This window comes from Crotalus tigris, unplaced genomic scaffold, assembly GCF_016545835.1.
Source record: "Crotalus tigris isolate CLP2741 ecotype Arizona unplaced genomic scaffold, ASM1654583v1 scf7180000017611.44802233496:7321179, whole genome shotgun sequence".
NCBI lineage: Eukaryota > Metazoa > Chordata > Lepidosauria > Squamata > Viperidae > Crotalus > Crotalus tigris.
Window position 1 is genome coordinate 5,520,925 of NW_024096511.1, and position 51,986 is coordinate 5,572,910.

Genomic DNA, 51,986 nt, shown 5'->3' on the forward strand with positions numbered 1-51,986 from the left:
TGTATATATTTCCTTTTTGTGCTATGATTTAAAATGTAGTTGGTAAAATTCCACGATACTAATAATCTACTGAAAGGATGCATAAAAAGTTGACCCGCTTACATGATGGACAGGAATTTTGAACGAACCCATGATGTTCTAGGTATTGCTGAAATACAGTTCCCAGCATCCATCACACTAGGCAATATTGGCTAGGGCTACTGGGATAAAGAGTTCATGAATATAACTTCAGATGTCTCACTTCTATTCAAAATAAAAAAAATCTTCTCACCGTACCTCTCCATTGATGGATGGTTCTTTTTTTCCACCGACTCTTGGACTGAGGATCTTTTTTTTCGGAGTGGCGCTTTTCCCCCGGAGCTTATTCCTTGTAACACCGGAGTTCTGCTGTCTGGGAAGCGACGGCGTGCATTAGGGAAGGTTAGAGATCTGGGCTCTTTTGCTCGTGATGGATTCGTCTTTTCTGTCCGACGTTGCTAGCACCTTGTTGTTCGATACTGGGCAGCTTAGATTTTATTTTCTCTTTGGGGCATTATTGGGGATTGACCCTCAGTTGCCTTTTCTTACTTCTTTTCTCCTGTTTGCAGGATCGCCTAGTAGTTCATTTAATACATGTAACATTTCTGGTGGGAGGTTGAAAAGAACTTGATCAACTAAACCCGAAAGGGAACAGAGTTTATTATCTTTCGGTTTGAGTTTGCTTCCTGTAGTAAAGTCGTGTCTTTGTGACTTCTGTTTAATGGGAGACCATGTTGGCAAAGTCATAATGGGCATAAGCTCGGGGGAATAGTCGAAGATTACTCATGGTACTGTATGACTCCCAATTTAAGTTTTCTATTAGTGAAGGAAGAGAGAATTTAATATTTTTCTGTGCTGGACTGTGTGCGTGCGTGGGTGGTTTATTTCCCTATATTGTTCTATGCTCTTTATTCTTAAAACTTCCTGATTATAATTACAAAAATGTGGTTATGAAGCTTAAAGATTGAAAGATGATAGATGCGTGGAGCCCTGAAGTAGTTTGCATGAGAACATAAAGTCTTTTGCTTTGGGAGTTACAGTTCCAAATTAACGTTGAACTCCAAGGTTTACTTCTAAGTAATCAGAAGTATGTTTTTGTACTAGGCAAATTTGTCTGCAGATCATCTGGAGATCTTTGCTTTGCAGGCTTTTTGCAGAATAGATTGCATGGAACAGTCTGTGAAGACCTGGTCTGAATCTAATGAACCTAATGATTGAACGAGGTATAAGCAGCTTGGAACCCATTTGATGATGTGTTATCAGGTTGTGATGTACTGTAATAGGATGTTTTGTCAAGTTATATGCAGTAATAGGGTTGGACATTTCTTGAAAATTTGGCTTACATTTCTCGTATCTATATGGGTACTTGGAAGCTTCAATGACAAAGTGGAACTTACTTAAAAATAAATGCAGACAGGATAACTTTATAATTTGAAGTTTGTCTTGTCATTTGCTCAGGAATTCTTTATACTTCTTTTCTCTTTCTATTAGTTTAAAGATAATTAGAGTTGATGGTACAAAATTGGTTTCTTCAAGCATATCCTGAGGCTGTTAATGCAAGTCTTTTCCCTTGGAGTTTAATGTGGGAGGATTTGACAGTTAAATGTCTGCCACGAGGCGTGCACAGAATTATAATCACTGTTGTCAAAAAATTCTAATGTTGAATTTTATTATCCAACTTACTGTCACTCTAATCCATATACAGCACGGATTATTTCTGAATTGACCACACTTGCCCATCATAAAACCATGTTTATAAATACCAGGGGCAGGGAGATGATGTTGCAGATAATATATATATCCAGGCAAATATTTTGTTTAAAATATAATAGGATATACACAAAAATAATATTTATATCTGTTCTGTAGTAAAATAAGATTTACTTATTTATTAAGCTGTATGAATATAGGGATTTCATATTCATAATAATGAGAGTTTCTGAAATGTTGCATTGCTGAACTTATAGAAGAGAAAAGAAGGATAGGTAATAGGAGCTATCATTTTCTATTAACATTTTTGTTTGGCGTTTAGTTATAACAAATTGAATTTTACCTTGGGTGCTTTTGAAAATAGAGATTTATAAATATGACAATTTTAATGGAAAGGAAGAAGTTGACAGTTCTAAAATCATTGACATATTACATATATATTGATTTTCTTGGGAATTCTTATAAGTAGATTTTAGAGGGAGATTAACGACTTGGCTGCTGTTTTCATTTAATAAGCGATATAATTTCATCATATAAAAATATCTAAGTTAATTTTTAGATGATTAACAAGAAGCAATCTCAGGTGAACTCTGGAACTGCTTTCTAAAAACACATATCTAGGTCAGCATTCTCATAAGGAATATTATATGCCAAAACTAGGCCATGTGTGTAAACTATTTCTATTGGCTAACAAAGGGCATCATCCAGAAGTTTTCAAACTATTGATTTGCAGCCCCAAGTGAATTTGAAAAGGATTGCAAAATTGGGGGTGGCTTGCACTCACACAGCAGGATTTCTGCCAGAAAATTGTTTGTGTTCTATCTGGCAGATGCTTTTTCAAACAAAATCTGGAATGTGTACTAAGAGGGCTCCAGCTTTGGGTACACAAATAGCATATGCTCTCAAAGCTATATTGCTATTAGAACTCACACTTGCTTTGTCTGCAGAAGTTTATAATAAAGTCAAAATTGTGTGTAATTGCTACTTTAGAGAGCAAATATCAATACAAGATAAATGTAGAATGAGAAACAAGTGGCTTTAAAAGCCATATTTCAGAAATTATGCAAAATTAATCAAGGCCTTCCTTCCCTTAGCAATGATGATTTTAAATTTGATTGTATTGATTATTTTCAATGGAAAGGTGGTATCTTTTAAAGTAGAAATCCCTCATTTTTGTGTTAATGTATAAATATTATACATTAAATATTAAATATAAAATTAAGTGGTATATTTATTTCTTGTCCATCCTTAGCTCCAATAAAATCATTCAGATTCATTTATCATTTTAAGGAATTATGGCATAGCAAAGTTTAAGAAGCTCTGCTACAATATGTATTAGTTTTTTTCAAGTTAGTGCTCTCCAGAGGTTTAGGGCTACAACTTCCATTATCCATGATGATTGTAGTCCAATATAATTAAAGTGCAACATCTTGGAAAAGGCTGGTCTATTATAAGCAATGATTAATTGATTTATTGATTGATTATATGGCATCAAGTCATTGTCAGCTCTTAATGACCACATAGATATTTTCCATCTTAAGCAATATGGTAAGCAATTAATTTAGTGTAAATTGGAAAACATTTGATTAGCCAACCAAAACATTGAGCTTGTCAAAGTAATGATGTTTGAACAACAAAAATCAAATGAAGTTAGAGAAATGAACTTACATGATAAGTTTTGAAGGAAAGCAAAAATTATGAGGGATACACATTTCATTCTGATTATGATTACAATTTTGATACCCTTGTCCGTTACTTCAAAAGGAAAGTTGAGTTTGTAAAAAAAAAAAATACTTCTGCACATTTCAGTTCTTATGTGTCTAAGCTTAAATGTTTTGTTATGGGAGTTAAAAGATAGAGTTTTGCTAGCTTCTAATGTAATTTCTATTAAAAACAGTAATACAGTGCTTTAGAAATAGTATTTACTGGTTTGAGAGTTTAAAGTATCTCTTAGTATAAGGGTGGAACAGAATTATGCTCTTCATTAGTGACTGTAATTGTTCAGTTATAATTTGAGGTAATGTTAATTAAGGTGGAGGTGGCTTTGAGTACACGCTTAACCTTCCTGTTCTCTAAAATATCTCTGTGATATTTATTTTTTCATTCTTCCTAATTATTTTTATTCCACCGATACTCCTTGTAGATGCGTGTGAAACTGAGAAGAGGGGGCGTTATGAAATAAGGATGGCTACTTGCAAAGCCCACTAGATATTATTATATCTCCAGGTTCTGTTGTCTATCACCTCTGCCCATAAATCTAGGAGTTGCTGGAATTAGCATCCAGTAACAATTGAAAGCAACCAGTTTCTCATTTGGTAGAACATACTCTTTTATATGAGGAAACAGGTTAGAACAGGGTTGCTCTATATATGTTCAAAAGTCATCAATATGTTTTTCTTTCCTCAGCTGATTAGAACATTCTCATTCCTTCCTTGTTAATATGAGACTGGGCAACCAGAGCTGTACGTTGCCCCTTAACACTTATTTTTGACTATTGGAGTACCTTCTGACCATGTTTGCGGAAAACTGGTAACATGATTTCCATATCATGAGATGGGAAATGGAAGAAAACAAATGTGAGCATGAAAGTGTTGTTGTTGTTTTCAAATAAAAAGCCTCTATCCACAAAATTATTAAATAACTGTATGGCTACCAAAAAGGCAGTTCTCTCTTCCATTATTAGAATTTTTTTAAAAACAACAATAGCAGCAAAGCTTTGAATCAATAAAAGCAATTGAAAATGATAGCAATAAATCATAAGGAAAAAATGAAAAGATAGTTTTTAAAGTAATCCTATTGTTGGAAGGTCTAGTCCGGGGGTAAGCAACCTTGGCTCTTTTATGACTCGTGGACTGCAACTCCCAGAATTCCTGAGCCAGCTGGCTCAGGAATTCTGGGAGTTGAAGTCCACGAGTCATAAAAGAGCCAAGGTTGCCTACCCCTGGTCTAGTCCAAAAATAATCTAGAGCAGGGGTCCCCAACCCCCAATCTGTGGACCAGCACCAGGCCGCGGCATGCCAGCAACCGATCCGTACTAACAAGCAAAGCCCCATCCTCGGGATGCAGGCAGCACACAAAACCATGCACCCTCTGGTCCGCAGAAAAATCTCTCTCCACGTTACCAATCCCTGGTACCCAAAAGGTTGGGGACCTCTGATCTAGTTCAACTTCCTGCCTATATAGGAAATCCACAGTTACAGTTTTCTTGATAGGTAGTCATCTGACCTCTTTGAATGTTCTAATGAGGAAAGGTTCTTTTCTGTTTAAAAATGATCCAGGCAAGCTCCTCCCTGATTCACTGTGACAAGGGTGTAAGCAGGAGGGGAGGTAAAGCACAATCACAGGCCTGCAAGATTCTATTTCAGGTAGCCCTTGACTTACAACCATTCATTTAGTAACTGTTTGAATGGCACTCCAAAAAGTGACTTACAACTGTTCTTTGCGCTTACGACTGCCACAGCACCCCTATGATCATGTGATCAGAATTTGGACACTTGGAAACCAGTATGCATTTATGAGGGTGGCAAGCATCCTGGCATTATGTGGTCACCATTTGCAACCTTCCCAGCCAGCTTCCGACAAACAAAATCAACGGGGGGAGGGGAGCCAGATTTACTTAATGGCCACGTGATTCACTTAACTGCATGATTCGCTTAACAACCCTGGCACAAAAATGGACATAAAATTGGGCATGCCTTGTTTAAGCAACCTTGCTTTGCAAACAAAAATTTGGTCTCGACTGTGGTCATAACTTGAAGACTACCTGTACTGTAGTTTATCTCAATAAAATGTACCTCTGCTCTTCCTGTGGAATTGGTTTCCTGGTATGGAAAGCAGCAGAAAGCAGGAGTTCGTAGAGATGCCTTGGCAAGATCCCTTCCCCTTTCCCCCCCCCACCAAAACAACCAACAAATTGTCTATTTCCACTATTTACCTTAGAACAGGGGCATCAAACTCAGTTTCATTGAGGGCCGCATCAGCATTGCAGTTGCCCTTGGGGGGGCATGTGGGTGTGGCCAGGGTGGGTGCAGTCTACTGGGTGGACGTCGATGGAGTGCGGGTGGCCTACTGGGTGGGCATGACCAGCTCTACATAGTTTGCGTCAAGGGTGCCTGGGCAGGAGTGGGACAGATCTGAGGATCTTTGGCAGAAAGGGGTGGGACCAGGGCAGGGCCCATCAAGCCAGATACTGAAGTAGGCGAGGGCCATTTGCTGCCCACTTCCAGGCAATGGTGCATTTCTTCATTCCTCACAAAGGGTGACACCTCCCCAGCATGCACCCAGGGAGCGGGGCCGACGTCACAGGGGCTGGTTCTTCGCTGTTTCCAGACGGCCTTGTGGAGCTAAGACTGAATGCATTTCAGCATAAATGGCCACCACAAAATTGTACATTGGCTCCCGGCCAACCTGGCCAGGGCCAAGGCAGCGGGGCTGTTTCCTCACTGTTTCCAGGATGGCTTTGCGGGCCACATGAAACCACTTTGTGGACTGCATCCGGCCCCCGGGCCTTGTCTGCCTTAGAATGAGGTAGAGAGGATGGTTATCCTTACTTTTCCTAATCTTAATATCCCTCAGAGGTAATGTGATTGTACAAATGCTTTATTTTAAACCGAAACAAATAAAGTTCAATATTATGCTTGCTTCACTCTCTCTTTGTGGGATCTTGACTTAGATGATGCCATGCAGTGACTACATAATAGAATAGTGGGAAAAGGCAATTCTGCAGTAGAAATCTGGTCTAAAGTATTTCATTGTGATTCATAGTATCAGCTGGTATAATGCCCAATTTATCATCTGCCTTTTCAATTCCCACAGTGATTACCATAGTGATGTTGCTGGAAAGCCTGTCAACCATTGTGACTCTATCTGCATTTTGAAGAGCCCTTCTCTGTTGCAGACTGCAGTAGTATTGCTTTGTACTGTTGAGTGAATTCTGCATAGAAAGTGAGTTTCATTCCAAACATAGAATGAGTATTCTTGGGTTTAATTCTTCCTACAGCCCCTTTCTACTTCTCCAACCCCAGAGAATTAGGGAACTTTTATTATAGCTTGGTAACTGACAGATGCACTTCACAGGAAATTGATGAAAATTATTGGCAATTAAACTTACTGACTTCTGTGAATTCAGAGATCAGACTATTCAATTTGGGATTGTATCTTAAACAAGAGCTGGAAATTTGAATCTTCATGCTTCTCATTTGCTATTATGGGAAGTCTGGGGACTGCATTTTTTCTTCACTCTGTCTCTACTTTTTAATAAAATTGGGTTCTATCAGGTTCTTATTACACCAATTTTCTGACAAATTGCTGCAGGACTTTTGATTCTACTGTAGTCTCTCTTTAATCTTTTTACAATTTTTATATGGACAGAAATTGTATTCACCCATATGCACATAAATTATGATTTTTAAGTTATTACCACACGTGTGGAGGTGAATACGCTATGACAGTGACATCTGGCCTGTAGTTCCAGTAGGCTTGTTAACTGAAATATATCCTCATATCCCTTATATATATTGGGAAAAACTTCATCCAGAGGAAGACATATAGATACATTCAGAATTCTGATTTCTAAACTTTTGATTCAGATAATTCTGAACTCTTCCTAAATCAAGAAGGCTTCTGACTAGATTTAGTCTGCCATGTTTCATGTATTCCTTTTGGTTGGATTCTGTTGACATGAATAACATGTTCCTGCATTAGTCTGTTCAACCTGGCCTCCTTTATAAGCATGATGTGTGGAAGATAATGTTGCACGCTAGAGTTCCTCACTACAGAAATAACGGTTATGTCAGTAGTCAGCAGAAGCCTTGCTCCAAGTACTATAGATATAAGAAAGATCTCCATGTTGACAGAAGGCAAGCAATGCTTAAGTGTCTTCATCCTAGTAAAGTTTTTAGCCATTCCATACCATTTTGTGGGACTTGGGAGATGTAACTTCCTTGCCATAAGTGCTTGCCTGTGGAACAGCACACTCCTAAAGATCCTGATGTCTGTGACCCTACTAAAGCTTTGGTTATTCCTCAGTTGTTTGGGCCAGGATGTTAGATGAACCCTCTTGGTTGGTTTGCTGTAAAAGTAAAAATAAAGTCAGTCATGTTGGACTCAAGGGCACAGTGCTCATCTCTATTACTTGGCTGAGGGAGTCAGCATTGTCTGAAGACAGTTTCTGCAGTCATGTAGCCAGCATGGCTATACACCAAAAGGGCACGGAATGCTGTTTGCTGTAATTTCTCATTAATTGTATGATGGAATGACCTATTTATTAACCATTAGAATCACAGTGGTGAGATGGAGAGCCATATAAATAGTTTAAATAAATAAAAAACAATAAAAATAACGAATCTGGGTAGCTTCTTCTGAGTTCAGACTGGGGTCTTACCTGTCCATGTCAGAGCCAGGGCACCCTCTCTGGCCCAAGTTTGTGGTGCAACAATAATAGAAAGTATTTACAGGAGAGAAGAACATCTGAGTTCTATAGGTCAAAGCAGTTCATATAAAACTCAGCACATCCTGGAAAGTGATGGGGACAGGAAGCAAAACAGTGGAAGTAGTCACAACAGTTTTATCTATTGTAAAAGTGGGATTTGAGCTAACTTGGGTCCAGCCATGGTGACAAAACTGCACATAGGCTGCAAGGGTTGGGACTGGGTGGGCTTTGAGCCACAAATAATTTATACCTGAATTTTGAACATTAAACAAAAACAAGTGTGTACAGCTGTCTGTAAAAAAAAAAAGATTTCACATAGAGGTCAAGGATGGAGTTACTGAAGCTGACTATACCCTTCCATGCACTCAGTAGACTGAAGGTTCCTATGTAGCAGTGGTGGCGAAGCTATGGCATGCGTGCCAGAGGCGGCACTCAGAGCTCTCTCTGTGGGCACTCGTGCCATCGCCCTAGTCTCGCCTCCCCCTGTGGTCCCCTCCTCACCAGAAGCCCCCTTGGAGGAGACTCGCCCCTGGGCACGGCCCCCGCAGAGCAGCACAGCCAAGGACACAACAGCAGGGACAAGACTCCACCCTCGCACCCCATCACACGCAGATAATGCTGAGGGGTGTGGGCGGAGGGCATGACCAACATGGCGCTGCTGGGCCGCCTGGGCAATCTGCTGCATGGGCTGTGGAGGCGGTGGGTGACCCTGTGGGTTGGCGGGGCAGGGGGTGGGGTAGGGGTGGGGTAGGGGGTGGGGCAGGGCGGGGTGGTTTTTGGGCACTCAGTCTCTAAAAGGTTCGCCATCACTACTTTATAGGGTTGTCTTCATTGTGTGGATTAAAGGGCTTTCTGTTAGTCCTTTCCATTGATCGCTGGATGTATTTCAACTGATAACAAGGAAAAGCAAGAGTGTAAAAGCTGGGCTATTATCAGTGACCAACATCTCAGAAACCTGCCTACACCTACCATGTTTATTCTTAGCCATTTGCTTATGTACAGGTAGTCCTCAACGTATGACCACAATTAAGCCCAAAATTTATGTTGCTGAGTGAGAAATTTGTTAAAGGAGTTTTGCCCCATTTTACGACTTTTCTCGCCACATTTGTGAAGTGAATCATGGCAGTTCTTAAATTAACAACAACACCACATTTGTTAAGTGAATCTGGTTTCCCAACATTGACTTTGCTTGTCAGAAGGTCACAAAAGGGGATCCTATGATTCCAGGACACTGCAGCCATTATAAATGTGAGTCGGATGTCAAGCATCCGAATGTAAATCACGAGACCATGGGGATGCTGCAACGGTCATAAGTGTGAAAAATGGTCATAAGTCACTTTTTTCAGTGCCATTGTGACTTCGAATGGTCACTAAACAAATTGCTGTAAGTCAAGGACTACTTCTAGAGGAGAGTCCTTATTTCTCCCCTAATCAGTTCTCTCTATTAGTTTGTACCAGTTTCTGTTACTTTTTTGTTCACTATATCTATTTTGAGACCTTGTTATTGAAGGAAATGTTGAATTTTTTTTTAGCAGAACAAGTTGCTTGATCTTGAGATGCATTTGAGATACACAAGATTGCCATTGCCTATGTATTCCTTTGCAGATATGAATATTTTATTATGGAAGAATTTCCACAGGGTTCCTAAGAGCAGATTGTTCCAGCAAAGAATGTTGTGTCTGTATAACGATACTCATGGTTTTAAAGAAGATGAAATAAAGAAAAAGCTTCAGCACTTTATGGGTGGCTCTGTCGACCTTTCTAAAAAAGATGATGGAATTGGAGTCCTTACACTGAACAATCCGAGGTTTATGAATGCATTTACAGGTAATAAAATCTGATATGAGGCAAATTTAAATGTGAAAAGTGATACGGTACCTATCAGTTATGGAAAAAAAATTAATCATCAAGTTGTGTGGTGGCATTCTGACTTGAACAAGGACAAAGTCTTCTCTCTTTCTCTCTCTCTCTGTCTCTTACACACACGCACACACATGCACACTCACACACTTTCTTGAGTTTGCAAGTGCATTTGTTTTTCATAGTCAAATCTCAGCAGTGTTACTTGCTGCTGCCAGCATGTTGTCTGATGCGTGGATGTAGCCAACAATTGCTGTTATAAATATATCCTAAAGATGCTGTTTGATTGTTTTTTCTCTTAATGGCAGGAACAATGATGATAGAACTACAGGAAAGAATTGCTGAACTAGAAGACTGGAAGGATGGGAAAGGACTTATTATCCGTGGTGCAGGAAATACTTTTTGCTCTGGATCTGACCTGAATGCAGTGAGAGCACTTTCCAGCTCTCAGGCAAGTGATGGCGGAAATTAATTTAAATTTGCACACCTTAAAATTTGGACACATTTTTCCTTTAAAGAAAGTTGGCCCTGAATCATAGTTACGCAAAAAGTAATCATAACATAACAGAGGAATTGCCCTAATTTTGTATTTGGTGCTTAAGTTCGCAGTTGGCATTCCAAGAACAAATGGCAATTTGTGTTTGAGTTATTGCCTGTTTTCTTCAGTGTATTTAATTTGGATGGAAATGGGTAGATGGTAGTAGATAGATAGACACAGATAATTTTGGTGGCTGTTTCTGAGATTGCATGGAATAGCTTTTCAAACAAGAACACTATCAGTCCTCCCCAGTACATTCCAATTTATGCCTTTGATGGGTATGCATTATTTTTCTCCCATTGTTTGCAACGGGATAAAAGAAAGATAAAGAAATCAGTCAGGATGTGACAACAAATATGAACTCTGGGATAGGCTGGTAGGGTTTTTAATATTTTGGAACTCCATGGGGAAACATGGTTACCCTGTTAGAGTGTAATCCCGTGACTTTTACTTCAGTTCCATTGAATGGAACCTGATTTCTGAATTTTGTAAAGATTTGTTAATTCTAAAATTGAGTATGTTTTAACTAACTAACATTAACTAAGTATGCCTGGAAATAAGTTCTACCTTTGATATATATTTTTTTCATTTTTGCAAATACCATAAATCTGGGAGAAATTGTCCTTGAACTCGGCAGGTATTTTAACAATTTTCTTTTCAACGACCTCTTTCTTTCTGCAACTATATTCAGCCACAGTCTTTTGTTTATATAATTGCAGGAGCAATAAGGGACTTGGATGTAGACAGCTGAAAGTTACTCTGGGTGTTGAATGCTCCACCCACTGCTATAATGTGACAATTAACAACAGATTGCAAGCTATGTGGAAAAGTGCTGTTTTTCCTGAAGCTAGTAATGTTGGATTGAGCAAGAAAGAAATCTGTTCTGTTTATTTGTTCAGGGAGGCTTTGCGCCTTGGCCTCAAGTCTGTTCTGATCCCTGCTGCTAGAGGCTCGGTTTGCAAAATATGAGAGTTAATATAAATATGCTCTCTTAAGTCATTAAATCATGCAGTTACCATCATCCAGGTTTCACTGAAATGTTCCCTCTCCCCCTCCCTCTCTCCCTCTCCCTTTCCTTCTCCCTCTCCCTCCCTCCCTCCCTCTCTCTCTCTCTGCAAGTCCTTGACTTACGAACATAACTGGGACTAGAATTTCCATCGCTAACCAATGCAATTGTAAAGTGAAACATACTTCACCTAGCAATGGCAATCCCAATAGTCCTGGTTGCTTTTGTAAGTCCAGACGCACAGTTGGCTACAGTAAGTGGGAAGCAGAAGGAGTGCCAAATTAGGAGTACAGAGGATGGGAGGTGCGCAGGAGTATGGGGGAGGGCTTAGGAGGTCCAAAGCAGGCCTGGCACGAGTTGCAGTGCTGCAGTGCAATGTAAGCAAAGGGAGGCCAGGAAGAGAATACACTGCAGCTCGGGGACTTTTTTGGTGTTCTGTGGCTCTGGGGCTGCAAGAATTCCCTAAGCTGTAGCCAGCACAAAGCTGCAGCTGCCCCTGGGAGCTTCAGCTACCCCAATCTAGCCCAGTAGCGCAGCATGCCGTGAATGCCAAATGTCAGTGAAATCCTAATGGTATGATGTGAAGCAGCCTCCTCCCCCCCCTCCAGGAAGCTCCAACTGCCCCTGGAAGCTCCAGCCTAGCCACCCTGGCCCAGCTGCACACCCTGCTCTGCACTCTGAGACCTCCGCTGCCCTGCGCTCTGCCATACTAGCTAACCTTCACCATCTTCTTCATTCTGCCATTGCTGCTGGGGTCTGCCCAGCCTGGCCCTTTGCAAAGCAGCTGCTGGTCACATCAGTCCTTATTCCCAAGGCCATTTGGAAGGCTTCAGAGCCTTGCAGGAAGGATTCATTCATTCATTCAATCAGTCAAACAATCAATTTATTAATACATTCCTTTAAGATTAATACATTTGTTTAAGGTTTGATGGATAAAGAGCTTGAAAGGAAATTTGTTACCACATATACAATAACCAAGCCTTGTGAGAAGGTTGCACAAGATTTGGACAAGGCTGCACATGGTCTCTGGAAGGCCTGGCATGGCCTCCGAAAGGACCAGATCGGACATGGTCATCAGTGGGAGCAAAAAGATGGCGATGTTCAACTAGAGTGGCAGGGGCCATGAAGCACAGGGGACCAAAAGTGCTTAGATGGCAGAGAGGGGAGATAGGCAGTGGCAGGAGTTGAAGTGATCCTGCTTTCCTAAGTGAGTGTCAGGCACCCTAATTTTGATTATGCGACTGTGGGTGCTGCAGCACTCGTACCTTTGGGGACCAGTCATAAGCCCATTTTTCAAATTGTTGCAAACTAACTGGTCATAAGTTGAGGAGTTACCTGTAGAAACATTAATTCCCTTTTTGCTAATTATCCCAGCACCCATGTGAGCTTTCCAAAGGGTGCAGGACCAAGGAAAAGGAAAACATAATTACAGCCATGTGATTTCCCACTTATCAACTGCTTTGCTTTACGACAAAGCTCCTGATCCCAACTGTGATTGCTAAACAACCAGTTGTAGACTGCTTGGCCATTACGCTCAGAATAGTTTGCCCATTTCAGAGGTAAGGACAGAATATAACTTACTCAGTTTGGATTTGACATCAGACCATAGTTTACAAGTAAACTGGAAGCATAGGAGAACGAAATCATATTGCATAGAACTCATTGGCATAGCGCTCACCCGTATCATACACTGACAGCTGACCAACTGGCCCGTTTGACTACTTTGCTTGCCAATAAAGCAATAATGTTAAAGGAAATGACTGACGAGCGTTGTTTTGGGGAGTTAATGAGGGAGTTTACAGGTTTCTGCAGCTTGGAATTTGGCTTATTGCAAAGGCGCTATGTTGCAGCCTCTCACTAACCACTGGTGGCGCAGTGGTTAGAATGCAGTACTGCAGGCTACTTCTGCTGACTGTTGGCTGCCTGCAGCTTGGCGGTTCGATTCTCACTGGCTCAAGGTTGAATCAGCCTTCCATCCTTCTGAGATTAGTAAAATGAGGACCTAGATTGTTGGGGCAATGTGCTGACTCTATAAACAGCTTAGAGAGGGCTGTGAAGCACTGTGAGGCGGTATATAAGTCTAGGTGCTATTGCTTACTGCTTTCTCAACTTGGTGCCTTCCTGTTCAATTGGGCTATAGTCCACATTCTGACTGCACAGAACTTTAGGGCACCAGGTAAAGGATGATTGCTGGATAGGGTGTGTATAATGTGACTGTTCTGAATTTTGGATAAAGATTTCTATTCTAAGCTGCTTAGAGTTCAGGCTTCATGGGAGTAAAGATAAATCTATTATCAAATATTACAGTGAAGACTAAAACCCCTTGCATACGAAAAACAGAATGCCGGACTAGGTAGACCTTAGTTGTGATCAAGTCTCTACATGTGTGGGGTTTCTTTAAAAAAAGAGAGGACAGCACTACAGTATATGTGAAAATGTTCTGAAATTCTTTGAAAACTGTATTTTTTATATTTAGACTACATAATGTATAGATTAGTATCTTGATTTCACTGCAAATTATCAAACATTAGTTTGTAAAAGTTAAGAAATCCTGATAATAATACTGTATTGCAGAATGACAAAATAACAAACAAATCAGGGAGGAAAGCCAAAAGAAGGATTAATATTATGAAATAAAATTCAAAGAAAAACAACAGTTTTTAGCAAACTGTTTAGCAAACTTAGCAAACCTTCACGATATTGTGCCACTTTCTGTACATACTTCTAAAATTGTGCAAAAATATAGAATCTTTGGTAACCGATGGGCCTAATTTTTATCAAATTGTTTGCAATAGGAATAGGAGAAGAAAAGTACTCTCCCTCCATTACCTCTCTTTCAAGAAGAACACAGGCTCCTTGAAAAGTTATTCTGTAAAGCAGTGGTTCTCAACCTTCCTAATGCCGTGAACCTTTAATACAGTTCCTCATGTTGTGGTGACCCCCAACCCCCCATCCAGCTGGCCGGGGAGGGGGGGCAGGAAGGCCACTCCGCCCAGCCTGGTTGGAGAAGTGCCACTCCTCTCCCTCTTTCTTTCTCTCTTTCCTCTCTCTTTCTCTTTCCTTTCTTTCTCTTTCTCTTTCCTCTCTCTCTCTTCTCTCTCTCTTTCCTCTTTCTCTGCCTGCGCTTCTCCCAGGGGGTGGGACACCCGGGCGCAGGGCCAATCAGGAGCCCTGCAGGAGGTAAGTCCACCTGAGAGAGAGAGAGAGAGAGAGAGAGAGAGAAGGGAAGCGAAAGTGCCTCTCTGTCTCTCTCTCTCTCTCTCTGCAAATGGCAGAGGAGGCCATGGGGAGAGGGATGTGGAGCAGTGTCTCGGTTCCTAAGACCATCAGAAATATGTGTTTTCCGATGATCTTAGGCGACCCCTGTGAAAGTGTCATTTGACCCCCAAAGGGGTCACGACCCACAGGTTGAGAACCGCTGCTGTAAAGGATGAATAAATGGAGCAGATTGTTTGGGAAATGTATTCTTTGCATGTTTGAGAACCAAGATACTTAAACACTAAAGATACAAAGCAGCTTCTTCCATTTTTATTGTTAGAATATTTCTTGATACTTTGTTTCTCTGTTTTCTAGGATGGGATGAATATGTGTATGTTCATGCAAAACATCTTAACCAGACTCATGAGGTAGTACATTTTATTTTGTGTATTTTTCCCCTCAAAATATATGTGTCAAGGTTCCGACTAACTAAACACTTCAAAGAACTTTCAGGCACTGTTTATCCTAAAAAGTCTTTAATCGTGAAACAAAGTGTCGGCATAGCATGGTGGATGCCAAGATCTGAATTCCCCTCCCTTCAGTGCATAGTATCTGACACAATTCCCTCCTCCAATTAGCAGTCATAATCATGTTCTCCAGTCAGTTTGAAGGGCAAAACTTCCCTTCCGTTCTGTAACACCATTTCTTATCTTATTAAAAACAACCGGGGGAAACACTTTTCCTCCTCCCCTCAGAATCTTCTAATTCTAAGAGCAGAGCAAAGTAAAGGAAAAGGCTGCCTCCTTATATTGTCAAAGTAAAAACATCCAGTATTTGCAGCATTGACAATATGAAGGTATATATGAAATTTCAGCATTATCTAATAATGGTAGATCCAGAAATATTTGGAAACAGAATAATTGATTCTTATAAAAAATGTCTTGATTTTTTTTAGAATTTGTTGATTTAGGGTCTTTTTTTTTTAATTGCTACTTGGGAATATGCCCTTTGTAGACATCAAATTCCAGAAACTAAGAAAGTGTTGAGGTCTTGTAAAATATACACACCCAACTCCTACAAATCCATCTTCCCTGTCATAGAAGTCAGTCATCTTAAAAATTTGGCAAGTCTCCTTTTTGCAACCTACGTAAATCCATGAACAGAACACATGCCGGGAATAAAACATGTGTTTAATCCACCATCTGTTATCTCCAGGCTCCCACATAAGTAGATTCTACTCTTCAGCATGTTTTTTACTATCTGTTGTGGTGATCAGGGATCCATATTTCTCTTGAATTATATATCATATTTCTGACTTCAGTTTTATGAAGGCTGTTGGTGAAACATTTGATCTGGTTACTTAGAGATGTGGAAAGCATTGTGGGTCTTTGACATTTAATCCCATTCCCATCATTTAGTACATTCCTTTAACAAGTTGTAGATTTATCACTTCCATGGCCTTGATAAAAAGCATTGAGTAATTCCTGTTCAAGATCACACAAGAATTATGAGACAGTACACAATGGACCAATGAAGTACATCGAGACAGTACACAGTAAAGAGAATTAGAAGAAAATGCTTAGTAAATTAATGTTGTGCTGTGCTGAAGGGCTGGGCCAAGACATACAATCATATACAAAGGACAAGATGACCCTCACTCTCCCAAAGACAAAAACCATCTGAATTGGCAGTTGAAAGTTATTTTAACACTGTCTAAGGCTGATCCAGCTTCTTTCTGTGAAGTATGTATTCTTAATTTTTTTCTGTGTGGCTAGGTTTTAATAAGCACATCTAAAAAAATCCCTCTAAAATTGAATTTTGTATCTGTTGCTAAAAGTCACAAATTTTTGTCCATTTGCATTCCAGTGATTTAAAAATGGAAGGAAAAAGTGTATTAATTTTGGGATATATTCACAAATAATTTAGGGAAGTCTTTCCTCATATTTATTTACTTGTGCCACAGTATCTGTATTCTATTCCAATTAATAGAGACTTGGGGAGAGAGATCCTTAGAAACTAACCCACATTAAAACAAAACAATAATAAAGAATAGCTTTATGATAACAGCATATTTTTAGAGTTTGGGTATAACTGTGGTGAAGAGTGACTATTGGGTTACTACAGGCTTACACTGTAGAACTCATGGGCTGGGATCCTCAGCAAACTTACTCTAGGTGTTTTGGTTGGATGGATGAAGTGTTTCCTGATGTATTTCCAACTTTCCTTGGATTAATTAGTGCTTACAGCAAGATTATGAGTATGTTTAGAAAAATTATGCATTATTGCAGCATATATTCAGAATGTATTTGATGAAATGGACCTTGAATAGATTTTTAATCTAAAAAAAATATAAACAGGTTTCTCAAAGGAAATATTACTGAAATGTGAATGCAAATATTGAGTATTGTATAGTAAGGATATTATTTCTTGGGATCATTTATCCTATATGTCTTTGTCTTCCCACATTGAATAAAATTAATATATCTAATTGTTCTTACAGAACCATGGAGAAGGGTTTTTTTTCTTTAACAAATTTTCAGCAATTTCTTAAGTTTTATTCAAAATCTTCTTTTTCACAATCTAATTTTGTTGGTTTTGATTGTACAACCCCATTCCGATGCTGTTTTCTGAATCATGTTTAGGGCAAGTGTTTTACTACAAAACAGTGAGAAGCAATATTAAAATGAATATAGATGGATTAGTTCCATCCTTAACATTATCTGAAAAAGATTTCAGACTTTTGGGGCTAATTGTGGATTTCTAGTGGGGGTGGGTTTCAACCTCACTGAAATATCTTCATGTGCAGTTGCTAGTCTTCGACTTGAATTGCTTGATAATGTATTTGAGATGAATAGATCAATCTATGCTTAAGTAATGTTGGGTGTTTTCAGGTTTGTAATATTTGAATTGTTTCTATTTGATTTCTCCTGTTATGTAGGTTACCTCTAATCACAGCTGCATTAATTCAAGGGAAAGCTCTAGGTGGGGGAGCAGAATTAACTACAGCATGTGATTTCAGGTAAGCTTCAAAGCATTGCATTTTGGGGCCTCGCCCCATTCAGATGCTATTTCCTCCCCAAATTGTACTTAAAGGAAATGTGGTAGCAAATCCAATGTTATCTTACCTCTTATTTTTTTCCTGTCCTAAATACCCTATTCTGCTCTGACATATTTTAGTATTTTTATTTAGTTCTATTATTATATCATAGCTCGCTCTCTCTCTCTCTCTCTCTCTCTCTCTCACACACACACACACACACACACACACACACACACACACATTTATCTCTATCTATCATCTATCTATCTATCAATCTATCTATCTATCTCTATCATCTGTTTCAAGCAGTGGTGAGATTCAAATATGTGAACAACTGTTCTCTGTGTGGATGCCGCTTCCAGAAGTCCATTCTGGGCTTGGGCAACAAAAAATTAGCTACCGGTTCTGCCGAAGTGGTGCAAACTGGCTGAATCCCACCACTGGTTTCAAGGTATATTTTAATGTGTGCACTTTACTTGTTAACTGTTTGATTACTTAATCTTATATTGTAAAACACTAACCTAAGAGAACTCTAACAAGAGGTGTATTACCCCATTTAGTTATCCTATGATTTAGAACTCATATTCCATTTAGTTATAATTGTTTTAAAAATGTTAAGCAATATCCTCCACTATTTTTATTTGACTGTGATTCATTCATTGTGGTTATAGGCCTGAGAATTAGATCTTTGTTGTTTAAAAGCAATACACTTAAACTGCAGTAATCTAACATTCTCTATTACACAAGCTTCCCTTCATATTTCCTAAGTATATCAGCTGAAATTTGTCTTCCATGTCATTCTGTTTCTTTAGTCTAGGTCACTAAAACTGTCTGTTAATAGTAAAATAGAAAGTCTCTTTCAAGTCCTTATTTTAATGCCAAATGTCTATGGAGATTCTCAGTCATCCAGGTCATGGTTGTCCCAAAGGCGCTTTTTCAAAAGGAATATAAATCCTTCCATTCCCCATCATTCAGTCAGAACTGAAGTGCTTCTTGGATGAGAAGCAAAACGTCTTCAAGAGAAAAAACAAAGACAGTCCAGTTACCTTTTGAAAAAGCACCTTTGGGACATGTTACATGCACCTTTCTAGGTTGCTACATGCCAATAACCCATATCCCAGGTGCCCTTAGTGATGTCCCTCTGCATAGCCCATGCTGTGCCTCAGGTGCCCCAAACTCCCTCCCTTGCAGGTGGGTTAAGCTTATCATAAATACCTGCCTGAGATATTCCAATGAGATTCTGTCCTCTGGAGGACATTGATCAAATATACCTGGCCTATCCAAATCAATCTGCAACCTATAAAGCTTTGGAGGCTGATGAAAATTTCCCTTTTTATATATTTAGAGCATAAATTTTCAACCAGATCAGAATATCAGATAATTACAGCAGTAAATATACATTTATTTATGAAATACAATATTCAGAACAAGCAGTCATATGTTAAATAAAATAAAGAGTTATATCTGTGTTTCTTGTAAGATTGTAAAGTTCACTTGGAGAATGTTTTGTGAGGAATACAAATACCTTCAGTTACCACATGTTCTGCATTAACTCAGTTGCATCAATGTCATAGGGTTGCTTTTGGATACTTTTTTCTTTGGTCATTGTTCAGAATTCTCCCATTCCACCCATCTTTTCCTTGTGCTTTTAGCAAGTACAAGTGATTGGAATTTGGAATATAAGACCCATATGTAATTCTTTGTACTTCAGTCTATGTAATTAGTAGCTCACATAATATAAATCTGGGAAAAAGCCCTAATCAGAATATGTGGCTCTGAACAAGGTCAGATGTGAGCACCACAATGCAGAAATTTCCTCAGCTTTCTTCCCCCCTCAAAAAACACCCCCACCCTACCCCCTTTGCTTTAGAGCCACAAATTTAATATCAGTCACGTAACACGGTATAATTTATAGGATTTTATGGAATCTTGTTTTACAACATTTTAATTCTTCTCCTAGCTAAAGATCTGGCTTTACAGTAATTTTGATCTTTTTAAAATTCATCTCAGCGCAACTAGTAATAAACTGGGGTAAAAGCGGTATCATTTAGCTAGCCCCTTCCTGAGCTTGTAAAAATGTACAAGAAGCTGACTGAGTTGGACAGAATGCCTGTCTTTTCAGCATACTGTTCCACATTGGCCTTCCAAATGTGTTAGGAAGATTTAGCTCAAATAGGAAATTAATATCCTGTTGTTTATGCTCCCCAGCAACTGGCATTCAGAGACCAAGGGTCTATGATACTGGAAATAATATATAGCCATTGTGATTTGTAACCATTAAGCAACAGAAATGTGTACAGTAATTGTGTGCCAGTGTTAACACACTATAATTCTTTCATACACCTGTAGAGCTTTAGAATTGAATAAGGCCTTCAAATTAAATTAAATTGAAGGCCTTCATTTTAGGTCTTTATTCAGTGGAGGAAATCAGAAGTTAGAACACTCTAAATGATGATTTTATTGTTTAGGAAAAAGACAACACTATTCCTCTAGGTAATTCGTTCCATTGCCAAATTACATCTATATCTGTATATGCTTTAAGATAGTCTCCTTTGAGCCAAGCTTGATTACTGGTAGCTTCATGAACACATCCATATACTGTGGGATAATAATATAGAAGTTCAGGCAAGCTAGATGACTTTTTTCTCCACCCAAAGCCTACAATATGACCCAAGTTTGAAGGTTTGGGTGCAGTAGTAAGATACGCCAGTTTGGGTCTTAGTTGCTGGAAATACAATTTAAACAGGATGTACTATGGCATGTCCTTCTGCACCCATCACAATTCATGTTTCTTCTATTTCTATAGTGCAGATAATTGCACCTCTCTCAGTTTAAAATTATATCATCGATGTGTCCTTGAACTAGGATAGAGATTTGTGTAAACTTTTGGCACATTCTCCTAATTCCCATTCCCAAACCTTAAATTTAAATATACTTAATCCCCTAAAGTTGTGTGCCCTTCTTGCTGTCTTTCTCCTGAGTTCTTTTTTTAAAATATGTCTTAATCTTCCCACAACTGGAAAAAGACCAGGTGGATTTTATCTGCATTTATATATGTAGTGTGTGTGTATACCTATATATCTATACATAGATAGAAATAGATAGATAGATAGACAGACAGACAGACAGACACTATGTGTGTGTGTGTATATGTGTGTGTGTATGTATATGTATGTTAATATACAGACACACACACTGTATATATAAACACATATTTGGCATGAATGGTAGGAAAGGAAGATTTGAACAGAGGTATATTCACATGCTCATCTGTAGGCACAACTCTGTGTATCCATGCCAACCGTAGAAATGATGCTCAGCATACCAGGGGTTCTTGTCCTCCTCTGGCCCAGCTGTTTGTTTATAGGAGGCTGAGAAAGGGGTGCAGGAGACTGATTTGACCTGATTTAATATAAATGCCATTTGCCTTGCAACAGTCTATAAATACAAAGCATAGTTCTATATGTACACTGCCCAGAGTCATGTTTTGAGATTGGTAACTATAGAAGTAGCTATAAATAGAAGATAGATAGATGATAGATGATGATGATGATGATAGATAGATAGATAGATAGATAGATGATAGATAGATGATAGATAGATAGATAGATAGATAGATAGATAGATAGATAGATAGATAGACAGACAGATAGATAATGAATGAATGGATGAACGGACAGATGGACGATAGTCTTTTCACTGATGGCTCTCCTTTTTTTAAAGGCCAGATAAAATCCATCATTAGAGGCCTTTAAAATGTAAAGAGATTACTTTACTCACACCATTGTTACTTGATGTAGCACTTAGCATACATTTCTGCCTACAATCTGTTTTTGTCATCTGGGTCCCATATATTCATATTTTGTCTACTATTTTTAAAATAAGTCATTATTATAAAATGACTTATTTTAAAAATAAGCTCTCCCATATAAAAGGAAATAAAGGGTCTGAACAAACCAAACAGGAAATCTGTGGCCAGGCCTTTGAATGGTAAATGTGACAGGATGCAGGTGTTAATCCTGCCTGACTCTTTTGTCAAATCATACCACACTTGTCTATTCTCAGGCTTGTCTTCTTCCCTGATGATTTTGATATTGGTCTCATACTTTTATACTTGCCTCTCATGTGAAGCCTCCTCCTGCCCTTTAATTTTGTGCCCTCGCTTTTTTCTGACCCATATGCCCTTTTCACCATAAAACTGCATCACTCCACAATCCCAAGCACCACACAAGCAAATGTTGGAGAAGATATGAACTGTGGAGACACGTAGCTATTGTCAGAAGTAGATATTTATACTGGCATGCCTATTCTGGTCTTTGGTTCTATTCCAACACTCTGTAGCAGTATCATTAGCTTCCTAGGAACGGTGCTAATTTTCTTATGGATTGTATGGTACATTGTATTTTTCCCTCCTCTTTTTTAAAAAAAGCACAATAAAGACTGACAGTATAATTCCACAAAGGTGTGATAAATAGCAGAATCTTGACTATAGTTGCAATTAACCATTTCCTACTACTTTTCCAAGAGGTAGATTATTACTCTTAGCAAATTTTGCCTATCCTGCCCTACTTACAAATACTGCAAGCTATCCAGTTTCCTCTCTGAAGTATCGCTTATTTGTTTCAGTTAAATGCTTTGTGTGGTCTACCTTTTTCTCTACTAACTACATGAAATATTAGCCTTCTTTTCAGTGTTCATCACTATCTGGGTCAAGTTTAAAATTAATTCAAGACCAAGACGTTACATTTGCTGTTGTGATATTACAATCCCTTTGTGTGTGTATGTCTGTGTTATGCATGTCACATACTATATCATGTTGTACTTTGGTTTTATGAATCTCCTCCCATCTGTGCTGGATTTCAGATGCTATATTTGGAGAGATTTTGAGATCCTAGTGCCCCTATATTTTTCTGGGTACATTTTTCAATACTATTCACTTTCATAAGTTTATCAGATTTCATTACAATCCACTGAACTGTTTCTTTTGAATCACCCGCCTCATAACAGTAAATGCATTTTCTAACTGTAGCTTTCATCAGCAGAACACGGCTTTTAGCTTGCTGCTGAACCCAGTGAGGTGCCCTTGCTTTATTACAGTCATCAATGAATTGGATTGATACTTTAGTGTGCCAGCTGCTCAGTATGAGGGTTTATGTCTTCATTTCATTTGGACATGAAGTTTTTGATGAAAGAGATGGATATCAATCTGTTTATTGAAAGTTTGAACTATTTTCCTAATGTGTGATATGATTTCTTCTTTAACAACTCAGTGAATAAATAATAGATTTCTGTTTAATGTTGAGCTTGGTTAGGTGAAATGAAGAGCAGGAGTGGAGTTGATATTTCTATTTGTCCTCCTGTGGCTGTGTTTTTAGCTGAGAGATCAAGGTGATGAAAATAACCACAGAAGTTCTCTCTCTCTTTTAGACACGGAAAGGCAGGGAGACAGGAATCATCCTCACAGTTGGATTAACTCAAGATTTATATTTAAAGTCTCCAGTCTGTTTTATTTAGAGAAGACATGCACAGTATTAAGTGTAGTTACGCAGGGCAAGGTACAGAGATAGACTTCCTTCAGCACAATGGGAAGATCACAGTCTAGAAAGGCCATATGCCAGGAATGCTTTAATCCTGATTCCTGAACTAAGCATGGGCTGAACTTGATGATCTAAATGGCTCCTGCCAATTCTGTGATGACATGTATACAAACACATATACCAAACAATGCATTGTTAAAAAGCATAGCCTGCCTCTTTGGCTGCGCATGAGTTTTGGTGAAAAGCAAATATTAGAAGCTTTTGTGGAGTAACTAGATAAATGTGGACTAGATACTACTACATTCTGGTGGATTTGAAACTCTTTAAACAACCACATCCAAAGAGGATTCATAAATGGATCTGCACATACCTGAAAGAAAGGACTCTTTTGAGTTTTCCAGAGCTTTGTGTTCAGCCCAATGTCATTCAACATATTTAAAAATGATCTACCTAGTACAATAAAAGGGGTGCTTATCAGATCTACAGATGACATTGGGGGAGGCAAACTAATGCGTTAAGAGGGCAGCAGCACAATTCAAAATCATTTTGACAAATTTGAACACTGAGCCAAATTGAGCAGGTAGGATGATGTTCAGTTAAGTTAAAAAAAAAAACTTTTGGATATGTATTGTGTATGCTTTATTCTGTTATTTCCAGCATATTTTTTAATTTTCACTTGAAAAAGAGACGATTGATAATATTGTAATTTTCCCCAATACCTAATTACCACCTTTGTAACAGTGCGATATGTGTTTGTCCACTGCAACTATCAATTTTAAATGTTTGCAAATGTAAAAGTAAAGCAGGAGGGAAATAGTCAAGCAAGATATGCTATGATGGACATGAACTTTAAGATCTTTATAAATTTGTGAACCAGAATGTCAACATTAGATCTCAAGAATAATGCTGAGAAAATTCTGGATTAGGGGAAATTTTAAAAACAATCTCTTTGTTTTGTATTATTTATGGTACAACTGCAGCAAATCTAATTCTGATGCTTGATTAATGTGTCTAGTATTAAAAGATGTTGATTGTCAGCAACTTTTATCTAGAACTGTGCTTTGCATTGAAATGAAGCTAAAATGGCATCATTGCAACACTTTAAACAATTTTTTTTTTAATTGACAGGTTAATGACTCCAGAAAGTGAAATTAGATTTGTCCATAAGCAGATGGGCTTAGTGCCAGGCTGGGGAGGAGCTGCCAGGCTTACCCAAATCCTTGGCAGCAGTCCTGCCCTGAAGTTGTTGAGTGGTGCTATGAAACTGGATCCAGAGAAAGCTCTTCATATTGGCTTGGTAGATTCCATCTTGTCCTCATCTGATGACCACGATTCTCTGAGAGAAATGCACACATGGCTTAAGCCATATACCACAGGCCCTGCTGAAGTCATTCAGGCTGTGAAGAAAGTTGTTTCAGCAGGAAGAGAGCTACAATTAGAAGCTGCCTTGAGGAGAGAAAAAGAGATATTTGGAACAGTCTGGGGTGGCCCTGCTAATTTGCAGGCATTGGCTCAGAGAACAAAACATAAATGAGACGATTTTCATCTCACTTTCAACTAAAACAGCTGCTGCCAAAGAGGACTTGTGGGAAACCTTCCAAACATTATGAATTCAGTAGGTTGTTAGCCTTATTAAGCCAGTTGTCCTGGAATGCCACTGGCGCTGCACTGACAATTAACTAGAGATGCCACCCCAGGCTTTTTAAACAACACTCTTCTCTTCTGGTCTTGCTTTTTTTCCTACAAAGATTCCCACCCTGATGGTACCTCCTGATATGAACCCACTTGGAAGTCAGTGTGCATAAAGCGGCATGCTTATAGAGTAAGAATTATAAGATTTGAGAAAATAATTTTCCTCAGAATTTTTGAACGCTGGAATTATGGGAGGTTTGTATATATAGATTTTGTGTTGAGAAGGAGTGTTGGCTTACCTGAATGCCTTTTCTCAGCATGATGATGAATAATCCATCAATGGGTTATTTCAGTCCTCCTGCCCAATCAGACTAAGTTGTCAAGTTGTCACACCCCTCTTTGTCTGGGACCTCCCAGTTTCATTGACAGCGTAGCCAATGACAACAGTTTGACATGATGATTCTCAAGCAGGTATCCCAAAAAAAACCCCAAAAACCCCCAGAAGAACAGGCACCCAACCAGGACCTTACTAACCACTAGATGGGAGGGCGTGGATTCCTCATCATCATGCTGAGAAAAGGCATTCAGGTAAGCCAATGCTCCTTCTCCAGCATGATGAGTGAAGAATCCACCAAAGCTTCCCGAGTCCCTATGGGTGGGGTTCAGTTGGGGCCGGTCCCCCTGATGGTGTGACTACTTGTTGTAAAATACGTCTACCAAACGTGGCCTTAGCCAATGCAAATTTGTCCAGACGGTAATGTCTAATGAAGGGTGAAGGCGAAGACCATGTCGCTGCCCTGCAAATTTCTTCAATGGACGCTTGGATTGCCCATGCCGCCGTTGTGGCAGCACTGCGGGTTGAGTGAGCCGTCACATGAGTAGGAACGGGCACGGCAAGTGATCTGTACGCACTTGCAATACAGGCCCTGATCCACCTACCTATGGTGGAAGCTGACACCTTTTGGCCCATTGAGGAAGGCTGAAAGGAAACAAACAGGGCTTCCGACTTATGCAGAGGCGCCGTGCGCTTGATATAACAGCGTAAGGCTCTCCTTACATCAAGTGAGTGCCATTGCCGTTTCAAATCATGCGACGGGTGAGGGCAGAAGTCTGGAAGAATAACATCCTACGCTCTATGGAATACTGTATTTATTTTTGGAATAAAGGAAGGATATAGCCTAAGAACCACTCTGTCCTCATGAAACATGCACAGGTCCTTTCTGATCGATAAGACAGCCAATTCCGATATGCGCCTGGCCGAAGTAATTGCAATCAGGAAGGAGACCTTGAGTTACAAGCGCCGTGAGGAACATGTTCTAAGTGGTTCAAAGGGAGATGAGGTTAGTGCCTGAAGAACCCGAGGTAAGTTCCAAGAAGGATACCTATGAACTACAGGTGGTCTACTATTAGTGACTCCCTTGAGGAAGGACCGGATGGTGGGGTGCCTTGATAAGGACTCTGAGGAGTCCCATGAGAGTACAGAGGAAAGTGCCGCTAACTGCGGATAGTGTTGGGCGCCAACCCCTTTTTGACGCCCTCCATTAGATATTCTAACACCCTGGGAATGGTTACCTGTGACAGACTCACGTGATTCCTGTCGCACGAGCGACAAAAGTTCTTCTACGTATGGTCGTAGATGTGGTTAGTTGCCGGTCTCCTGGCCCCCTGGATCATATCAATCACCGCCGAATACAATTCCGTAGTCAGGGTGCAGCATTCAAGTGCCAGGCGGTCAATTGAAACCATTGGGGGTCTGGATGCGGAAGATCCCCCTGCATCAACCATATTCGGTTGTCAGGAATCCTCCATGGGGCTGAGACTGAAAGGCTCACCAGGTCTGCGAACCATGGTCTTCTGGGCCAGTGAGGAGCTATAAAGATCACTTCCGCCTGCTCCTCCAGGATCTTCCTGATAACTGCTGGAAGCAGAGGCAGTGGGGGAAAAGTGTACAACAGGCCTTGTGGCCACCGGCTGCACAGGGCATCTGCCCCCTCTGCTCTCCGGGAGGAGAACCAAGAAAAGAATCTGGGCAGCTGAGTGTTCCCCGGCGAGGCGAACAGGTCCACGATTGGACGACCAAATCTGTCAGAGATCTCTCTGAATATATCTGGATGTAACATCCACTCCGAATGATCCACTATCGACCTGCTGAGGAAGTCTGCCTGCCAGTTTGCCTCTCCCGAGATATGCTCGGCCCTGATGGAGAGCAGGTGTTTCTGCAATGCTTGAGCCTCTGTCATGAGGGACTTGGACCGGGTACCCCCTTGCTGATTCACGTGAACTTTTGCTGCCACATTGTCCGTGAGGACCAGCACATGTTGCCCCGATTACTGTGTGAAACTGTTTGAGAGCTAGGTGGATTGCTCTGAGCTCCAACCAATTTGTGCTGTGCCTGAGGTCTGTCTGTGACCACTGACCCTGAGTCATCTGGGATTGGAGATATGCATCCCAACTAAAGAGACTTGCGTCCGTGGTCACCCTGACTCGATTGGGTTCTTTGAATAGAGTCCCCTTGTGAATAGCCAATGAAGTCCACCAGCCGAGAGAAAGACACACCTGCTGAGGAACGCGCACCAACTGGTTGGATGTACTGATGTGCTGTCTTTGGTACGGAAGTAGGAATCACTGAAGGTCCCATGCGTGTAATCGGGCCCAGGGCACTATTGCTATGCATGATATTAACTTCCCCAGGAGTTGAGAAAGTGTGGCCAATAATGCAATCCTTCTGCGCACCCTGAGTGCCAGGCCTCTGATGCTCCTGCGCCGCTCCTCTGATAGGTACACGTGACAAGAGTCCGTGTCTATCACCGCACCCAGATGCAGTAGGCAGGTGGAGGGAGTCATCTGGCTCTTTTTGAAATTTTATCAAGAACCCGTGGTTCTGTAGGGTCCTTTTTGTGAGGGCCAAATCCAAATGGGCGGTTGAGACTGACAGGGACTGGATCAGAATGTCCAGATAACACTTGACCCGTACGGGGATCAACCTTAAATGAGCTGCCAGCATTGCCAGGATCTTGGTAAAGACCCTGGGGGCTGAGGAGAGGCTGAATGGGAGAGACCTGTACTGAAAGTAGCGGCTGAGGTAGCAGAATCACAGATACTTGCGATGGTTCGGGAGGATAGGGATGTGCATGTATGCCTCTTTTAGATCTATTGAAGTCAATAGATCCACCTGCCTGATACTGGTTAGGATGGAATGTAACGTCTGCATCTTGAACCTCCGGTATTGAAGGTGAAGGTTCAGCCCCTTGAGATCGAGGATTGCCCTCCATCCCCCTGAAGATTTTGGAACTACAAATAGAATAGAGTAATACCCCAGTCCCGCCTGGTTCAGGGGAACTTTCTCTATGGCCTTGATGGTGAGTAGGTATTGGATGGCATCTTCCATGAGCCCTCTTTTTATAGAGTTTCTCATGGCTGGGCAAGACACGAAATGATCTACTGACATGGATTTGAACTCCAGGGACAGGCCTTCTCTTATGGTGTGCAGAACCCAGGAGTCTGTGGTCGTGTGTTCCCATTGGCGGATAAAGAGAGTAAGTCTGCCGCCAATAGGGGGAGTCCCCTCTGAGTCACTTGGCGCAAAGGAAGGGGCGACCCCCTCTACCACGAAAGGAATGTTTATTTTGGGGCTGGTACCAGGTCCTGTCCCTATAGCTTGGCCTGTCAAAGGAGCGCTCAGTCTTAGGGGCTGTGGGTCGGTATGGTTGTGCAGGCTGTGTCGCAGGTCCAGTCAGAAAGGATTGTCGGCGACTGTAAGGGAGGAAACGTCTGTTAGTTCTCCTTGCCAAATGAGAAATAATCTTTTGTTTCTGTTTGTTTTCGATGAGATATGGCGTTAGGACCTCCCCAAATAATCTGCCACCCGTGAAGGGGCCAGTGGCCACACGCCACTTATGTTTGCTCTCAGCTCTCCAGTTTTTGAGCCATAGAAGTCTCCTAGCGACTACACTGGAAGTCATTGCTCAGGCTGAGTGCTTGGCCGAGTACAGGGAGACATCCACCATATACTCGGATGTGGCTATTAGTTTGGTTAAATCCTGATGGATCCTGACCTCTTCTAATGGAATTCTGTCCTGCAACTGTCGAAGCCAGGTAATTGAAATCCTGGCAAAGAAAGAAGTGGAAGTTGCCGCCTTTGCTGCCCATGCAGGTGCCAAATGGACCTTGCATAAGGCCATTTCAGATTTTTTATCTTCCGCCTTAAGGGTGTCCGAGACATCTGCCGGGAGACTGGCAGTCGAAAAAAGCGGAGCCAATGATTCATCTACTTTTGGCACCTCCAATAAATCTGCCAAATTCTTTGCCATGTCCACAATCTTGTGCTCAGCCGCTCCCTGGGTAGGCTGAGCTGCCAGCGACTCGACTCCCACTGTCCCTGAATATTTTTGAGGAATAATGGGGGACAGGGAATTTGGAGGTGTTTATCTACAGGCTCAGCAAACGGGATTAGTGTCCTGATCAGAGGAAGGCTGTGGGTTTGGAGCCGGATGGGAGGAAATCTTATCCGCTGCACAGGCTCTGCGCAGCAAGGAAGGAAATAGTGAAGCGTTAAATAGCTCTGCCATGGGCTGAGATTCATGGGTAGGTTCCTCACAATCAGACCAACGGTCCATACCTTCCTCATAATCCGAAACTTTGGAAGCGTCGGATTCAGGAGAATGGGATGGGGAAACCACACCTGAACGATCCAGTGGAGGTTGTGCAGAGGTGGCTGGTGCAGAAGAAAGCCCTGGAATGGGAGACGTCTGATGGTGACCCGATGATGCCATGGCTTGGAACACAGCTTGCAATATCAACACTTGGAGCTGGTCAGAGAAGGCCTGCTCTAGCGGAGGCCGTAACACCGCAGCAGTTGGTGTGATGGCAGCAGTGGGTGCCATTGACGGGCCGGGCAGGTCGAGGTCCTCCCCCAACAGAGGCGATCCTGCCTGACCAAAGGTCTGAGTTGAGATCTGCTGATGCACATTCTCGGGTGACCAAGCTCTCGAAGTGGACGGTAGATGCGACCCCGTGTCTGGTGGTGTGGAGGTTGACAGCGTATGACCTCTTTTCAGCAGACAAGCGTTGGGCCTGGGAGAATTGCTTCTCCAGGGCTCTGTGTGTTCGGTCGGCCTGCTTATCGCTTGCCTTGCTAGCCTTCCTGCTGTACTTTGATTTGGTTTGGCCTTACCTCTAGGCGCCTCGGATGCTAGCTCAACTTGGACGGAGGTGTTGTCTGTGTCCAAACGCTGTGGCTCAGTGGTTTCTGCCATATCAACTGAGATGTACCCGAGGCAACTCTGGAACTGACTCACTCTGCAAGGGACATCAGGAGCCCCCCCCTTAAGAGGGACTGACTTCACGTGGATTAGTGTGAGCCGGCCCACTGGCTAACCTGGCTCACGCCTGGCGCTGAAGCGCTCTTCATCCGGTCAATGTGGTGGCCAGAGGCCAAGTTGGTGATGAAATCACACGTGTCCCACAATAGTGGCAATGGTCAGGATCTTGAAGCAACCACTAGATGCAGAGTGGCAGATATAGGCAATGTGGCGAGCAGGGCCTGAAGGACCGTCACTTCAGCAGTGGTTCTACACTCTTGTTATTAGATGTCTTCAATAGGAATAATGGTTCTGAAACACTTAAGCTCAATGATTAAGTGAATATAGATAATGCAAGAGCATATGTAGAAAAATATGTCACTATACCAGTTAAAATTTATGCAGAACAAAATATAGCTGCAGAAAGTTATTTAAACAAGCTTACAAAATGGCGCACTAGCCTGGGTGTTAAATGGGCGTTTCCCTGTGTAAATGTGCTTCAAAATATCGGACACCCTGAGCTCCGGTGAGGAAGGAAGGGGGGGATATAATGAGACTCTTAAAACAGTCAGAAGGTACACAGAAGTTAAGGCAAAATTCGAGGCTTTTCTGAAATGCAGAAATCACTTTAGCAAATCGCGCCTAATAGCTGTTAGGCACGAAACGGCTCACCGCTGTAAAGTGAAGCTTCGTCCTCTTCAGCGGCAGCCGGGGATACAACAAAAATTTTTCAGGCAATATTTCCCCCGTCGCTCACTTCCAAGAACCAACTCAGCTGTGCTTCGGCCAGAGAAAACTTCAGCGAAAGCTGAGCTCCGCGGATTCAAAATGGCGGCCGCTATAGGAATCACTGACCGGGCCCGGTCAGAGAAGAAGCCATGTGGCCTCAAAAGGCATGCGCGCTTGCCAGGGAAGTGGGAATACTCAATCCCCCTCTAACTATAACGAAAACTCCCCCCACTCCTATCTAGCAAAGTTTGGGAACAACTCAGCAGACTGCTGAATTCAGTGAAAAGAAACCCCCCCCCCAATACTGGAGAGGAATTTTACTCTAGCCCTGAAGGGAAAGGGAAAAAGGATTCAGATCTCCCAGAGAAGGGAATAATCACCACCAATTCTCCAATCTCAAGAAGAATCCACCAATGGATTGATAATATCTAGTCTGACCTGCTATCCAAACAAACTGAGAGTCAGATTAACATGTCCTCATGGGCGAAAGACTAAGATGAAACTGGGAGGTCCCAGACAAAGAGGGACATGACAACTTGACAACTTAGTCTGATTGGGCAGGAGGACTGAAATAACCCATTGGTGGATTCTTCAGTCATCATGCTGGAGAAGCTGCTTTTTTTAAAGACAGGTTTGGTGGACATTGGTATCCTCTACTCTAAAATCCTGGAGATGATCACAAATAATTTTTGATTCCTACATGTCATATCTCTGAATAGCTAGCTCACTGTAAATTTGACTCGTACCCTCAAATCGAAACTGAACAACGCCAAATGCTTTTTCTTTGTACTGTAAGTAGTTCCTTCTAAACTTACTATAAGCAAAGCCCCTTTAAGCCTCGCATCCAATCACTGGATTATTGTTCTGCAAACAGAGCTCTTGGAGACTCTCCATTTCATTGGGAACTTCTTACCTTCACTTTATATATTTGTAAAGTTGAAGTAAGGAAGAAATACTCATCTGTATGGCAAAATTTGATGCTTTGATATTCGTACTACCAGTTGCTACATCTATGAAATTTATGTAATGGCTTCAAATCCATGCAGCACCGTAGATAGTGCCAACATTCTAAATATAATATTCCATTGACCTTACCTGTGCCAATTAGCTTGTATGAAGCATCTTGGATGAACCAGAGTTTTTCAGATGTCCATGTGCACATTTACTCATAATGAATAAATTATTGAACATAGACATCAAAAGTATTCAATATATATTTATATACTGTATATAAAGAGAGAGAGAGAGAGAGAGAGAGAGAGAGAGAGAGAGAGAGAGAGAGAGAGAGAGACTCTTTTAAGCTGAGATTCTTACCATCTGCTGAAGTATTCAGTACATTCTACACAGACCATGTTCAGCTTACACTAGCTGGTCAGCCATACTAGTGTAAACAAGGCTATGCAACATTTCTGATGCACTTCCCAAAAGGCTTCGAAATACATGGAGTAGTAAATAGAGAACGTGAATGTAAATTTTTCCAACAGTTCATTTTCCCAGGGTAGTGAAGCAGTTGGGTTCTATGTTTTCTAAATGACTATTCTAGAATCAAGTCCAAACTACTTTAAAACTAATTGTCATGAATAAACTTAAATTATAATAGTCCATTCAACAATCTAGGCACCTGTTCAGGGAATAAAGTCTTTTCTTGTTAGCTGAGCTGGCATACATCACAGGCACATACATGTCTACTCTGCACTATCAGTTTATTCCATTGAATGTGCTCCTAAACAGGCAAGCATACATAAGATTACAGCTGTGCGCTAGTCCTTAGATGTCAAAGTTTGAAGTGGTGGATGAATTTAACAGACCTCTGTTAAACCATATTAACTCTTTTTGCTGAAGAAAAGGATTTTGCTGCTGAACTTGCTTTTAAGTACCTCATTTGAGATCAGAGAGAAGATGCTCTTCCCAGCTGCAGGCAGAAGTATGAAGAAAGTGGCAAGGCCTCTGGAAGCAGAAGAGAATTTTGTTCTCTTAGTTCACAAGATGCAGATACCAAAATAAAAATCTAACCTTCCCTCTGGACTGGGGAAAAAAAAAAGACTAAGTCCCATCATTCACCATTCTAATTAAAGTTGAACATATAGTAAAGGATATTAGAGCAATTTGGGAACATCTACGGCTGGGAATGATGAACTCTTCAAATCTGCAGACTTTTGTTTATTGTAGTAGCTTTGATGAATTGGTTGAAATTAAGGCCTGGTGCTATCTTGTAAGCAGATTTGAGCATATATTACTTAATTGCATACTCACAGAATACTATTTACCAGCAAAAAATGAGAGGTGAGAATTTTTTAAAAAAACAGTTAAGCGCAGTAAAATAACATAATTGGGATGTCTACTTTTAATTGGAGTCCATTATGTCTCTAGTCTCTCATAACACTATTTCACAAGATACGTATTAATTAAGCATTAATATTTAAATATTAAATATTAATTAAAATTTAAGTTTCTTGTGAATGTGAGCAAAAAAGAATATGAATTATGTTACTGTTCAAAATCTTTAAATGTTTTGTTCAGTTCTATAAAGGAGAAGGGCAGAAATAAATTTAAATAACTCCATTGCTCAGCTTTTCTGGTTATTAGCAAGTAGAGTAGGCACTGGTACAATTTGATATAAGTCAGATTTGCTAATCACAGAAGCGATTATGTTTCTGCTGCTTAATTTTTTTTAAAGTATTGAGTATCTTGCTCTATTGCATATAATTTTGTATCTACAAAGCTCTAAGATGTTTAGAAGCAACTCATAAACGTTTTAAGAGCTATGGTTCACGTCCCTTGGTATACGTCAATTGCTCTCCCATGCCTGAAATCCAGACCAGCTTTTATAGATGTGTTATAGATTATGTTGCTTAACGTATAGGTTAAAACATATCTTTATGCAGATATCTTTGGCCTGCTTGATCTTCATGGATAATTTTGCATCATCCTGGAAGACAGAATAAGGAAGGTGTAGACTCAGATTCAGGATACTGGTGTCTCCTAGCCCAATGTTTTCACTTCTTAGGGGTTAAAATGAGTAATTAAACAAAGAAACATTGTGTCCTTTGAGATGTCGGAGATGGCTGGGGTATATCTTCTTATTATTGCAGAGGCTAAAGGTAATGATGTTTTGCACTAGACATCCATTTAATGAATATCTTGTCCATTCTGCATAGACTTCCTTACGGATGTGATGATTAAACAAATCTCCCATGCTTTATTGCAGTATGTATGTATGTACGTACGTATGTATATATAAGCATGCCTAATAACTGGGCAAGTTGGGTAAGGAAAATTTTTGGTAAGTGATTAGTCTTTAGAAATCTGCAGAATAGTCACTAAATTCTGGTTTACTGCTATTGCTGTAAGATGGTAATGGGTGGAATTCAGGGACTGCTACTCTAATATGGACTTATTCTATTGTCTGAATTATTTTATATTATTTCTGTTTTCATCTACATATATTGGAAATTTGATTCCTGAACTGAATAAATACATTTACCAGATTGCCATCTTAAACAAAACTTTAGCAAAAAAGTAGCATACATAGTGTGTCAAATAAATAATTATGGAGGTTCAGACACTAGGGGTTACCACAAAGAAAGTCGAGCTATTCTCCAAAGCACCTGAGGGCAGGACAAGAAGCAACGGATGGAAACTAATCAAGGAGAGAAGCAAGAACTAAGAAGAAATTTCCTGACAGAACAATTAATCAGTAGAACAACTTGCCTCCAGAAGCTGTGAATGCTCCAACACTGGATGTTTTAAAGAAGAGATTGGACAACTATTTGTCTGAAATGGTATAGATTCTCCTGCCTAAGCAGGGGGTTGGACTAGAAGACCTCCAAGGTCCCTTCCAACTGTTATTCTATTGTATTCTATTTCTATTCTATTCTTAAGAATAGTTTTGTTCAATCTACATTTATTTTTATATATATTGCAATATATTTCTGTAAAGCAACTACAACTACTTTTAAGATTAAGCTATAATCAGATGGCCCATTGCATGCTAGGACTTCTCAACTACATTACTTTAAAAAATATATTTAACTATGCCATTAAAGTATGGCAGGATTTTTTATTTATTTTTATCTTGCCTTTATTATTTTTTATAAATAATTCAAGGCAGTAAATATGCCTAATACTTCCTCCTCCTATTTTCCTGAAAATATCAACAATCCAGTGAGGTGGGCTGGGCTGAGTGTGTGTGACTGGCCCAAAGTCACCTAGCCAGCTGTCATAGCTAAGGCAGGACTATAAATAACAGAGTCTTTTAGTTTCTAGCCTGGTGTCTTAACCACTACTAGACCAAACTGGTTCTCTTGTAAATGCATGTAAAACCATTCCTGGCAAAACCTAATTTAAATAACATAAGTGAAAACCAAATTCAGATAATTTCAATGTAAAAATGATTTTCTATCGTTCTATTATAAAGAAACTAGGAGAAGCAAATGTTATAGTGCCTTTTCTATCATCTTCAAATATTGTTAAGTATCTTTCCATAGGAGCTTAGCATCTTTATTTTTCTGCTCAATATTTATTCTAGTCATCTTGTTCTGCAGTGCATTTTGTTCTTTTGTTAACCAAACAAGGCAGTGCATATACCTCTTTCAAGACATGTCTTTAGTGTGACATGGGTTCAGTTAAGATTGTTGATAAAATGTAGTTTATTAAATTATAAATCTTGTAACAAAAACAAGACACAAGAAAGACACAAACAAGCTACAGGGACTAGACAGAGAGCCAATGAAGACACCATGACTTCTTTACAAGTAAAACTGCAACATAAATTATTTTACATTTCATTCAGGATGATTCATCTCTCAGCTTTAGTAAAACATCTGAATTTCAGGAGTCACAACTATTTAATGTTAAAATTAAGCATCTTGCACATTTCCAAACTCTTGATCATTTCCAGTTTTTAATATTCCTTCCATACATCAATCCATGCAGAGAGTTACTTAAGATACTTAATGCAACAAATAATAACAGTTCCAAGTTGTACAGTGAATATACATTTGTCAAAAAAGGAGGATGGGTGTTAATATGAAGAGGGGCATATACTACAAAATAAAAGCAGACATTTTACAAAACTTGAGTGTTGCTAAACAGCTTCCAAACCATTAACACATGCCCAGATTTCCAAATGTTCAGTGTTCCAGACAAATTAAGAGACCGCTTTTAATGTTAGATGATCAGGGTTTCCTTTCTTCCCCTTCTTCTCATATGGAAACACTTTAAAATAGACTGCTAGGCTGGAGCGCAATGTCAATACAGACAAAAATGTACAGGTATAAGACTGAATTTTCAAACCATGGCTCTAGATTTAGACCTCTGTTATTGTGCACTGTCCGTCAGGCCTTCTCGATCTCACAGTGGTATTTCCCACCCCACTTCCTGCCACTGGTCTATCCAAGGCTGGCTGATTTCCATTCAGATGTCTCTGCTGAGCAGAGGGTACAGGCAGCTGAAACTGGGCAGACAAATCCTCACTATCACTGCTAGCATCCGATTCCGTTTCCTCTACGGAGGTGTCAATAACTGGCATCCTACCAGAAGATAGCGGTTCATGGTCTTCCTCTCCCTCACCCCTATGGCTCCTTTCAACCAAACTGTCTCCATTTACTTGCAAGTTGGCAAAAGAGTTCTCTAGAGTACTGTCCTCGGGTGATGGTGTTGCAGGACTTGTCAGCTGACCATCTAGTGTAGGAAGGGGTCTAACAGTTGCTAGAGGCTGCCCAGCAGCAGCAGCACCTAGCGCTGGTATACTGTCTGCACCATCGGCAGAGCTCTCTCTTGCTAGATTGATAGCCGCAGAGTCACAGTCCAACCTAAGCCCAGCCACTCCCTTCTTTGGAATATCTATTATGTCCCGTTTTATTTTCCTGCGACGTCCATGCTCATTTCTCCTATACTGAACCATGTTCTCAAGATCTGCCACATATAAGAAACCAGCAATTAACATTTCAGTGCTCTTTTTACCTTTAGAAAACGCATCTTCCAACTCCCTACTGGTACGTTCATCGTATTGCCACCAGCCATTTCTGCCTTCATAATACCAAGCATATTCCCCATTGCCTCTACTGGCTGCTTTGAGTTCCTCAGGGGATAGCAAAGTTGGTTTATCAAGAAAGTCCTCTGGAATCTCCTGCCGACAGAGCGCACACCGCTTTCCCAGCCAGGAGGCTCCTTTTACACACAGATAGCAGAAGACGTGTTTGCAGGGCAGACTCACAGGGTGGACACATGTTTGCAGGCAGATAGCACATTCGGGAACCATAAGAGATGGTGTTGCATTTGAACACGATTCGTTGGCCTTTTTGTTCGTTGGGAGCATATTGATTGAGTGATCAAGTTCACCACAACCAGCCATCCTACAGAGAATCAAAAAATATATTAATTTGACGAGATGTAACATCGCTTGTCTACCCTGTTTTAGAATACCGGAATAATTTAAAATGACTGAAAATGAAGCAGACTGTGATGTATCCACTGGCAAGGAGAAAGCTGTTAGCAAATAGTTCTCGAATAACAACCGGTCATTCAAAGATGGCGCTAAGTGAGGGGTGGTTATGTTCCAGCTTCCAGTGTCCGCCATCACACAATCCCAAGGTGGGCAACTGGTTTGCACTTACAACAGTTGCAGAGTTAGGCAGTAACACAACTGCAATTTGCGACCCTCCTTGCTGGCTTACCATAAGTAAAGTCAATAGGGAAGTCGGCAGGGGAAGGTGGCAAGTTGCCACGATTCCCCACCTACTCACACCCACTTTCCCACTAGGCAGCAGCTACCGCTGTGCTTACACCATACCCCCCCCGGTGCCTCCTCTCCCACTAGGCAGCTTTGGTCGTTGGAAGCCAGAAGATAGTGGCAAGGCAGTGCTTACTTAGCAACAGCAATGGGGGCCACAGAGATTGTCGTTGCTCTACAATGCAGTCACATGTCAAAGCGCTTTACAACTGCACTGCTTAGCGAAGGAAATTTCAGCCCCAACTGCTATCCTAATTTGAAGACTACCTGTATATTGTAGGCAGTAATACAAAAGATGGGTGGGTGGGGCCATATAAATTTGTTTAGATAAATAAGCAAATGAAAAAAATTACTCAACGCTGGCTTCTTATTGGTTAACAATTTTAACTGAGAACATTTAATTGTTATTACCCAGTTCCATCCATCGTTTCCCTATTTGCTTCCTCGTATGTTCACCAATTAGTCAAAATCAAAACCAGCCATAGTGACGCTTGGGTTTGTCTCTTTCTGTGACAGCAAAAATTGCTCAACTATAAGATGCAGGGTTCCTTCTGTGAGATAATATCATTCATTTACACAGGGGCTAATTTTAGTATATGGGGGAGAAATAGAGTTCACCACAGAATGTTGAAATCAAATTGCTAAAAAGAAATAAAACTCTTCAGTTTCTGTTTTCAATAGTAGGTGAATTCAGAAAAAAAAGCAGGCAGAAGAAAAACATTTAACCTGCTGCTGCAAGTAGAAGCTCACCTAAATGCAAAAAGCAAGAGCTTTTAAAACAGAAATCAACAATCATTGACAGGCTGCAACATGGCTACCTAACCTTTCAATGGAGACAAAAGGGCAGGGACAAAGATGTGCAAAAGGATGGCACGGACATCTTTTTACTTGCTTTGCCAGGATAGGGAGGAGGTAAAGGTGGAAATAAGAGCAGGAGACCTCTAAGAAGTAGACAGCTTTCAAACGCTATCTCTGAAAACTCTCCCCAAAAGAAAACAAGCAAACAAAATCTAGAAAACCATGTCACCCATTTTTGGCAACTTTGGAACAATTTGGAATTCTTTTCACATTTTTAAGACAATGAGTTTTCTTCCCAGAAACTCCTTAATCCCATTCCTAATCTTCCTCTGAAAGACATTATGAAAATATGATTATTTAATACCATCAACAAAGCTGATATTAAATTAGATTTGGCACAACAGCGAGACCAAGATGTTCTCTCTAGCAACAAGGAGCTAAAGAGCTAAAAATACTCTTAATCACGACAAGTAAGAGTACCACTAATATTTCTTCATTTTAGATTTACAAGTTGAACAAATTCAATTTAGAATCTCAGAATGTTCTCTAATAATACAGTAATACTGAGAACTTTTACCTGAACATTACTAAATGTATATGCTGGTGTAAAAATAGTTAATAGGTAAATTCTTTTAGATGATATGATTATCTATCCATTTTTACTTGAGTTATGAACTAGTTGGTCCTATTTTTCCTTATTCTAGCTAGACTGGTCTTTTAGGACTTCTCAGGACTTTTCAGCATATATTACTTAAGTGGTAACAATGCATATTTTTAAATGGTTTCGGTATCTGTATGGCTAATAATAGGCCTAGTTAGCTCTTGGGAGTTACACTATGGCTTGAAAAGGATTTCATCACCCTCCCATTATTTTTAGCAGATAAATGTAACCTGAAGGTGAAGTCAACATGAATTTTAAATTCAGATGAAGTAGAAATTTTATGTTTTAAATGTATGCTTTAGATAAATGTTGTTAGTGGATAATTCAGATAGGTAGTGCTGAATTGAATTGAATAATTTATTTGGCCAAGTGTGATTAGACACAATTTGTCTCTGGTGCAGTAGCTCTCAGTGTACATGCAAAGCAACAGAATAATGTTAATCATCAATAAGTAAATCGTACCAATAAGAGAGGGGAGTAAAGGAGATAATGAGGATAAATTATAAAGACAGTCCTCGATTTACAACAGTTCATTTAGTGACTGTTCAAGTGACTTGACCGTTTTTGCACACTTACAACTGCTGTAGCATTGTCGTGATCAAATGATCAAAATTCAGATGTTTCACAATTGGTTCATATTTGATAGTTGCAATGTCCCGGGGTCATGCAATCAACTTTTTCAACTTTTTGACAAGCAGTCAATGGTGAAGCCAGATTCATTTAACAACTAACTAACTAACTTAACAACTGCAGTGATTCACTTAATAAGTATAGCAAGAAAAGTTGTAAAATGGGACAAAATTCATTTAACAAATGTCTCAGCAACAAAAATGTTGAGCTCAATTGCAAGTCGAGGACTACCTGTAATGCAGCCATACAATGTGGCTAAGTACACATATATATCAGAGAGCACTGTGAGAATTAGGTGTTCAGCAGAGTAATGGCACGAGGGGAAAAACTGTCCGGGTCTAGTTATTTTGGCCTGCAGTGCCCTGTAGTGCTGCCCTGAGGAAAGGAGTTGAAACAGTTTATGTCTAGGATGTGAGGGGTCTTCAGATATCTTCTCAGCCCTCCTTCTGACCCGCGTAATATACTGGTCTGCTATGGAAGGCAGATTGCTTGCAAGTGTTCTTTTTATCCAGAGGCCTGTTTGGTTGCTGTATCAAACCAGAGTTATAGAAATAGAAATTCAATCTGTTAACTGAAGCTGTATTTCTCTGCATAAAGTGAGAGGTGTGCAATTTATTGGTTTTGTATATCCAATCTTATTAACAGAAGACCACACTATATGCTGCAATTCCTGAATAGATATAAACTAGTCCCAGTGATCCATGTGCCGATAATATTTAGGTTAGACTATTATAGATACAATGAACTTGGGAATTTATTTAAAAACTGTTCAGAAGTTCCAACTATTATATAGCTGAAACTAAGACTGATAATTAGAAACATTCTTGCATCTTCTAAAATATTTCTACTGCTTAACGGTTCATTTAAATGCAATTTGCAGCACTAATCTTTGGAGACCTACACAATCTCAAACATGAAAAAGTATGTCATTCTGTATTCATTTATGAGGATTTATTTTTGCAAATTTATTGTCTTTTAACAATTTGTATTTATTTTGCAAATTATCTGTGTGATTATATACTGAATGATAATGTATACAATAAAAGACGATGAAATAAATGTGTAAGATGGCTAAACAAGCTGTTCGGATTGTTTGGTTTGTCAGTTTGGAGAACAGCTGGTTTGAACATCTTTCTTGCCTTTTGTTGGAAAAAGGGATGCATATTTTGTCTTTGTGCTAAGGTTTCTAAAGTTTTCTTCATATCAAAGCTATATAGAAAAACACTGTAATTCGTAATTTACATTAGAGGACAATCTGTGGTGATGAACTTCAATAACACATTTAAAAATAAGTACAGGTGTAACTAGGACAAATACTAGAACTATTTAGTCTCCAAATACTAATCCAGTGAACAATTCCACTTCTTTAAAATGAAGTCTTTTAAACAAAACATCCTTTTCCATTGGCAGGCTCTATTTTTTTCTGGAAAAAGTAATGAGCTTGAAGTTCCAATATATATGGATGTCAACAGCCAGATCAGTTCAAGGACTGTTTAGCATCTGGACCTTTGTTCCAAGACTGATTAAAACATGCGTAGGTGTAGGCAAATAATGATGCTTTGCCTATGAAAACCTGATTCTCAGAAAAATCCTAATTTTGGCTAGTGTGTTCCTGTGCTGAGCTTTAATGAGAGGAGTAATATAATTAGCCACTAGCTCACAGTGTCATAAAAAAGTCACAGATGAATCTTCAAGTCACAACACTTTTTGGGTGAAAAAAAAAAAAACTGAACAAAATCAATCACCTCCCTGGCAGATAATAAATGCAGTGCAAACCTGAGTTCAAACAGGGCTTTCTCTCTCTCTCTTTGTGTATGTGTATGTATAGTGTAATGTATCATAAATATTAGAGCTGTGGTGTAGTCATTTATGTTAAGCAAAATTTATCAGCCCGTTTGGTAGAATCTGATCTTCAAGGGAGATATGTTATGATTGAAGTTGGTTTATATGGTAAGAAAATACTTATAGTTGGACTGTATGCACCAAACCAACAACAGGAACAATTTTATAAATTGCTGCATCAGAAACTAACTTTGTTGGATTATAGATCTGTGATATTAATGGGCGATTGGAATGGTGTGTAAGATATACAAAGAGACAAAAAAGGATCTTCCACTTTTTTCAAACAGGCTAAACTACCCAAAGCTTTTTTTGACTTGAAAGAGGACTGGGAGTTGCGAGATTACTGGCGTGAACGCAACCAGGAGGAGAGAGACTTCACTTTCTTTTCAGACAGACATCAATCTTTTTCAAGAATTGACTTTTTTTTTTATTACAACTGATTTATATTTCAGGGTAAAGAATGTGAAAATTTTTCCTAGGACATTGACAGATCACAGTCCAGTTTGGATGGAGTTGGTTGATGAAAAAGAGGAGAGGAGATCGTGGAGGGGGAATGAGAATTTATTTAGACAAGAAAAGAATATTCAAAAATTAAAGGAGCATTTAAAGGATTATTTTGTTTTAAATATGCATAAGGGAACTTCAATCTCAATGGTATGGGATGCAGGTAAAGCTTTTATGCGTGGGATTTTGATACAAATGAATAGCGCTCAGAGACAAAAGCAGAATCAGAAACGTAAGGATCTGGAAGATGAGATTAAATTAAAAGAAAAATCTTTGATTTTAAATCCCACAGATGAAAAGGTTAAAGAATCTATAAAATTGCTTAAAACACAATTTGATATGTTGATGGCTGATCAAACTGCAACTAACTTATTGTATATGAAACAAAATACATTTTGCAATGCCAATAAACCAGGGAGATGGTTGGCTTACCAATTGAGAAAGAAACAGAGACAGAGAATTATAGATAAAATAAATTATAATGGTAAATTGGTGTATCAGAAGGAGCTGATTAAGAAATCCTTTTTAGATTATTATCAAAAGCTATATAAGAGTACTAATGTACAAACTTTGGATATAAATAATTATTTAAGTGAAGCCAACTTCCCCAAACTAACAGAAGATCAGAAGCAAGAAATTAATGGTTTAATTACTAGTGAGGAAATTGTGACAGCGATCAAGGAATTAAAATTAGGTAAAGCACCGGGTACGGATGGCCTGACATCTATTTATTATAAAACTTTGGTAGAAGAGATGATTCAACCTTTATGTGAGCTTTTTAACAATATATTACAGGGTTTAGAGATTCCCCCGTCATGGGGTAGAGCCTTTATATTAATTCCAAAAGAAGATCAAGATCTTACTTTACCGAAGAATTATAGACCTATATCTCTTTTAAATGTAGATTATAAGATTTTTGCAAAAATCTTAGCTAATAGGCTTATGAGGGTTTTGCATCAGCTTATACATAAGGATCAAACGGGTTTTATAACTGGTAGGTATATGAAGAATAATGTTAGACAAATCATTAACTTATTAGAATATTTAGATAAGAATAATCAAGTTTCTGCAGGACTGATATTTTTAGATGCTGAAAAAGCTTTTGATCAATTGAATTGGCAGTTTATGTTAAGATTAATTGAGAATATGAATTTTGGAGAAAAAATTTCACAAGCTTTTGGTGCTATTTATCAAAAACAAACGGCACAACTTATAGTTAATGGGGGTTTGTCAGAGGTTTTCACAATAGAAAAGGGGACTAGACAGGGATGTCCATTGTCACCATTGCTGTTTGTTTTAACTTTGGAAATATTGCTGATTAAAATTCGAGAATTGCAGCAAATAAAAGGAATAGAAGTCAATAAAAAAGAATATAAATTAAGTGCTTTTGCAGATGACTTGGTGGTTACCCTGTCCCAACCTACTTATTCTGTAGTAGAGTTATTACAATTGATTTACCAATATGGACGGGTCTCGGGTTTTAAAATTAATAATAATAAGACTAAAATATTACCCAAAAATATGACTAATTTGGATAAGCAGACTTTGGTTAACTTGACAGATTTCGAGGTTGTTGATAAGGTAAAATACTTGGGGGTTATTTTATCTGTTTCTAATGTAAAATTGTATAAAAACAATTATGAAAGGTTGTGGGTCAGGGTACAAAGAGACTTGAAAAATTGGGAGAAGTTGCAATTATCTCTTTTGGGAAGAATTGCCGTGATTAAAATGAATGTCCTGCCAAAGTTTCTCTTTTTATTTCAAACGATACCTATTTTAAAGAATGAGGTTAACCTAAATGAATGGCAGAAAGGTATCAATAAATTTATTTGGGCGGGGAAAAAACCAAGAGTAAAGCTTAAAATTATGCAAGATATTCGTGAGAGAGGTGGACTCAAGGTACCAAATCTGAAATTGTATTACGATGCTGTGGTTTTAACATTAATTAGTGACTGGGTTAATCTAACAAATGTAGAAATACTCCACTTGGAGGGTTGGGATTTACTTTTTGGATGGCATGCCTATTTAATTTTTAATAAAAAAGTCGACCGGGTTTTTAAATCTCATATTATCTTTACTTCGGGTTTGGAGGAAATATTATAGAAGTGACCTTAAAATACCATTATGGGCTATACCTTGGCATGCAATAGAGGGGATAAGGAGAGGAGTTAAGATGGATAGTGTTTCTTATGCGCAATTACTCAGGTGGGATGGTAAAAATTGGCAGTTAAAATCTTTGGAAGATTTAGCACATGAAAATATTATATATTCATGGTTTCAGTATAGACAAATAGCTGATAGATGGAAGATAGATCGTAATGTGGGTCTGCTTAGAGAAGATGAAAATTTCTTTAAACAAGTAAAAGATCAAAGGCAAACTCACATTAAGAGAATTTATGGGGTGCTAGTAGAACTGGACTCAGAACCAGAACTAATTAAAGAATGTATGATTAAATGGGCACAAAATTTTGGTGAACCAGTTCTACTAGATACCTGGGAAGAGGAATGTTAAATTTACACAAGCCCAGAACTTAAGGGAGAATTTTTACAAAATGTTTTATAGATGGCACCTTGATCCACAAAAAATGTCTCGTATGTATCCTGACTTACAGCCTAAATGTTGGAGATGTGGTTGTTTGGATGCTACTTATTATCATATTTGGTGGTCATGTAAAAATATAAAAGCTTTTTGGATTAAGATATGGTGGAATATTCAAAGAATTTTTAGAAGGAGGGTAAAATTTACTCCACAATTGTTTTTGTTAGGTATTGTTACTGATTGTGATACTAAGGAGGTTATACTGATGTTAAATTTAATTTCAGCCGCAAGGTTGTTAGTAGGGCAATATTGGAAGAAGGAATCTCTGCCTACCTTGCAAGAGTGGTTTTTTAAAGTTTTTTATTTGGCGGAAATGGCAAAGATTTCGGCTTTCTTAAAGGACCAATCGCAAGAGAAGTTTTTTGCGGTATGGGAAAAATGGATAGATTTTATACAACATAAGTTGGATATAAAAAATATTACTTAGTTTTTCAATAACTTATATATAAATTTTAATATTTTATAGATTGTTTCACTTATATATTATTGTTAATCATTTTATAAGTTGTTTATGTAATGTATTTAGATTTATCTATGGTCTATACTTTTTTAATTTTTTTTTTAAGATTTGTAGAAATTCTAATTAAGCCTATATTCAGCTCTGGGAAGGTTGGGGGGATGGAGTGGGAGGGTTGGGGTGGGTTGGGTAGGGTTGTTTTCTTCCTTTTCTTTTTCCTTTTTCTTTATTTGTAAAAATTTCAAAAATTTTCAATAAAAAAATAAATAAACATTAGAGCTGTGCAAATTAATTAAAATTGTTAAAACATCTTGTGTGCTTTGCCATCATGTCATCCTTTGAAACATATTTTTCAATTTCCCTTTCTCGCTTACATGGGTTTTTTTGGTGCTTGCCATCCCATAATAATCAGGCTAATAATAGTTAGTTTTTCATGATCAGCCAAGATAGGACAGGGGTTGCTATGTGCTTTGACATACTCTTCAATTCACATACAAAATAGTTTTCATTCATTCACAAAACTGAACCATGACTATATTCTATCCCCATCAATGTTCCCTTGCATCTTGTGTGTGTGTGATTTTTTAAAATTGCAATGTTGAAGCAAGAAAATATTTAAAGACTGATTTTTAAAAACAGCTCTGAAAATCTTTTTTAAACAGAAGAACAGGAAAAATGTTTGAAATAAAATGTTAGTACAGTGGTTCTCAACCTGTGAGTCGGGACCCCATTTGGGGTCGAACGACCATTTCACGGGGGTCGCCAAACAAGGCTGTCCGCCATTTTTCCCCCTTTTCTTTGGCCACGCCCCTGGCACCCGGTGATGTATAAGTGGTTGGGGGGTCACCACAACATGGGGAACTGTATTATGGGGTCGCGGCATTAGAAAGGTTGAGAACCACTGTGTTAGTACAACATATTGACATTCTTACCTTTTCTTACTATTATTGCTATTCTTGGAACATGTTGTAAAATTAATAGGTCATCTTTAAATGCACTAATCAAAGCAGAATGTTCTGTTTTCCAATTACAAGTTTATTCTTGCATGCTGCCACAGTTCAACTGAAAGAAAATAGCAAAATAAATATTATTAAAACCAAAGTAACCAATTATTTATAAATATATTTATATTTCATTTTCTATACATGTATTCACAGTGGTTTATATTTTATGGGTTATAACAAAAATGTTAGGCAAGAGAAAAATTGAATAAGGAAAAATAAAAAGTATCAGCAATTTCAATATTGTTTCATTATAATTAGGTTGCATGTTCACTGCACTTGACAGTTCTTGGCAGAAGCATCATTCTTTAACATTTTTTACTATAAAAGTACAGCAAGATAATTCAATGTCTGCATGTTTGTGAACAGAAATGTACAACATTCATGCCTTTTTAGTTTGATCATTACTATCTTTCATCTACTTTACCTTCATCTTATTCTTTTGGAAAACACTGTAACCTATGCTAATGATTGAAATGTTTGCTGTTATGGGTTTTTTTTTTTGTAGTTCCTATTTTTAATAATGCTACATGTCTAAACAGCTAACTAAAAACAGTACATTTTATTTGCAATGAGAGTTACACTGAAAGATAATTTTTTTTATTAAGGATTAAATTTTTCAATTGCCTACACAGATTTATTAAGTGAATTTTTATTGCATAAATTAGGCTTATCTCATATGTATGAAGCTAAATAAAGTTAGGAAACTGATGGGTCTTACAGAAAGGTTAATTGCAATATATATAATTAAAAACAGCCTTGAACACTGCTTTACATACTAAAGTCTCTTGTGTGCTACATGGAACTATTTAATGAGCATATATGTGTATGTGTTTCAAATAACTACTATGAAGCAAACAAATGTTATATATTTTTTCTCTAGGCATTTCTGTTCTCAAAAAAAAAAAAAATGCTTAACTCAAATAATCCAGTACCACTTTTATACAATTAAAGAGGACTACTGTTAATATTTTTAATGCAGCACTTTATGTTCTTTATGTATCTTATAATTTACGTTACACTTTTTTATTCAATTCTGTATTATTTTCAGCACAAGACAGGAGGTACAGTATTTCAAACGCTTTAATATTTAGCACTTTCTCAATGATGCTTTGTCCTGTTCAATTAAATCTCCAGTTCAATTAACTGATCTCTCAATTGCTGTTTTGTTTTTCTGTCTCACATAGCTCTCTTTTTAGAATCTCTGTGCTGGAGATTCAGACCAGAAATTTTTATAAAATTTCAAAGTGAAAGCAAATCACAGTTGTGAAGCTGAACAAATCAATAATGACTTGTTTAGCCAATTCCTAATTTTTCATCCTTTTGTAAATTGCTGTATTATGATATATTCAAGTAATAATTTCCAACCTGAGGTTAACAGTTTGTCAGGAAAGAAGGGTATTGGAAATAATTCATTTATTTATTAATAAGATTTATAAGGTCACCCAACTCAGTGTGATCCCAAGTGGCATAAAAAGCAAATACCTCCCCAGCTCAAATCGCATTAAGATTAAAATCTGTAATATATAAAGTAATATAAGGCTGACTAAGCAACAGAACAGAATCAAAAGGCGACTCTCAGTAAACTGACCACTAATTTCACATGGAAGAACCAAGTCTTAATGGCTTTTCTAAACACAAGCAAAATTGTATCAGAGATCGTTCTGGAGAACAAGGGCAACGACAGTGCATCTCCTAGGTTCCATAAAATCAAAGAAATTTTATGTAGTGCTTGACTTGCCTCCTATGTCTGTGGCTCACCAAACACTTGGCAAATCTGCCTGCTCAATATCTGAGAAAGTCACCAAGCACCCTCTGCAAACCAGATGGAATCATGAAGCACCTGAGACAGACCATTTAAATCAGTCCTGCCCCACATAAATCATGGGAAACAAATTAATTTGAATCAGGATGTGAGATGACCACAACAAAGGGTAAGGACATTTTCTTCATATCCAAATCATTTAACATTTCTAAGGATAATATGAGATCTAATGTATGATCACTTACATGTTTTGGGGCACATAAGTCCACAATTGTGATACATGTCATAAACCCCTAAGCTTAACCAAATCCAATCAGCAAGATCCTCATCTTCTTCCTATGATCCATTTTCATGCATAAGCACTTACTCTAATACCTCAGGAGGAGCATTCAGTCTAATACCTCAGGAGGACCATTCACTCCAATACCTCAGGAGGAGCATCCTTGATCCCCAAAAAAGATCCCTAATTATCAATGTCATCACTCTACCCTGCCACAATATGGAGAGTGAAGGGCCCCAAACTTAGTGGGGTAAATTTCTAAGAGAAAGTGGTGCCTCCCTCACCCAATCAGATTTTGGTAATACATCCCAGTTTTGCCAGTTCATCCAACTGAAGCTTTATAGACACATCTGGCATTCATCATCAACACCTTGAGGCCACTTGCCCCAGCAGTCCAATAACCTGTCTCCAGGATGGGCTTCCAGGATTAGAAGAGATTGTCAATAAATTGGATTACTTTCCTTCTGGAACAGCTCCCCCTCCTCCCTCACACTACTATATAGATATTTTAATGTTGTTAATGTACTAACAAATGGTTCTAGTAACCAACTCTAACTCAGTATTATCCTATCTATATTTTTAAAGAGATAAGAGAATATAAGCCCAACAGCTAAGTTACAAACTTGGAAATATTAAATTAAAGGGGAAATTTAGTAGTTCTTATAAGTTCATAGTTCTGTAAGGATATGGCCATCAAAGACTGGAACTAATTTGCACATTTTAATCCAGCAATAATGTGGAACTTCTATTAGCATATCTGTACTGCATAAACTAGGAAAAGGGAATACTAAAAAGAATGAACTATATTTTCTACACCTAAGGTCTGCAGTAGGCATGCAGATGCTTTCTATTTTTATTGATGTAGCTGATAATAATCTGCATTTTTCTGGCAAGCACTCAAGTGCCTAACAATATTTAGCTTTATATAACCATTTATAAAAAGATAAAGAGTAACAGTAATACAAGTGCTAAAATTGTTCCAACCTAGAGTCTGTTGAAAAGAGATGCAGCGTTACAGACCTCCTAACAGAAGATGAGGACCAAAGAAAACTCCCAAAGGACTACATTCTATAGCTGAGGAACAACACAGATGAAGGTTACTTCCTCTCACACAAACCTCTCATAGTAGAGGCTTCTTCAATCATATAGGTCAAATCTATGATTATGGATCCAGGCACTGCCATTTTTTTTGTCTTCAGCCAGTACTTACAGGGTATGATAAATCATTTTAATAGCTTCCAGACTACAGGATAACCTTCTCCCTGTTTAATATTTAATTAATTTGATACTTAAGCGCTTATTTTCATTACAGTACCAATGGGAGCATAGTTGGGTTTGCAAACTGATATAAGCCAGTTTGTCTTATATCTATATTACTGAATAAACCACAATGGCTATGTATATCATACCTAAATCTAAAACACTATAAACCACAGAGGCTGGGTTCGTATCTCAAACTAAATTCAGATCAGATTATGTTTAGGTCAAGTATGTACAACCTGTGGCCTGCGTGTGGCCCTAGACAGTTAGTAATGTGTCCCAAGATCATAAACTTTTAATATTATGTGATTATATTATATTATATTATATTACATTATATTATTATATGCCAAAACAATTTCTCTCCACTCAATGCAGCCCAGGCAAGCCAAAAGGTTGGACAACCATGGTTTAGGTAGGGTGTGTACTCTGCCTACATGTCCACTGTAACCATGCATATTTAAAAAATTATGGCAGTTTTCCCCAGCCTTCATAGCTACTTAACTACAGTCTCAACAAAGTTCAACTTTGGTGCACACTCAATGGGAAATCTGGGAGTTAATTTGACACATATATGGAGGATACCACATGTCATAGAATAGCCTAACTGATTTCTTCAGTGAATGTATGGTATATGTAAATATAAAATCAAATATGCTGTTGCATGGAGGGGAGGCAAGGGGGGGAGTAATTCTTAAATATATTTCAAGTCATCCCTCCTTATGATGCTCTAGACATTTAGGAGAAAATGCATTTATAGTATGCTGTTAAGTATTTTGTTACTTTTACCTAACATTTATTGCTTAAATTTCAAACAGCTCTTCAATTGTAGCTCAACTTATGTCATACAAATACTAACAGATGCTCCTCAGTTTCTCTCAACCCGGGATGTTTCCAAATAAGTACATACATAATATTCATAAGACAGCATTATTTCATATTGTAAATGATTTTCTAGCATTAAGATAAAAATATAACTGTAGCAAAGCCATAAAACCATTTTACAAAAGCTAAACTACCCTCAATGTTAAAACTACCCTCAGTGTTAAAAGTGGAATATCAAATGTTCTCAGTAATGCAGTTCTTTGTTCTGTCCTGTTTCACTAAGGTGGTGCCAGGGATAACAGGAAAATCATGATTCCCCCCCCCCCACACACACACTATTCAGGTGAACAACCTCTCATCTCTTTTTAATGTGCCAACAATAAGAAAAGCTCGGGAGATAACGCTTCTCCAATGAAACTGCACACCGTCCATCATCCAACAAAGTTGCCAGTCTTGCTTTTCACTATACATATTCAGCTATCAACAAAAGCTGTTTGCCCACCAAATCTGACTCTTCTCCCCCCCCCCGCTCCAATACCGAGAGAAGAGAGTTGCAAATTCGCCCCTGCAAAGTCAAAAATTAAGACGGGCGCAGAGCGACGGGGGAAAAAACAACAACAACCGCTGTCCAGAGAAGAGCTCTGGAGCCGGAGGAAAAGAGCCTGCCCTTCCGTCCAGGTTCGCTTGGCGAGCGGGCGAGATGCAGCAACGCAGGGCAGGCTGGACCCCAACCAGCGACCCCCATAAACCGGGAGGGGCGGGCAGCGGGGCAGACTGTGCGGGCTTCGTCCGCGCTCAGGGCGCGGAGCGGCGACGACGACAACGACGCGGGCCTTTGTTCGAGTCTGCCGCTGCCCGGAAGGACCAGGGAAGGGGCCAAGGCAGAAGCGAGAAGCGGCTTTCCTCGAAGGAGGCCTCGGCTGCCCGCAGCGGTAGTCGCCTTCGCCGGAGTCCACTCCCGGGGCCGAGCGAGGAAGACCCGTCCCCCGCGTGGAAATTTTCGCCCCCGGGACGGTTCTCCGCTAATCTGTCCCGCACTCACCTACCAGCCCGCCCCCACCACATCCGCTCCCCCCCCTGCCAGGACTCCGGCCACTACCTCCGAACCTGCTGCTACCGTTCGATGATTAGACTGCGCCGCCGCGCGCGCCCTGCTCCCACCCCCCCCCGTTTGCGTGAGGACGCGAGCAAACGTTTGAACTCGGCTTTGACGTCAGGACGCAAAGGAGGAGGGGGGAAGGCGTTGGAGGCGGAGCCGGCTCGGTGTGACACTTGGAACGGGGAAGAGAGAGGATTCTTGGCGCGAGCTTTCTTCTCCCTCCCGCGGGCAAGCTGCCGCTCGTGCTTGCGGGAAGCCTTGATGCGATGCGACAGGTGGGAGGTGGGGTGGGGGTGGGAGTCGGGGTGGAGGGTCGGAAGGAAAGGAACCGAAAGCCTTCTTTCTTAAATGCAGCCCAAGGAGATGTGATAACTTTTAATGTCAACGTCTCTGCAAGCATCGTTAAGAAGGTCCCTTGAGTTGGATAGTACCAGCCTCCCAGGAAGGATGCCTAAGTTGCAAGCTTAGTTGTGGCATGTTGAAAGCAGACGAACAAAGCTCTTATAACGTAATGCGTGCCGGCCTTGTTTCGCA

The 51,986-nt window shown here is 39.4% G+C and overlaps 2 protein-coding genes across 10 annotated transcripts; one reads left to right on the forward strand and one right to left on the reverse strand.

The window, feature by feature from the left end:
• The first annotated feature begins 319 nt into the window (after positions 1-319).
• Positions 320-32,192, forward strand: ECHDC1 (ethylmalonyl-CoA decarboxylase 1). Of its 9 annotated transcripts, XM_039325103.1 has the most exons (8): positions 826-1,241; positions 4,135-4,304; positions 6,544-6,672; positions 9,764-9,985; positions 10,327-10,469; positions 15,136-15,188; positions 17,699-17,779; positions 24,466-24,871. In XM_039325103.1, the coding sequence occupies exons 4-8, from the start codon at positions 9,766-9,768 to the stop codon at positions 24,869-24,871; spliced, it is 903 nt and encodes a 300-aa protein (XP_039181037.1). In that variant the 5' UTR covers positions 826-1,241; positions 4,135-4,304; positions 6,544-6,672; positions 9,764-9,765. The 9 variants fall into 9 exon arrangements, with proteins under 9 accessions (XP_039181055.1, XP_039181011.1, XP_039181045.1 ...); XM_039325077.1 differs by lacking the exons at positions 826-1,241; positions 6,544-6,672 and adding an exon at positions 378-420; XM_039325111.1 differs by lacking the exons at positions 826-1,241; positions 4,135-4,304 and adding an exon at positions 402-420.
• A 3,435-nt stretch (positions 32,193-35,627) lies between these two features.
• RNF146 (ring finger protein 146) lies at positions 35,628-51,529 on the reverse strand. Its single transcript, XM_039325046.1, has 3 exons — positions 51,453-51,529; positions 46,155-46,284; positions 35,628-37,354 (listed from the first exon to the last, which is right to left on the reverse strand). Exon 3 carries the CDS (start codon positions 37,351-37,353, stop codon positions 36,307-36,309), a length of 1,047 nt encoding a protein of 348 aa, XP_039180980.1. The 5' UTR covers position 37,354; positions 46,155-46,284; positions 51,453-51,529; the 3' UTR covers positions 35,628-36,306.
• Between the last annotated feature and the right edge of the window lie 457 nt (positions 51,530-51,986).

Bases quoted from the DNA above. Each gene is read 5' to 3' on its own strand.
- ECHDC1 (XM_039325059.1), top strand. From the start codon at position 9,715: ATGCATTTGAGATACACAAGATTGCCATTGCCTATGTATTCCTTTGCA. The intron at 9,986-10,326 runs GTAATAAAATCT...TCTTAATGGCAG, and splicing joins GTTTATGAATGCATTTACAG to GAACAATGATGATAGAACTA. The intron at 17,780-24,465 runs GTAAGCTTCAAA...TTTAATTGACAG, and splicing joins ACTACAGCATGTGATTTCAG to GTTAATGACTCCAGAAAGTG.
- RNF146 (XM_039325046.1), bottom strand. From the start codon at position 37,353: ATGGCTGGTTGTGGTGAACTTGATCACTCAATCAATATGCTCCCAACG.